Genomic DNA, 72,089 nt, shown 5'->3' with positions numbered 1-72,089 from the left:
TCTGCGTATATGCACAACTTTTTATTGTGCGTTCTGTTACCTTATTTTTCTTTTGCCTTTGTTTTTAAAGCACTTTGGTAAACTCATGTTGTTTTAATGTTTTATAGACATTGATTTGACTTGACTTGACCAACAATAAATGTATTGGCTTTTGCTCTGGCTCTGGCAGTTACAATGTTGCCATGGCTCCAACTCAGCACAGTCAACTCACACCACACTTCTTTTTTAAACATTTTCTTAATGTTTTATTGTCTTATTTAAATGTATTTCTATGTCTCTGTAAAGCACTTTGAATTCCCTTGTGTATGAATTTTGCTAAATAAATAAGCTTACCTTGCCTTGCCTAACTCTCTGCTCTCTCTCCTCTCCTCTGCCCTGTTTACTCAACCCCATGAGCTACCAGCCACCTGGACAGCGCCATCTAGCTGAATACCTGTAAACAGAATTTCAACTTACCATTACTGTAAACACTGACTATTTGTAAACAAGATGACCGAAATTTCATTACAGCATACTAAACTCGCAAACACTGTAAGGAAACAGTTGTTTATCACCGGGATCACTGAATACTACATTACAAAGTAGTGCTTATCAGATTTGTGAACTTTTTTAGCTATTTCAGTGTTTTTCACAAGAAAAAGCAACTCATCACATGTCACAACCTACAGCAACTATCTGGAGTATTAGAAATGTGCTCTCCGTTTGCATTAATCATCTTGCCAGCTTGCCAAATGAACTCCCAGCTGGCAGGTTATTTGGCCCCAGGTGGAGACACAGAGTACTATAAATGACTGTACAATTCAAATCATCTTTTGGACATTTATAGCTCAATTTTATGGTTCAGCTTCGCTGTAAATATGAAAAGTTGTTGCATGGCAGTGAGGATTCAAAATATGACGTCAGGCAGTTAGAGGAGAATTAACCTTAAGGCGTGGGTATGAAATCATGTTGACATTTTTGCAGCCTAATATCACACAGAAAGGGTGGGGGTAGAGCCTGAGTGCATATCCCTGGAGATCTGTGTAGCATGCTGTTTGTCTCCTGAAGGCAGCACCAAAAAGTGTGACAGAAAGGCAGCGTTGTAAATAAATAATTGGCTTGTTCAGATACAGTACAGGCTGTACAGCCGAGTGGAATACAGGGACTATTTGGGAAGCATGCTGGGAGGTCACCCTCTGTGTGCAGCTCTGAGAGGTACTTCAGGTTTGAAGGTTACACAATGTGGGGAATGTGTGGCGATGAAAGATTTATCAGTTGTTTCTTAGTAAACTATAGTGGCTGGAGCCAAACAAACTAGAATGCATGATGGGATCTTTGTGTTCACTATGTCCACTGCTGTTCTGATACACTTTACAAGTAGAAAGATCAAGAAATGTGGGTATTTTTTTAAGTATGACTGGTGTGGTGTGTGTGTGGTTTTCATACTCCCCTCCCACTTGTAGTTTGCATAAAACCACACCTGTCTGTCACCTATCTGTTTTTGTTTTTGTGTCCCTTTCCGTGAGAACGCAGTCACCCCGTGTGTTTGTTAGATTCACTTTGTATCCTCTGGGAACTGATCCAAAATTTCCATCCTTGCTCAGTGTTCTTCTGCAGCGTGCTGCAACATCAGACTTTCTCTACTGCTGATGAATTTGAACAACCAGACAGGGAACAGAAAAGCAGACATAAGGATCAGAAAATTCCCTCATGATTCAACTCCCAAACTGCATATACTGTAAAAAAACATGCCTTATAAAGTTGACGAAATAGAGATAAAAAATGGATGCATGTAGATTATTGATCCTGATGAACATTATGTTCTTTTGAACTTTGTCAATATTTCCTGTGTGAGAGCAGATGACGCTCAGAAAGTATACATCACATAGTTCAGTTGGTAAAGAATCAAGTGCAATAGCCATTCTGTTAATACTACACCAACTACTACATCTATTATTATATTAATATGCTGTACAATTTTCTCTAAAATATTGGGACCCATAATATTAAACAGCTCCCAGTTTAAAAAATATCGGCCAACCTCTTTTTATTCAGATAACCCTAATTTAGTTTAGTTAAGTGCTCTTGATCTGTGTGTCCCTCTGACCAACGGCGAGGCAGGGCTACACACACACACACACACACACACACACACAGAGCAGAGAGTTAACAGTGGACATGATAATGCCTGTCCTTTGGCTGCATTTACACAAACTCTGGAGTTTACTGCTTGTTTTAATCATATTGTGATTTTTCAGGTTCATATTACTTCTCTTATTTGTGTGGCATTGCATTAAGCATAGGATGACTATTTTTTGAAAAATAATTGTTTTCAAAATCGCAATTATTTTTGTTAAGGTGTTCCATTCAGAACTGGGGGAGATATGTAATAAGCCTGTCATGGGAAATCCCACCTTCACAAAGAAATCCACAGTACAGCAGGTCTTTTCCGACATGGGCAGATGACAAAAATGTAATTCACCCAAAACCCATTAAATAGGATTTAACACCTCCATGTTCTTGCTGGACTAGCAGCAGATCTATATTCAGGGTGACTTTAATAACAAACTACAGGTAATGGCTTTAATTTGTACAGTATATTGACACCATATTGATTTCCCTGTCTTGGTCTGCATTTATAGGATATAAACTCACTGAGGTATGAAAGCTTCACTTTACAAATTGGCGCACCAGTCACTGTCGCTCTCCTCTGGGGAGGGACAAGAACAAGATGTTCCAACACTATCTGCTACCACATTGTCACTTCATGTTAAAAAATTTAACATAAGTTAGATGTCTGTTTTCAGCTTTCAAAAACAGGAGTCTGAAAACAGAAGTCTAGCTCTCTAGTTAGTGTCTAGACATCAAAAAGCAGCATAATATTTAAGAAACACGTACTTGAAATGTTGATTTCATACCCAACGCTATCTTTTTTTATATGTGTTGAGAAAACTGATGCAATATAATTGGACAACAGTATTTACACTCATAACTCTGTAGCTTCTATTATCACTATGGAGGAATTCATAGTGTAACAGGCTCTCTACATATGAGCTTGACATAACATTTCCTCAACATGTCTATTCAATGCCCACTTGTTTACATACTGTGATTAAACCTAGCTATAATTGATTAGCTCATTAACATGTTTGGGCTGTCTTATCTCTAATTTTGCAGCAGTCCTCCTGCATCGCCTTGTTTCAAATAGCTCTGTTGCATTTGTATTGTTCCACTGCTGTCTGAACAACATTAGGAGTCTTGGGACGAAGCGCCGATGGACAGCGTGCGATGGTTTCTCTCTGCATGCGGCTTGAATAATTGATGCCTTGATTGCCTGGGTATTCATGGACACAAAAAGGCTTTTCCTATTCTCTGTCTAACACACTGCTCGAATCTTAAATAGTCTCCCCCAGTGGCACAATGGGCAGGGAGGCAAGTTATGTGGCTCACAGACAGTACAGTACAGCCAGTGTCCTTCATCGTCTGATTACCTCAAGCTGCTGTTATTAGAACTAACAATGAGACCGATTTATGTTATTCATTAGGTGCTGCTTCAGACTGTATCGCTTCTCACCACCACTCAAATCACTCAACCTTGACTGAATCATATACAGTATATGTAGGTTTGTGTCTACGGTGTCTGTTTTCCCAGGGTATGATACTCGACACTTATAACTACCTCTTAGGAGGAAATATTTTGCACTACTTGAGATGCATGTCATAAACTGCGCACCTTATCCGTGGTGACCTTGCAAAAATCTCATGCTCCACGGAAGCATTAACCGGCTGTGTTTGGCTCTGCTGCTCTATGGTTATTTATTCATGTTCGCACTCTGCTGGTGTATAAATCCCATAATTAAAGGGGATTTGTGTACAAAGAGCAGCAATGTGCTGGAGGCTCTTAATGGAGAGAATTAGTGGTGAAGTGCGGCATGCTGCATGAGGCCCTTTGCAGCACGCAGAGACAGAGAATGTTTTATGTGACCAACAGCTCCGGCGTGATAACAATCTCCCCACTCATGTCATGGCGTAATAGAGTGAATTGTCCTCTGTGAGATACGAACATGTTCGAGGCCTCATTGACCGGCCATTAAACAATTAAACTGTCAATTCTCTGTCCTTAAAGGCCAATTACCTAGCCTGACATTACATAGTCCATTGACATGTAATGGCTTTCCTTTCAAGCCCCCCCTCCAGGTTTTACACTATAGGCGCCGTTGCTGTTACATCTCTTGCATCACCGACCTATGTTATGTGAATATGTTTAATCATGGCTCTGTCATACGACACATGTATTTCATATGATTTTTGCATCTTAGTGATTCTCCCTGCCAGAGATATTTAAAGTGATTCTTCATTCTTTTTACTCCATTTTTTTTGCTTAAACCTACTCCTACCTCCTGGCAGAAAATGGTGAAAAATAGAAGCAGTGTTCCCCCACTCAAAAAATACTGACAGCTGCCCCCAGATTTGACTGTTTAAATTATAATATTGAACACGAGGCTGCAAGGTTTTCATGTAGAGAAGTGAACCTAGTGTAGAACCCATATTCTCTGCTAAATCTAGCTGTTGTATGTAGACATTAACAATGTAATTATTAATTTGAATTTTATTTAATAAGGCTGATGCAGTTTAACATACTTCCAATAAACAGAATGCCACTGATGTGCTGCACAGAGAGTTTATATCTATTGCTATTTTTCAGCTCTTGTCCCGAGTTGGGCTTTTACATGTACAACATAATTAAAACAAACAGCTTTCAGTGGTCAGTATCATACTACTGCAATACAATAACAGTGCACACACCATAACACACATCCCAATAAGGCAACACACATGTACCCTACATTAGATTACTGTACATTAAGCCAAAAATTGGTACAGCTTTGGTTTGCTTTTAGCAAGCACTTTTAACCTTTGTTGTAAAAGTTTTTAGACCTTGAATTTTAATTTGTTTGCAGTTGGTCTAATGTAATGTTATCTGAAAATAGACCAGCTGGGCTGCGTGTGCATGTCTGTGTCACCGCCAGCCATCTCGTAGAAAGTCAGTTTATATAAATGTGATCTGAATTTATATGACACGTGTTGAGGAAGTGTTGATTTAATGATATATTGATATATGTAGCCTGCAGAACTGTAAAATGCCAATATCTTACACTGACAACTGGGCTGAGTTGAAGTATCTGCTATCGGTAATGCTCATATCATGTTTGGTTTGTTGCAGTGTGGTTTATATGGATAACTGGTCAAATTTAAGAGACATTTTCTGGCTGTAGACTCTCTTGTTAAAAATCTGTCTTTTAAAGTCATGTGGCAATGCAATGCCAAATATGTCATATTTGTATTCCACTATTCCAGACATTTCCAGACATGTATCAAATTAAATCTGTAAGTCTTTACAGAGCCAAGTGTCAAGGAAATCTATTGTCAAAGTAGTCAAAGCTAAGTCAATCAAGTCATGTCTGCGACTTAAATCTGATTTGAGTTCAAGGTCTCAAGTCTGGGCGGAGACACCATGCAGGATCCCATGGGTCTGTTTGACAGCATTCTGGGAAATGCAGAAAATCACTAAGTACTATAGATGAAGTATGCAAAGTGTGCATAACAAGGAGTATAAATTATAATACTTTAACAAAAAACAACCCCTGCTTCTTTTTTTTCCACAGTGCAGGAGCATCTGAGACTTCAAGCATCCTTCAAATGAGAAGGAAATCTCAGGTGTGTCCCCAGGCTCGAGAAAAAATCTGATGAACGTTGTAAAGGTATCTCTGCATGATTTACCTGTAAAAACAATCCTCTGCAGACACACAATCAGCATCTTCAGTGATAGGTAGACATGGATATGACCACACACAGGGAGGTGGTACCCATCTGGGAAGGGAAAGAGGGAGAAAAGTGTGTCTTCGCTCATCAAGCCTTGTTTTGGCCTGGGGGCAACGGTGCCACTGTGACTCTCAAGTCAGCCAGTCAGGGCTAGAAAACCAGGCACACAAACAGATAACTGGTATATATATATAGAGAGAGAGAAGGAAGGAAGGATGGAAAATGGGAGGGATGAGAGAAGAGGCTTCATCCCGGGATGAGTCACGTCTCTTCCTCATATTGCCTGTTGTACGGAGCGAAGGCTGCAGGGAATAGCAGAGCTGGTGAGATGGGAGTTTCCCCGAGCTTTGCTGCATGGCTGAAGGCAGATGTAGAAAAATACACACAAGCAGGCAGGCAGGCAGGCAGGCACACACTCACAAATCCAAGCTAATGACTCCAAATGTGGGCACGTTTTGACACATACACCCACAGATGCTCAGATTTGATCCTCATAGCCGCAAATATGACACCCAAATATCAATTAAGGTGTTGATTTTTGCTTAGATTACACTCAAACCTCCATCTGCAGCCCATGTTGAGAGCAGATTTCTTGAGGCTGAAGAAGGAGTGCGCCAACACACTTTTTCTTTTTGGGTGTCCTTTCCCTTCCTGTGCCCACCAGTCCCCAAGATGAGTCTCATAGCAGAAGGTCTGTCTTGGCTCTCTCAGCTATATTATTTTCAGCATCATGACCAAACCATGCAGCAAATCACTTCCAAACTTTTTCTTTGGCCTCAGCAATTATCTAGTTGATAAAAGAACTTGATAGAACTAAATAACAGTCGGCTGCCCGAATTTGTCCTCTTAAGCTTTCTGGGCGGATTCCAAGGCTCATCGGCTCACACGCACTTTGCTCTTTCCCCGTCCACTTACAGCAAAAGTCTGTGAGTGTGTGTGAAACAAAAAGAAACAGACCGATTCAGGTGTTGAGGCCTTTGCACAGAGATTAGGGCCCAGTACTGCAGATGTTTGACTTGAAGCTGGATAACATTATCTGGAGGCCAGACAGCTGATTGACTCATAAAGGATGCCTCTTCCTTTAAGTTCCACAAACAATAAGACCCTCTAAACCACTAAACTCTTTTTCCACATGCCAGCCAGTGTTTATGGCCCTTTAATGGGCCCAACTGCATGTGCATTAGGTGAGGCCGTCCTGTATTGGACTTTGCTTGAGAGAGCCTTTTTACAGTGGTTCTTATCCGGAAGTCCAAAGTAAAGTTGGGTATGCGGCTACACCTCAGTGGTCTAACATCTATGTTCATATGTTAGTTTAGCTCTCGTCCCCACAGGCACATTTGGAGTGTATTGCACATTTGTGGATTACTCTACATAGCACTATGTGTCTGCAACAGCTTGCTTAAGTGCCTGAGTTTGGAGTGTGTAAATTTGTCGATGTGGGGGCAAAACCAGAAGCATCTGCTGGGAGTTGTGCACCGCAGATAGCTGAGACGCCTGGCTGCATGGGAGAGGGAGCTCTTGTGTGGTTAGACTAATGAGGCTCTGCATACAGGATTGCTGGTGAGTGACACAGATGATTTACGCCAGCAGGAGTGGACAGTCAGCTGGGAGGAAACATTCGTCTTACCGCTGAGCCGCTGTCACAGACACACAGGCGGAGGGCATACAGTACGTGGTGGACACACATGCACGGACCCAGTCGCACAATCAAGAATCCTAAGCTCTCACCAGAATTCATGATCAGAGTCTGGAAGCAAACTAACCACTGTTCAGAGGTTAGTTGAGCATTAAAAAGGGTTTTAGCACATGATGGTCTCTCTTACATTATCGGTTGGTTTTAACCTACTCTAAGTCTTACTGTATAGTTGGCTGCATTTTCTTTAGAGGCTGAGACAGAGACGCCATTCACCCTATTACAAGACACTGTACCATCAAGATGATTTGAAGCTGTTATTTTAAGGTAAAACAGTTTCAGAATGTTGCTTTAAACATTAACATTAGCAGCAGTTACCTATTTATACATCCAGCAGAAACGGTGTTTTGGGTTCATGTTTCTGTTCATCTGACAAATGAAAGTACAATATTTACTCTTCTTTTAGCTCTGGTGTGGTCCTTACAGAATCAGCGAAAATGTCTCACTATGTTAACAATGAGAGTGTTTTGGTGAGAGAGAATCAAAACAGTGAGCTAAAAGATGCTAAAACTTAAGCTGAAACGTATAAAATATAAAATTGATTTTAAAAAATGCCATTATTGCAGATTCAAAAGAACTCTATAGAGAGATTTTGACCACTGGTAGCTTTGTGGAGCAATTATTTTTCCCAGTTTGGAATGTGGAGGAAGAAAATCAGTCAATTAATACGTTTTTAGAAAAAGTACTGATTATAAACAGAACACTCCACATGTACCTTTAAATAAAGCACCTATAATATGGTTTGATTATAGACTCTCTGATTGTCTGACTGCTTGTTTTTTATGCCTCACTGGACTGCACTGAAACAACTTTGCTATGTTTCCCATATCTCAGCTATCATTGTGGTAAGAATAATGTTATCATATATAAACAGGAAGAAAAGATGCCCAAAAGTACAAAAATAACCAGGTTATATAAACCAGAATTTCCCTTTATTGTGTCTTCATCAGCTTGTCCTCCATGTGTCTCTCTCCTTACATTCAAAAATAGAAAGCCTTTATTGTCATGCAGAATACTTTTTCCATCTCTGCCTCTACAGAAGCCCTACAGTATATCTTCCCTCTCTCTCCACTTCATCGCCATATTCTCACTACACTCGCCTCTCTCTTACCACCTTTGTCTGTCTCTCCTTCTCTCCAGGACAGATGAGGTGAATAGGACTACTCTTCTTTCAGCCCTGGACGGCTCCTTATCCGCCAAGGGCATAGTTGTGTGTGAATAATGTCTGAACTGAGGAGTAAATATCTCCCTATGACAAGTTGTTTGGATTGGTGCTCATGTGCAATCTGATTCTTTATGTATCCCGGCCTAGGCTGCCTGCCCGCTAGCCTTGCTGGAGAAGGGTTGCCCTGTCAGTGCCCCTGAAACACTGAGAAGGAAGAGAGGCTTTCAGGGCTGGCCCAGAAATGCAATGCTGCCCAAAATGTCACTTTGACTCTGAGTTGTTCTGATGAACTGCCTCACTGAGGTAATACATCTGATACGCTGCAGATTTTTAAAAATTGTCCATTTAGGCATGTGGATCAATTTTGGGTTTGAATTACTGGGAGATTAAAGGCAGGAGATTGGTATCATGTTAATCCTGCAAGATTACATGCTCCGAGTGAACCGTCTGCTGAGGTCAAACTTTATCCTGAGCCACCTTGAGATTTGCTTCAATTAATGTCACTCGCTGACCTTGCAGGGAACTGCTGCAAAAGTTGTTTGCGAGCTCATCAGGATTATTAAAGCCAGCCTCTTGGTTGGTTATCCGCGTGATTCTCTTCGTCATAATCCGTGCATTGTTTGCCTCGATACGGTGGAGGATCCCTATGTATTTATCATTCCATTCAGAAGTCTCCTATATTTACCTAACACTAAACCAATCACACCGATCAGCAGAGGTAATCAACAGTGAAATCGCATCACTTACCTCACTGGAATATGGATAAGCGTTCATCCATAAAACTATTTGCCAAAGAGGTTTCAGTTAAGGGCATCTGAGAGGGCATGGCGCGACAAGCTCCTCGTATCCTTTCTCAATCTCCCGATGTCATAAACATTCAAACGCGAGGCTCAGTTTATAGGAGTTCTGTTTAATGGGAGTCATCCGCCGTTCCAGCCCGCTGTGCCTTTATAAAACAGCATGCATTTAAGGTGTTAGTGGCAGCCACCAGCCATGGCACTTAATTCCTTCCTCTGGGCGCAGTCTATTGCTGGTTTAACTGCAGTGGGCTGTGCAGGAAAACACCCACATACACAAAAACTTTTTCAAGTGCAAGGACTGATTATCTAACATACATTCGTGGGTCCATATAAAGAGGGATTTCTTACTTGGACCAGGAAAAATGTGATTCCTGCAGAGTTAGTGGGTTGGGGGGTGGGTGTGCAGCGACATCATCCACTCTGCTCACGTGTTTCACAGAGTGAGTCAGTTTCATAACTTAAAGACACAAATGCGAGTATATCTCACCAGGAACAGAACCTTGATACGAAGAATGCACTGTAATTTCCCAAAATAATTCACGAACAGGGTGAATAAATCACAAGATCAAACAACTTCTTCCTCAGTATTTCTTACATCAACTTTTCTCTTTTATGTCAGAATTCAAAGCTTCGCAAGAACTCCCACGTATGTCTGATTCTTAATGTCACCGTCCGCCCTCATGAATAGATGGATCACATCCTGCATCCCCAACAGTAAATCTCACACCTTTAAGCTTTAGAATCTTTAATGTCGTTTCCTATTGATCACTAATCAAACCCTCGTTTAGGGAAACGTTCCACTACTTAGTTTTCCTATCAAGCTGACACCAGACTGGTCGAGCATTTTTAATTATTTAAGAGTGCAATTACTTAAGATTTGTGTGAGATTGGTGTTTACACCGCTATCGCGGGAGCTTTGGACCACAGGGAGGAGGAGGTTTTCAGGCCCAGGGTCAAGATAAACTACCTTATGCAGATTTGGGATCTACAGCACAACAAAGTCAGAAATATGAATAATGAACATATCTAAAACAGAGAAACAACAAAACAACTCCATGGCCTTCTTATCATCTTATCATCTTACCTTCTTACAGAGGATGGAAGCAAAACAGCATCCCGTTAATAGGTTAAAAGACGTGCCAAATGAAAGATACCAAGCAAGAGGCAAGAGTTAATCTCAGACTGGTTTTTAATCAGTTGTGCAAGCTTGATGAAATAAAAAGCTGAACAACAGATACTGAGCCAGATTTTTCACTGTTGCACTAGTTAGCAATATTAGCTGGCTTGCTAAATTGTACGTCTTGTTTTGTTGCTCTTGCTTGATGTTTAGCTGTGATAGAAAAGTTAACAACGTGCTGATTGTTTATCATAATCCAAGTCAGTCCATTTGTGTTATAGCAAGGTATTATTCATTTCTGGTTCAGGTTACGTTAGCTTAATGTGCTGTTACTGCTCTGAGTTTTGTGCAACACGTGTGCAAACTGCCGCATGCCAAATAATGCCTGAGAATGCATGTTCAAGAAATAAGATTTCAAGACATAATTTTTTTTTATGAAGTTTGTTGAGTTTTGCCTGTTGTTGTCAAAATTGTTACAGAAACCTGTGATTTGTACTGATGACAGAGGTGCTGCACTCTGTGGGGGTTCCAAATCGCAACAAAAGACAAAACATTCAACATAATTTTGTTTTGAAATAAGTCAATCTTGAGTTTTAGTTTCACATAGGACAGACAAACGTCTTATTGGTTTAAGTCCTGTGTTTGTGTAACTACTTTTTTATGTGTGGTATTTGGATGCATTTGTTTTACACTGAATGTAATAGTGAGGACAGGCATATCACCTACAAGTATAAATGGACTTTGGCGTATGTACTGCCTGCAATTTTAGAGTCTACAGTTTTGTTATTTGTATGCAGATAGACGCGACTGGGCTGGGCAGTTAAAAATTCAACATATCACATCATATATAAGACTATATGTAAGGCGTAAAGAGGAGGTATAGGCTGTATTTATATCAGGATTTGTTCAAGTATAGGTTGTTGGTTTTTTTTGAACAAGAAGTAATTTATTTTATCCACAAGGAAACCAAGAAAGGTTTTGTTATTTTGCACAAAACAATTTCTCTTCTACTTGAATCTTAATATCTTCAAATGTATTCGTTTCACTTTGATGTGTTACTAATCTCTGAAGATCTTAGGCAGAAAAAAACTGCAATCATATATAAACATTTTTGTGCATCAGTGACATGAAGCAAAATTCAGTGTGCGTTAGTTGCATTCCTTTGAGAACATATCAATAAATAATGTCGTACGCTGTTCAAAGTAATGATTCATATCATATTGACTGCACTACTTGTTAACAAATTCTTACAGGAGGCTACTCCCATCTCTCAGAAACCAAATCACTGAAGTGAAACCTTTTAAAGATTTTTGCTTAGTGATGGACAACAGAGGACTCTTAAAACTCCTGGACCTTCCCATCAGTGTTGTGCCCTGTCAAGAAAAATCATATTTCCATTCAAGGTCCAGTTGAATAGCAGATACGGGTTACAGATGTTAATCACCTTAGTAGTGTAACCTGTCTCCAATCCTCCATCTAGTATGCAATGCTGATGACTGATGATATATTATTGATGCTCCATCCTGGCTGATCCTTAAAAGGCCAGGTTTGACCATAACTATCCATCTCATGGATATTTTAGTACTATTTCTTCCAGAATGTGACCACTGCACTTCCTGAGGTCCCAACCAGGAACAAATACAGAAAGTGCATATGAATGCCTGCATCCAGTTTAGTTCATGGATCTCTAAAATTATAGATTAAGATATTTAGGAAATATTTAACCTCAGTTAGAGCCAGACGAGCTACAGATATTTTACTTACCGTTTACTGAGATTAAAATAGCAACAGAAACATCTTAATGTTGACAATGGAGTAAACACATGCACTCTATAAATACTTTGATTTTGCTTGAACATTTAAGGGCCCTGCTGACTGACTGACTGACAACATTTTCAGTGGACGGTAAAGTAATGCAAGCTTCGCTGAACACAGAGTCATGATATAACCCGCTACCAACAAAAGCTCAATGACCCTGGCACCACTCACTACAATAAATAAATAATGCCTCACCTGGTAAACTGCTTGACAAATAAACATTACACAACATACAACGTGAGTGGTAGCTCAAAAATACGTTGTACACTAATTCAAAAGAAGCAGATGCTCCTTAAAACTGTGACAACTTCATAAGTCATTCACCTGATGTTATAACTCTTCAAAGCATCATTATGGAGAAATTGGCATTTTGTGCTATTTGGCAGCAGATTTCATTTCCTAGCCTGAACCTTTTAGGATTCCAAAGTTGCCAAAAGACTTGGGAAATTTTCCTTTCAGTGCCTGATAAATTCATACAAAAGATATCAGTGTAAGTAGGCACACCAGCTAATCTCTTGCAAAATGCTGCATTCACATGGATTCAGGTTAACGGTAGATGGACATCTTCTGGACGGCACAGGAAAAATAAACAAACAGTCGGATTACAGGCAGCAAAACAGACATGCTGCGATATTGTTGTCTAATTGTTTACAAAGAATGGATTAGAATATATTAAATAACATTATTTTGTACCCATTATTCAGTTTAAGCTTCTAATTGTCCAGACTCATAAAAGCAGAAAACACCGTACATTGTCTGCTTTTATGAGTGAGCTAGGTAACATAGGATTGTAGAGTTCTGTCATGGAGGATGGCAAAAAGTTAAGATACTTAAAATGATATCAAGTGTGCCATTTACTTTCTGCCTGAATCACTTGCCTCTGTTAAGGTTAGGCAACAAGGACCCAGACACAAAGGCAGGTAGGGTTTAAAACATCCAAAGTATGGGACAAACGAGGGGGACAAAAAAAAATACAAAAACTTCGGATAAACTACATATAATAATAATAAGGGAGCACAGGTGGGCAGGAAAAAGGGAAAGGGAAAAAGACAAAGACAGGAAGTGGAATGTAAAACATGACATTACTTATTTACAAAATAAAACAGGAAATTACTAAACCAAAGACACAAACCATGACAGCTTCATTAATCCATTCACACTAACTTTTTAAATCTGAATCTTTTTACATGTCCAGTGAGGCACCAGTTTCAATTCAATTGACGGCTAAACATTTCTACTTGTCTACAACAACAAGTCCAGTTGTCCCACATTCAACTCTACTTGGATTATGACCTGGATGACTGAGAATCTTCAGACATTTAAAAATCAGAAACCAGTTGGGAGAAACTACCCTATGTCCCTAATCTAAATCTGTGTGTCTTCAAAATTGTCCTCAACATGTCTTGTCAATATCGAATGTCAAAAATTGCTTTTGAATTGCAAAGTCCCCGTTTTGCTTCTGGCAAGAGCATTGTGAACATTTGTTTTAACACAGCCTCAACTGTTTGAGAGTGCCACACTAAAATATTTCAATGCTGCAAATCACTTGTAATCCCATTGAAGCACATTACAGTTCTGCTGGATCTGAAATAAATTTCAGACTCTAGACATGCTGCTGGGAATACTCTCACTGTTCCTCTCTGCATATAAATTTTCAACAACGCTGGAGTTTAGAGCATTGAGATCTACCCACCAGATGCAGTGCATTCAAGATAATCAGGTCAGGGTATGCTGATAGGCCCCAATCCTTAAACTTTCATTACACCAACCATTTTATGAGCACCATTCTTCTCTGCGGCTTTGATCTATTTCTTTGTCATCTGGGATGGCTGACTAGCTTTTTGTTTCACCAACGCCAGACTCGTGTCCTTGTGTGCTGTTGATTCATTGCATAGAAAGTAGCTGATTTTACAGCATGTGATGCTGAAAAGAAGTCTGATGTCTGAAGGCTGTATCCAAGTTTGTGTCCGACCCAGACAGAATAAAAAACCTTTGCAACAGCGGCTTCCACGGAAAGGTTTTGGCAAGTCGTCATGGTCGTGCCCTGCTGTCGATGTCAACCAAACCTCTCAGAAAGATGATGGAGGGCAGAAACATAATAACTTTATTTTCAAGTAGCAGCCAGACTGCATTTTCAGCAAATATGAATGTTAACAATACCAGCCCAGTCTGCAAAATAAATGTTAACTTCTTACACAGTGGTGGACAGAAAGTCATGATACATTTATAGTGAACTGGAAGGGCACCCTAGAGGGCGCTTTCTAATTTCTTATCTACCACAGGGCCGTCCCAGATCTGATCCGATCTGATTTGTCATACATATCATATTGACATTTCTACAATAGGTGTCATATTAAATCCACATTATATGTATATGAGCTGACTTTAATATCAGGAGGTGGAGGGGATGATGGTGGCTGAGCAAGACAGCTGCCAGGCCAGAAGTCGCAAGTTGAGACTTGTTTCAACATTCGTAAGTGTGAAATCGCTGGATAATTGTAATAATTTGTGGCAACATAACCAGGTATTTTATTTTCAAAACATGACCATAAGCAAAGTGTCATCACAACATCAAATTAAAAATGTAACCGAAAGAAACTTAAAGTCGCAACATATCCGTGGTTTTCAGAGACATACATTGCCGACATCGCTTCCCAGTGATTGGGTTGACTACAGCGATATAATCCTGTTAGAGGTTACAAGTAAGTCTGAACACTGAATGTAGGACATACAGTGCAGCTCTGTTCAAATTATAGGTTAGGAAAGGCTGTTCGGGAGAAAGATAGTTAATTGTTGAATCTCGTTTCCAGGTCGTCAAGTACCGACATTTAGGGGCCAGTGTTTGGCCTGAAATCCTGACCCAAAACGTTGGTATTTGAGAATCCAGGAATGAGAGTCAGTAATCAACTATATCTCTCCAGAATCGCCTTCCCCACCCTAAAGACTACCATAGGACTGTTCAAAGATAAAAGTATCAGGTATAAAGATGTGGCAATTACACAGGATTAGACTTATTAAAGTAATTGATTGTTGTTGTTTCAGGCAGAAATGACCTGACACAGTGTTTCCTGGAGCTGCACGACTGAATCAGTCTGTAAATGTGCTCATTCTTTTATCCAGGGAAAGATCCTGCAAAGCTGTCTGGAGAACCTGATGAACAAGCCACTATCACCACCACCTCTATCCGCCTCCCTTTGGTATTGTCCTTTGTCTGTCGCATGCATAACCCTCAATCTGTCGTTGAGGTGCAGCCACAGCCGGAACACTGAGCACGTGTACAAGACTCAAGTTTGTTTATGCTCTTTAGGCAAAATCCAATAAAAGGGGATTCAGTCATGTTAGCGAGGGAGTTTATTTCACCCAATTGAGTGCTAAAACGCCTCTTCACTTATGCAATTGAAATTCTTCACTTTCAAGTAAGGGATGCCACCAGGCCTAACTTGTAATGAGTTTTTAGGAAACAGAGGAGGAAATATTTGATTTCCTCCAATTAAACAATGTTTATTGGTAATTTACTACCAATCTTAGACACACGCCACATCCTGTATTCTCACTCTCAAAAGCTTCCGAGACGAACTACCATCCGCATCAGTCTGTCTCCTCCTGCCGATTACCGTCACTGTCTCCATAACATCCTCTTCTTATCAACTTCCTTGTCTGCTCACTGACCCAGTCATTTCCTGTCCTTATCTTTAGCGTGCTAATTGTCCGCCTTATTCATTATACATTATACAGACAAAGTGAAATCCATCAAGTGAGTAGGCCTCCCTACTTTATCAAATCAATCCTCAACGTCACCCCTTAAAGAAGCTGTTTACCTTTTCAGAGTCAAGCATCTATGACAAAGCGTTGTCTGTGGGTAAATGAGTGATTGCACTTGTTTTTTTTCCCATCACTTCCTCTCTTCATCTAGAGCTGATTAAATCTAATTCCACCCCCTGCAGTGATGCATCAAGGCTCAGCTTTTGCGACTGATGTCTGATCTCTGTTTTTTTTTCACCCCAAGATCTAATCATGTAAAAAAATTTCTGCAGCATGGCTTGCTCTGTTTTTTAATGACGGCCCCTACCTGTTTCACCGTGCATAATAGATTTGATAAGGTTCCTAGAGCCACCCCTTTGGCTCAGACCATCGGAGTGCTCATCAGGATAATTTATGTGCGGCGGTGAAAGATTCCTTAAACTGCGGTCGACCTTTGAGGACTACAGATGTGTTCGGGCGCTGCTTCTCGAGTGCAGACACACTCATAAAGCAGTGGCACCACATCTTCGTGTCTGATTAATCTCTGTGTATAAAAGACCTATTATGCCCGTGTCATATCCTGACCTGAGCTCTCCATTGACCTTGTAGTTGATTACGTGTCCCATGCTCCAAAGCCTGCAAAGGATGGGTGAGTAACTGCATAGGGTGAGTGTTATTAATCTCGCATAACATTAGGTCTTTATTTATCAGATATGTACATGCTTTACCCTGAATATAGCCATGTATCCACACTAATTACTGTTAATTGTTGTGTTAAGAACTTATTATCTTGCTTAATGATCACCATTGCTGTCTGGTTTCCCTTTCATGCCAAATCTGTGCTGAGATACACTTGAGCTTCTCTTAATTCCCATCTGAACTAAAGGAATAGTTTGGCATTTTATTTTGAAATTATCTTAGCAAGGTTTTATTGAGAGGATCTGATTTCACTCTCATATACTGTATGTCTGCCAAATATGAAGCTACAGCCAGAAGCTTATTAAAGGTCCAGTGTGCAGGGTTTAGTGGCAGTTAGTGGTGTGGTTGTTAATTAAGATAAGATAAGATAGCTCTTTATTAATCCCAAAGGAAATTGTAGTGCCAGAGATTGCCACAAAAATTTACAATACCTGTCAAATTCAAACAAATAGGGGCAGCATATCACCAGTGTAACCGCTAACTGCAGCTAAATTTAGCCACTGTTAGATTGATAGCTCAGTTAACCATGCAGCTAGCAGTTGTATTAGCTGACTGTGCCTGCACTGGGATTTGGAGCACCAGGGGATTGTTAGTGTTGTTTACTATCGGACTATGACCTCTCGATAATTTGGCTAGGGGCCTGCTAGGTTAGCATGCTAACTTCAATAGATATACACAAAACTGTTATGTCTTCACATTTTGTTGATACTTTGATGTAATTTTTGAATATTTTAAATAGTAAGATTCTTACATATTGCACCTTTAAGTACAAGAAGTAAACTAAAAATGAACTAAAATAGAAAAAAAGTAGTTTTGGTACTGACATTGAAAGTAAAATTGGCAGTGATACTGACGGTGGTAAAAAAAAAAGTAATACCGCACCAGATAATAAACATAATAATACACGTGATAATAAATCTTAATAATAATGAGATCACACAAATATTCTTAGTTTGAGGTGATTATACACTAATGAAAACATGGACCCGAAGTCCCAAAATCCTCCTAAGTCCTAAAATGTGGACCATTAACTTAGCTTAGCTTAGCTTAAAGACAGTAGGCAGATGAAAATAGCCTAGCTCTGTCTAAAGATAACAAAATCCACCTTCCAGCACCTCGGCTGAATATAGCTCGCTAATGAACACATTTTCTTTTTTTGAAAAAAGGACAATTCATTGTTTTAAAGGGGGTTTGTGCCAAACTATTTGCTGTGCACTGTGACTATTAGGAGTCTCATTCAGCTCATAACCCCACATGAAACAGATTGTACAGATTAAAGCTGCTGTAAGTGATGCATTTTTATTAAAACAAGTATTAAATAGCTCTATATTCCAACAGTAAACACTGTTATAGAGTGTATGGTCAGTAACCCTTGTCTCTCCTCCCCCTGCTCATGTAGTAAAAGAGTAAAGAAGTTGTCTGGTATCCCTGCCCATTTTATCCAATCCTGACAGAGAAATCCATAAAGAGGCGATCCTACCTTTAATCTAAGCTAAAATAGCCAGCTGTTGGCTGTAGCTTCATGTATAGCAAACAAATAGAGGAGTGGTATCGACCTTGTCATCAGACTCCTAAGATAATAACCACATTTCCCAAATTGTTGGTAAGGGTGTGGCTCAAACAAAGGATCCACTGGATCTAATCTCACAGCACCACATCATCCTCTTGAGAAAGCAAAGGGTCTCATAAATGATTATAGTCCCCACACAGTCCAGCTGTAATTGCTACTTCAAAAACCTCCATCGGCTGCGGCAGGACAGCCTATATAGACACTGCAGCCCACTTTACTGGGCCCTCGTGACATAAGTCTCAAACTGACAGTGGCTGTTGTTTCAGGGTTCCTGCTTGGAGACGTGGTATTGATTGCCTCTCTGTGCTCCTTCCACAAGTAATATACAGCTTTAATCTAATTGGCGTGCAGGAACTTTGGGGGAGTGATGTCTACTGAGACATGTGTTATGTATTATTGCTATCTTCATGCTCTGATTCCCACTGACCTGGTGTCAGCTGTCTACACTGCTGAGAAAGCACCTTTGATCAAAAGGGAATAATGTCACAGAGAAGCCTTTGTAAAATGGTGAAGGGGGTAAAAAAGTATCATATCTTTCATAAATGTGCACTCGCAGATCTGTTTTGGAAAAGCGTTATAACTTTCCTGTGCAATAGCAGGTATATGGACTGGTGCATTAATGTGGTAAGATATCTGGTTTATTCCAAATGAAACCTCTTCAGTATGATATCATTCATTCCTAGCATTCATGTTGATGCAGTGGAAAACACCCTGTGAAGTTCAACATACCCTGAAGATGGAGCAAGTTCCTGGCCTTTGAAGATAAAAACTCTTCTCCAGCCTGATGTATAAAACCCCTGACAGCAACTTACAGTATTTCATATGGTGGTTCCCGAACCCCAGACTGTACATTAAAAAAAAAAATCCCTTTAAAACTTGTTTCACTTTCGCTAATCCAGTGGTGCTCAAACTGGCGCGTGGGCCCTGGGGGGGCATAGAGCGAATGACCAGAGGAAAAATATAAAATATGGAATGAAAGGAAATTGAATGAATACGATTTATGTCGAAAAATAGAGTGTGCTGATGCTATGGTGCTGAGCTTTATTAAAAAAAAAAAACTTGGATTTTATTAGTTCCTTCCTCATTTTTTGTAGATAATTTATTAAAAAATACGCAGCAGGGGGTATGAACTTTTATCGTCTTCTGAAGGGAGGCATGACAGAAAAAGTTTGAGAATCATTGCACTGCTGTACTTGAGACTCTTTTTCATCCTGAGAAGCTAAATGAAATCCTTCAGTGCGAAGGTACAGTGCTTTCCAGAGAAAACCAACACATACAAAAAGAATAAAAATCTGACACTCTGATGGAGCGCTGACCAAGAAACAGGCCGCCTTTATTGTGTATTCAGCCCTGGGACCAGACAAATTGCATCAAATGCCAGGTTCACCCAGGGGCCACTGTCTGCCAGACAGATATTCTTCATCCAAGGGCAGTGTGACAGCAACTATGTCGGCTTGGCTATTTACATCTTCTTTGCCGTGGGTTTTTGGAAAACTATATAAATGTGGCTCCTTCAAATGGCAGCATAACTTCCTATGGTGAGATGCCAGACAAGTTCAGTGCACATTTCCCCTAAGAATAAAGGCATTTTGATGTGGCCGCCTCCCTGTGGCATTAGTAAAAAGTCAACTTTGATAAAAGGCAAACATCATCCAGATTTATTCGGGGCTTGCCTCCAGACACCTTCGCTTGGTATCCGTACCATTTTCAATCTCACGCTCTCGTACCCCTTGAATCCGGCGTGGAGCTCCTCGATGTGAGTGGGAGACACATCAGGAGATGCCGAGATTTTCATTTTGTGTCGCTTAATGCACTCTACAACGCAGCCAAGCCTGTAATCATCTCCCAGAGAAACAGTGGATTTGCTGTATGGTAACATTTCTTTAAGGGCCCATTGGATCGCTCTTCAATTGCCTGAAGATGTTCGGCTCAATCAGACCATGATCTGCTGCTTTTCCTACCGACGCTGTGAGTCAGCTCCTAACTGTCCACTCAGCCCCTGTGTTGCAGCAGCGGCTTTTCTGTCTGTGAAATGTTATCACTCGGCCCGGGTCTTCATCCAGCTGAATGAGGCCAGGAGGATCAATGCACTTACACTGGATCACTTTACCCTGCCATGTGCATAATGGGCTGATAGGTGGTTTCATGGAGCTCTCAGGCTGTGCGAGCGAGAGTGTTCATGTTTGGGCTTTGCGGGCTCCTGGATGCATGTGAATGCATACATGCACGTGATGAACCATAGCGCCTAAAATCAATACCATAAATACTCAGGGTTAGTGATCTGTTATTCCCATTAGCATCCCGAAATATGGCAAGAGCCTGACTGCATTACAATCCTTATTAAAGTTTGTTTGACCATTTGAATTAAAAGATATTTGCTCCTTGCGTTTTGATCATATCCTAATACTTATTAAGTCATCTAAGCATGGACCTCCTCTGTTCAATTAAAGTGCAGACTAATTCTTTAAACCAACATATAGATTCACATCATGGAACAAACACAGCAAAGGGAATAGGACCCCTCTCAGAGAGGATTGGTATTTTCTGTGGTGCCTGTGCCATATCCCTCTTTAATTAGCCCCAGGAAGCGGTGCGGAGAAGTGGCGGGGGCTCTGGCAGGTAGGTGGGTGTTTTGGGCAGCCAGCCGATCAACACTCCTTTGCACAGGGGTCTGCACGGTAAACAAAAGGACACACCAAGGGTCTTCTGCACAGCTCAGCGAACCCCATCCTTTCTTTAAAACCCAGGCCACCACCCGGCTGGGCAGGGCAGCAGGAGCAGGACCCAGATTCTGGCAGCAGAGTGGCATTGGGCCAGAGTCAGCAGCCGCAGCATTTCTTGTTATTCACCACCCAACATGAGCCAGGAACACGTGAGAGAGAAAACGCTCTGTATTTCTGCGAGGGAGGGAGAAGGGAAACTAGATGGAGAGAGAGATAGGGAGATAAGTGGCGTAGATAGATTAAAAAAAAAAAAGTGTTTGCAAAGGAAAGCTCTTAGAGGAGCGGTGCACCTTTAAGGGGACGTGCAGATGCGTCTTTACAGTGGTGCTTTTCTCCCTATGCAGCACTCTGTAAACTTGACTGGAAATTCAAAGGAATATTAGATCGCCTTCATCCTGCTGTCTGTGCAGAAATACCCAGGATAGGACTCTTTTTTGTACTTGAAAGGTGTCACAAGGGGATGTCCACCACTGCCACTGTTTTCCACCATCTTAACTCCGCTACACCCAGCTTGTTAGTGTGATCACTGTCCCTTTGGCGGCTCTGCACATAATATATCTTCCTGCTGCAATTAACTGCTGCAGGGCCTGCGTAGGAACTTAGAGGGATGTCCCCGCAGCAGAGCCGGTACCCTGGGGAGTTGATGTAGGAGAGAGATGGAAAGGAAATAAGAATGCATGAGGAAAGAGTCAGTAAGTAGATGGAGAGAATGGGGGAGGGAGGGAAGGAGGGAGGGAGGAAGCGAGGAAGGGAGGAGAGAGAGAAAGCGGGAATACAGCTTGCCAAGGCTTCCCACCCACCGCTTGTGTCTGTAATCTCCCGGGGAAGGGCTATATCAGGGAAAGAGTTGTTGTGTTGTGAGAAGTGCTGACAGCTTCGTCTCTTCTGCCCCCTACTGCAGAGGAAGTGTTGATGGAAGAAGATTTCAAAGAGGAGGGAGAAAGAGTGGTGTGGATGTCTAAATTTCTGCTCCATTCCCCCGAGGTAATAACAGTGTCTGTACTTCGCACTTTACAATTGCTATATTATGAGTGTGTATTAATCTGTGCGAGTAAAACGGCAATTTTACCACCCCAGAGCACAAATTGGCAAAAATATATCATCTACAAGGACTCGTTAGGTTGTTGATCAATACCAATGACTTAGTGATTACACTGGCCGGTTTAGACGGTTTTCTTTTTTAGATTTTCAAATGGCCATTGTTGAAGGGAAAGCGTCTCTAAAAAAATGCTTTGCTGCTCACTTTCGTTTGTTCCAAAGGCTGTTGTTAAGCCAGAAAAGTCAATGGCAATCTGCTGTGGTTATTATTATTACTGTTCTTTACTTGGTTTAAAAAGATTTGTGTTGGACCTGTGTTTATTTTGCTCAATGAGTGTATTTGTTGCCTACTCTCTGCATTGCAAAGCACTGTGGATCAACTGTGTTGTCTTTTTAATCAGCTTCACAAAGAACAGGGTCTTACAAAAGCACACTATTTTCTGCCAAACATAATCTTGATGACATTTGGTGGGTTGTTGTTTGTTTCTATGTGATCAAACCACACCCACACGGTCCTGCCAAGACTATAAATTAAGTTTTTTTTAATGTTCTAAAGAAATACACAAAGGAATCCGCCAGCAGGGATGCTTCAATGATTAACTGTTTTTACTACTAAAATCACTACATCCTATACAACAGCTTGTAATACATTTTTTTTTTTTTTGTAATCCAAGCCTGTATAACCCCACTGACTACATTAAGGGTTATTTTCTCAGACTTTACAGAGCTGCTTCAAAGCTATATAACCTTGTCCAACTCAAGGATTCAACTACTTGTATTGAGTAGAACTGTGTAATAAACAAGGCTCAATTTTCTATTTCTCTCTTGTCACAACATCGGGCTTGATTAGGGTTAGACAAACATGATTTGGCTTAAAATACCTGTTTTGGTCACCACAGAATCGGATGGACATGTCCCCAGGAGGTGTCTTATGCAGTGGGGTGACTCGAATTGTGCTCAGTCATTTGCCAGATTTGTTGACTTGTGAGAACGCCACCACCACCACCAGCATCCACTCCACCTCCTGAGGTGTAAGGTGGCTCCTAAGCACATAATATGAACATATTTGTGGTTTGCAGAAATGTTAGCTGCTGAGATTATATCCTGGCAACTGGGCTGATTTCGAGGCCTCAGGTTTGCATTAAGGCCGTCGCCATCTTGGTTTTTTGGTAGCAGAAGGAACCATATTTGGACAAGGTGACGAAGCTCTGGAGGATATCCCCATTGGATATGAGTGAAAACCCAGGGACACCTTGGTGGGGGCCTGTCAGTGGCTTTACCCACGCCCTAAAGCATACCCTGTTTTTTTCATCTATTTTATTTATACTGAATTGCAGATGCCTTGAAACTAGCGAATGAGACCTTAAACTTAATAGGAAACTGTTCACTGAGGTAATAAATCAGGTGAAAGTAGGTACATTTTCTCATAAGCTCACATACAACCGGATTACTAATGAAACCAGTGGAGTCAGCCCTTGTTGGCCATTCGAAAGGATGCAGGTTTAAGGCATTTGTGTATTTGCACTAATAACTAATATTTCAGACATGGAAGATCTGTCCACTTTTTATATAACCAATAGTAGTAGAACAATTTTGGTTTTGAAAAATGGTTGGAGTTCCCCTTTAAAGTGCCATAAAGCTGGGTTGAGTTACTTACAGTCTACAGTACGCTAACTAACTCTAGTCTGGGTCGCAGATATTTGTTTATGCATAAAAATTGAATTTCTATTTATAAAGGAAGTAAAATATGTAATGCCCTTTTGCCATTTTAGTAAATATTACTGTGTTGAATTTTAAGAAAATTCCCCTTATACATGATGTATTTGGGAGACTCTGAATACAAAGCAGCTAAAATAAATAATTGATCTCTGCTAGGTTTCACTGTGCTGGTGTTTATGGGCTTGTACTCGGTGTGTTTCAACAAACCAATAACACACATTGTGAGCTTTACTTCTCGAGTTAATATACCAGTTAATACATTCAAATAAACCCATTGTAGAGAAGGAGTTACTTTCCATTCAGCACTTGTGCTAAAAGAATCCGACTTTTCGCAGATGAGAGAAAACTAATAAAGGTAAATAAGATCAGGAGTGTTTGCTAACAAAGCGCTGATGTGTTCCAACAGGGGCGGGTTTGATTAGGGGATTAACCAGTGTGCTGACAATACTAAGAACTTAATATACATTCTGTCCTCAAACTCACACCTCAAAAGGTACTCTGTTCTGACATATGCTTCTCACCAGCTGTTGTCTCAAATCTCATGGGCCGCATGTTCCGAAAATCAAACTCCCTGTCCTCTTCTAATTGCTGCAACAAAATCATTTAATATCTTCATTTACACTCCCTATCCCTTTGTGCTGTATATCCTGTATGAGCTATACAGTCACGCATAATGTATGCAGAGCCATCCGTTACAGGAAGTCACTGCGGAATATATGTTTGCAAATTAGAACAATAGAGCAGCACTGTGCTAATCCACATGGGGTGATTTAACAATAATTCAGCTCGACTTTGTGAAGGTTAAAATACAAACCGCTCTCGCTCCCTCCCATGCTTCGGCAGTCAATGGTGAACATCCACGGAGGGAGGGGGGCACCAATCCCGCCTTGCAGTCCTGCAGAATATTGGCTGTCAAGAAACAGACATGCAATCAATCATGAGCAAAGTCACAGTCGATGTGAAGGATACCAGTCCTCCTTAGGCCTCGTGGTTGTGACAGGGCGGCGGTTGCATAAGGTTTGCCATCGCAGTGCTGTAGGTTGAGATTAATGGACGCCGAGTATATGTACTTTAAAGGGCATCAGATAAAAAGTGTCTCACCTCCTGAGGGGGAAAACAGATTTCTGTTCGTATGTGTGTGGATAAAAAGGGGCCTTGGTCACTCGTACCTCTGCGGGGAAGATTAACAGTGGTGATACTGTAACACAAAATCAAGTGCTGAGGCAGCACAGTTGCTGAGTTCTGCTAAACGGGCTCCGCCTCTTGGCGTGTTTTCAGGATCACACTTTGCATTTCATCCCTCCTTCTCTGTTCCCTCTTGAGAATTTGGCACTGTCCAAAGTATCACATGAAAAGCAGCATCTGCTGCTGGTGGATTCCTTTGTGTATGTTTATGTTTTGCGCCGGACTCCACATACAAAGTCTTATATGGATTCCTTTGGAGTCTTTTACTTTCGCTGCTAACTCTGACAAACCAATTCTCTTATTTGAAATTCTCTCAAAGTCAGAGAAAAGGATCTGAAGGCCTTGATGTTTAAGTCTTTGCAGCAACTCTCAGTTCTACGGCTGAGGCGCTCACTTGATGCTGTTTTTGCTTTGGGACATTTCAGCTATGAAATAATGGCTCCGACACAGTAGTTCAGGAACTCACTGTTGCAAGACATACCCAACTGTGTCACCATCTCAAAACTCAACCATTTGTGTCAGTAAGCCTGCCATTTAATCTCCCACTCATGTCCATTCAAATGTCCAGCCAAAAGGCATTTAAAATGCATCACTCCCCCCCTTTTTTTTTAAATCCAATCCAGAGCATGTGTGGTGTGTGAGTTTCCTCATGCTTTCTGCTGTTTTAAGGGGTTCCAGGATGCCCACGTTTTCCGCTTTGATCCTTGCTGGGACTAGCAATAGATTGCTCTGGATTTAGATGTGATCGGATACTTATAGGATTTATCAAGCTTTCGCAAGCTGCTCTCTACAAACACAGCCATGGTTCAAATCATTGCTCTGTGTATGCAGCCCTGACAAAGAACATCATGTAATGCACATCTTTGCCAAATCCATGGACATTGTCAGTTGGCACATCTTGTGCACTGAACTGTAATCCCCGCCAAAAGCCAGTCTGTATTTTGAGAGGAAACACAGGAAAGTTGTTTCCCTAAAACATCCTGATTACAGTTTAAGACTGAAGAGAGCAAAAGGCTCAGAGAGGCTAAAAAATGATGGCTCAGTATATTATGAGCAAATGGACTTGGGATTGCTTTAAAATAACTACATGTGCTATTTATATCTATTTTTGTTTGTGAATTGCATTTTTCTTTCTTAATCTTTCCGGTCTTTATCTTGACCACAAAAATAACTTTCATTTTAACAACTGCAAAATACATATTATCATTGTCAATGCCTCCAAAAATTACCTATGATTCATACAAGTTTTGTTTCCGCTGTTGCGTTGATCTGGTTATGTTCAACAACCGGAACTCCTCGGAAAAGTAGACCTGTCACAATAATACGTTATTGACCCTTCACTAATATCTTATTGACTAATCAATTTATGTGCATGACCTCAATCGTTTCTTCTGGCCCTGTTATTGCCTGTCATGTTAACACGCATGTTCTGTTATCAGAGCGATAGCAATCATATTGTTTATCTGAATTAGTTCCTCGACAATATATTGTAAAACACATGCTGTTATTGTGACAGGCCTACAAATTGCATTCATGGCTAAAAGACATTAACGTCAACTGTTGGAAGAAGATGGGACACTATTCGCAATCTCAGGTGTCAAAGTTATGTTTTATTGGTCCAAATATCCACCATAAGTCCCCCCTAGACGATAAGAATGTCACACTACTTTGGCCTTTGCTTTTGAGACAGGAAAGTCATTATTTGCACAGCCGACATGGCCCTTCAAGACCCCCCATATTTCCACTATTCACTGCTCTTAATTCAAACACCGCACAAGAACAGCAGGGCAGAATCGGTGGCATTCCTCTGCCACTGTTAATTAACAGCTCAAACGTGTAGCTAATAAACAGAGCTCCCCCTAATTGAACTGCCAGATGTATTGTTCCTGGTTGTTTGTAGGGAATGGATGCCATGTTGGCGCTCCGCAGTGTAATTACTAGTGTCTGCCCCACTGGGAGTAGGGATCAATCTTGGGTGACACCAGTGGTGGATACCTCCTCTTGTATCCTTGGGTAGTGGTTCTCCGTGGCAGGAAAAGTTATCATCATGGATAGAGAGGCTCCTCAATGACTACAGGCCGTACTCTGGCTAGCCTTGTCCATTTGTAACACAACAACAGCTTCTAAGATCATGGTCATTACTTCTGCCACTCAGATTGCAAAGAAAAGAGTGAATTCCAAATTTATGAACACTGCCCTCCAAACACTATGTCATTTGATGGACTCCTAAACGGTTGAAGGAATTCAATTAGGGAAAGGAATAGAGTTTTGAAAATGTGGCACTGCGCCTGCCAGTTACTCAAGGGATGTGATTGATGTCTGTGAGTGGCATTTAGCACAGCTGACCCTCATTCAGATTACCATCTCATTAGCATCAATAGTCTGAGGCACACAAAAGAGTGCAGCGCCGTCGCCTGAAAGCTATTGCGAGGGACCAGCCTAAGGGAATTTCTTGCTACAAAATACTTTAATTCCATAGTTTTAGTGTGAGATTAGGGGAGTCGGAGTGCAGCTGCATACAAATCAAATACAAAAGCCCCTGCAATGTTAAGAGTTACACCCTGAGCCATAGATTTCCAAGCTCATTTGAAATATGTTTTAGATAGTGGGTTTGCCCTGACCGTATGTGATGTAATTATGACAGTGAGTCTTCAAGTGGGAGGTGGGGGTTGTCTTTGTGCAAAATAAAGCCTTTAAATATATTATATGTAGGAATTCTGCATTAAAATGTCAAAAAACAGCACCTTTGTTGTCTGGTTTGTTGAGTTGTGTTCCTGCATTATCCCAAATATTTCCAGCAATGTTCAAACACAGAGAAATCCACAAGTGTATCAGAGACGATGGGTTTCATCAGGTCAACGCCACTCCTTTTGGGTTCGCGAAGCTGCCGAACAAGATTAAACTTCATCTGTGAACATTTGTGCCTGAGTCACATCAGATAGATTTTTCAAAAGCAGTGGTGGTTGTTTAATGGTTCATGCATGTTCAGTGAAGTGAGTTTGACGGCAGGAACATTTGTGTTTATTTGCATTACTCATGCAGTGTTTATTTTCCCTGAGCATGCCAGTTTACTTCACTGTACACAAGCTGAAATGTTAGCGAGCACGTGTGTGTCTGTGTGGTTAATTCAGGACAGCTCTTGGTGAATTCAGTAGGCTACTCACCAGAGACTCTGATACTCCCCTCTCCTCTCTGTAACGTTACGTTCATGAAGTAAAGTACATGTCTCCTCTAGCTCCAGTCGGCAGTCGGCATTACAGCACATAAGCAGGAGGTCAGACACACATATCGCTGCTGCAGTCAGGTTGTTAAACAGGAGTGAAGATACATCTACTTTTTTAATCCCAAAAGTTTCAAAGTAATCTCTGAGCTCTCCTCCTGTCGGTAAACGGTTCCGGATCAGAGCAGAAACAGAAGTGACTCCAGGTGTTTATTCTCCAGACGGTCTGGCTATAATCCGGACTCGCTAGCCGGCTCTAAGCAGCTGAGTAGCTGCTCCGCCAGCCCTCCACACAACACTGGACGAACATCTTTTGTGTGTTTTGGTAGTTAAAGTTACATATTGTACATTTAAATGAAAGTATGAATCTATAAAATGTATGAAAGCAAGTTATTTGTGCATCTATAATTGCGTAATGTGCGTTTATCTATTCCCCCAAATGCATGACAGTGACTAATACACACCAGACTGCAACCTGTCAGAACAATGTGTCAGCTCTTTGAGATGCCTGGAGAGGGAACTTCTTGCAATTGGTAGAACAGCAGCAGAGACAGTAGATCTCATTTAATCAATATCACCCTGTGTTTGTTAAAACAAACACATTTTGAGATTTTGAGGCGATTCACGACTGAGCAGGCAAAGATAAGAGGGCCCAGCCTATGTTTTTTCTTACAACATTGATGTGTTTTTGTCGAGACAGCGTCTCGTATAAAAACAGGGTATCTTTCTTGTTTCATTTGAGAGGCTGCTGCTGCAGGCCCATATATGGCCTACTTTTACCTTTTCCTCTTCCCCCTGGTGGCGCAGATGTTATAAGACGGAGGTTTAAATATAGTCTGTACAGATGTTTGTGTGCGATGGTGCGCAACGTAGGTGTGGATTTTGAATCATCTGTGATTCAATCAAGGTGGTAAAATAAATATGGGGAGTGAAACTTGGAAGACAAAAAAGAGATGAGTGTGCAGGAGAGAGAAGATGAAGAGAGGAGAGGAGACAGATGGAGAGAGGCGCGGAGCGAGAGAGGCATTAAAGAGAATAAGAGACAAATGGAAAGTGTGTGTATGTGTGTGCATGTGAGTTTTACAGAGAAATGTGTGTAAAAGAGAAAATTAGTAAAGAGTAAAGACATGGAATAGAAGAAGAAAACTAGCAGAGAGTGGGTGGTATATAAAGAAGAAGGGAAACAATGAGCACAGGGTCTGTCTTCATTGTATTCAGCACCGTCTCCTGTCTGTCTCTGATCAATAGCTGCTGTCGCTCAGTGCTGGCTCGAACCCCTCCCGCTCACAACCACAAATGTAACCCCAGCCAGCCTTGCCAGGAGGTTTATTATTCATGTGGACCAAATACAAGACCAGAAAACGGGATGAGCACACTGCAAGCTGGACTGGCTGTCATGCCTGCCCTCACTGTGCAAGCCACAGGAAACCACTGCTGGGACAAATACCCTACAGTGTCTGCATTGTCAAAAAACCACTGTTCCCTGTGTCAAAGTGCTATGGCAGGATAGACAATGAGTTGTATTTTAAGGCTGCAAAAACAATGGTAATTTTGAGCCCTTCTGGCGTAATGTGGCAGAGTTCTTTGCACCATCACAACCGGCTAAATCTTCCAAATCCAGTCTCTGTTGAATAATGCACACAAAACACACTTGAACTAGTATTCAGAGAAGGTGCAGATCTGTACAGCCAGGTGCATTTTCATGAGCCTAACCAGAACAAACAAAAGTAGAAGCAGTGAGTTGACTGAAAGATGTAGAGTCTACCTATAGTGTCATTTTTTCCATTTTACCGGCCCGGTGTTTTTGGGTGTGTTTCTTTGCCTGAAGTTGTAAGAAAGTGTTAACATGAAAGTGCCCCCAACTATTTCTGTTTAGTTTTCCCCCCAGGACAGCCCCTGGACTATTGCAAGCGCTCCTGGTTTGGATTGCCAGTCTGCTCTGTTGGTCAGACACAGGTCTAAACACAGCTGGGCATAAAGCATAAAGAAAATGATGACGTACATTTTAATAATGTTGGACCAATCAATACAGCGGAAATAGAACACCAATTACATGTTTCAAGTTGCAGTTTACATTCATGTCTGTCCAGACTCATATATGTAGTGAATTTGTAGTGAAGGAATTTAATGAAAGGAATTAAATTAACTATAACAACTATATTGCCAGCTATGATTCCAGTGAGGAACACGCCGTCTTCATTTCGAGACTATTTTGAGTACAAAGCACAAAGGACTGACAGATAGCTTCGTCATGTCCACCGAAGCTCAATATCAGCAAAACCAAAGAGCTCGTGGCAGGCTACAAAACGAGATTTGTGAGGTCACAGTGACCTTTACCTTTGAAATACGACCAACAAATTGTAATTAGTTCGTCCATGTGGACATTTGTGCCAAATTTCAAGAACTTCCCTGAAGGTGTTCATAAAATATGGTGCTCACAAGTGCGGTGCAGACAGCTATCTCCAGCGTGGAGGCATACATAAAAGACAACGTTGACAAGAGGAAAATTCATCTCATTATATATTATGACTTTTATTGCAGAGCAGGAAACAAATGCAATAGTTCTCCTCCATCTTTATCAAATGAGAAACACTTCACACGGATAAATGTTTGATTTTCCCCAAACGCTTGAGCACTTTTGTGCTAAATACTGATTACTGTTCATCAGTTTGATGTGTGACACTGCAAGACAATTAAATGAGGGGACAAAGTTGTTTGCAAAAATGAATATTAAGTCAAATCAGTGTACTGTCTGAGTAAGTGAGTTTGCTGTGCATCCGTTTGTTCCTGTTTTGTTCTTAAAAGGTAAAGGTTGCCCAGTGAACCATGCACTGCAGCGATATAGCTTCTCTCTCGTCTTGTGTCCTGCTAATGCACTTTAAACCTCCTCCAATCTTTGCTGAAAAAGGAGTTCATCTGCGGGCAGTTCATGGGAGGTGATGTGTGCATCGCTGCTACTGTAGTGTGGCAGGCAGGCACATCTTGGCATACTTCTTTTTCCTTTTGGCTACTTGTGTAATTGCCCTCCTGCATGCACTTCCTATTAAACATGTGAACAGTGCATTGCTCACCAAAAGCCACGGGGCAACTTGTGCATGTACCATTAAATTAGTGTCATGGCTTGTTGTTTGTTGGCCGAGATAGTCCTGTCACTGGTCTCACGTTTATCTTCTTTTTCGGCTGCCTGCTTGGAAATGTGAAAGTGTTTCTTTTATTGCTCCGCCATGCTGCCAAAAGTAACTGAACAGGCAATTTACAAACTGTCAGTCTCATCTCAAACTGCCAAATCAAAGTGATTTTGAATAGTCATGTGTATCCTCAAGAGGTTAGAATCCACGTCTAAGAGCTCAGATTTTTTAGCAGAGGGCTTCTCCGAGGATTGACTCACCCTGTTCTCAAGAGAAAACGGTAAATCATGAAAGGGCATGGCAGTCAGGAGGAGACAGGAAGAAAACAGCCGTCCAGGGACCCCATCTGCGATTCAGAGGTGGTATAATAAAATAATTTCTCCCTGTTGTCATTTGCTGTAAGTGTGATGAAACCCAGCCCAAACGAAGAGGCTGGCTCCAGTGCAATAGTAATGAAGACATATTTTTCCCTCATCAGTAGAGAAAGGCTGGGTCCTTGATTAAATATTGACTCACGATTGTCTGTGTTCTTGTCACAGTCTAATCAATAATTCATACAAGGTAAAAGAGATTGTTGGAATCATCTCTGATGCTATATATTTCGCCTATCTCGCCATCTGCTTTGTTTGTTTTCATGCACAAAATTGAACAGAGCAGCAGCCCCGCTGCAAATGATCCCTCCTTGGTAGGTTAGCAGCAATGGCACTCCATCAACAGAAGAAACAGTTTTTTTTACCAGCTTTAGGTAAATTTGTTTAGTATTCAGCGAGCAGAACCTCTCACAGAATTGGCTACTAATATTTCCTTTAGCTCGGCGTCAGCACCTCAATTATACACCATTTGAAGTCTGTCATATTATCATTGAATTAACATGACAATGTAATATTCTCAACCTGCAGTCATTTCCCATTAAATTCAAAGCCAATAGTAAATCAATGCTGACTGCAATAATTGGTAAATCAATATCAGGCCAATTTATGAGAACAATATGCGGGTATGACGCTTCAGATTATTGAGGGGAATTCTTTAAAACAAACATGAATGAATGCTTGTTATGGATAACTGCGGAGAATGAATTGACTGTCATCGACTCATTTGTAGAGTTATATAAATGCGCAAGGTTTTCTGCATCCTACTTGATTATTTATTACCACAGTATTTGTATTATTCAGGCCACCGCTTGCCTCTCAGTGGTAGCTCACCTGCAGCTCTCGCTCCTGTTGCGTTGCCACAGCAAAACAGGGAGTGTCATGAATCTTTTATAGGAGTGTGAAAAGGTTGATGATGAGTACAGTCCCTGAAGCCTGTTTCATAATGCGGTCTCTATAGATTGGGAATAACATCTACAGCACGCCAGTGTGCGCCGCCTCCCCAAACAGCAAAAAGCCATTGTCAGTGATCACTCATGGGAGAAGGGGGTGTTGTACGGTGGACCATCATGTCCTCACTCGCATATTGAGAAGATAGAAAAACACATGCAGTATCCATGAAAACAAATGTGTTTGACAGAGATTTAATGGTAGGTGGGGAAAGGACAAATGGGGCTATTTTAGCTTCTGGACCTCCCACAACAGTAATCATGCAGCAGGATACAGTATTTATATACTGTCAGATGCATATCCCTGCAGAGCATCCAGGTGGCTTCTGCACAACACACCGACTGACTATCCTTAACAGAGATACTGACAGCTTGGCTTATTCTACACTTTCCCTTGATGTCAGGACCTATTTCTTGCCGGCTTCTGACACACACATATTGGATTTTACAACCATGAAAGATGCCTTTTATTGACCCATGGGGATTTTGTGGCCAAGTTACACCCTGACCTATAAGGTTGAAGTGAAAAGGACGAATTTAGGTCCTTTTATTATAAGAGGAAGCCCATCAGATAGGGGTAGCAACAGCGTCATATAAATATGTACGGTGTTTCAGTCCAAAATATAATAAAATGATATATAATGGTCAGATATCATAGAGTGGGCAGACTACAGAGATTAATGGGTGCATGAGCAGGAGAGTTACTGTGAATGAGTGGCCTATTGTGCTCTCTTACTTTTAATTATAATTATTTTTGAGTCTGTAATTTTACTAATGTTTTCACTCAATCATTGTACATCACAATATTTTAATAGAATCCATTAGTCTGAATTTGTAAATTGGTTTTGAAATAACATCTGCATTACATGTTGCATTAAATGAGGTTATCTGAGTCAGTTTCTATGCCACACATATTGGTTAATTAAATAAATGTCTTATTTAGTATTAGAACTTGATCCTGTGTTTTGAAGGACTTCTTTAGATAAAAAAAAAATCAGTTTCACAATCCCACTGAAGCTTGATATGTAAAAATAGTCATGAATAAAAAGAGAACATAAGTGAGCACATGATAAGTTGTCATCAAAAGGTACTACATGACTCAACAGTCTACAGTCTGGATAGTAGAGATCATACCTGTTCCAAATGTGAACAATTCCACACTTACATTGTGCCTACAGCAACCCTTTTGGGCTGATTCAGTGAAAGACTGAGTGGGATGCTGCGAGAGGGAGAATTAATGGGTTTGTAGAGGAGGGATCTAAGGGAAAGAGGGAGCTGGTGAGTGAGCGAAATGACGAATTGGTTCGAGAAGGTCAGTGAATGTCATCAGATCTACCCAGTCCCTCTGTTGTCTTTCCCATTTAGATTAGTAAATCTAAAATCATTGAACGTGGCGGAACAGAAAAGAGGAATGGACTGTGCAGAAACAGCCAATAACACATCATTAGTGTCGGGGCTAATTCATGATTGTTTGTATACTTTTTAAAGTAGAATAGCTTATTTTGGACTCTCTGCTCTTCATGGTTCTTGAAATACATAGAAAAGGTAGCAACATTGTCTTTTGCATTTCTGCCTCTTAAACTCTGCTGGACAGAGCCATCAGTTGGCTTGTAGAAACTCGTTTTGTGGGTCCAAGGTTTGTAAAGGCCCACATAACTTGACTTTCTAAGTGAGGGTTTTGATTTTCTGAATTCTAAATGAGTGCACAAAGATTGAAACGTGTTGGAAATGATGCTCATTCGTATTAATAATACAGCCCAGTCGCCAAAGTGAAATGTTGGCACTGTACATTTCTGCAAACCACAGATACATTAACTTTGGACACTTTATACATGGTATATATATATTTACACAATAGGTGTCATAACATGTTCAAATTACATGTATATGAACTGACTTTCATGTCAGGGGGAGGAGGGGATGGCGATGTTGGGACAGGTAGGCGAGACGAACCAAGGGAGAGACCACCACAGATGTTGAGATTTAATGAGCCATGTAAGGCCAGGTAAGCCAAAACATAATCTTTGCCCACCCCTGAAGCAACATTATGTAGAAATGGGCATTTTGTGTGATCTGGTGCCCCCCACAGTCTGTGAGTGCAACAACATCGTCGTAAATACAAATCCCAGGTCTGCAACAAACAAACTCATGTATGTAACGCTGTGATCCTACCCTCTCTCTGAAGTTAGATGGTTTGAGTGGCTGAGACAGAGACACCATTCACCCTATTACAAGACACTGTGCCATCAAAATGATAATGAGGCTGTATTTTCGGGTAAAAAAATAGCATAATGGTGCTTTAATTTTTTAATTATAGCTTTGTTGCCAGTAGCTTACTATTACTTGAGTATTTTTTTTCAAAGCAGCAGCACCTCTACTTTTTTTTTCCAACCTTGAAATGAGCCTTTTATGTTGATGATGCTTTGCTTTCCTTCAAAGACACAGCTGATTGAATTGTCTTGTGAACACAGGAGGATAATGGAAGCTGTGTAGATAGGGGGCTTGGGTTTTGCTTTGACAAAGTCAAACAACAGCTCTCACTTATCACACCGAGCAAGATGTCCTCAGTGCCTGAAAAATCATTAAGCCCCACCATTCATGCTTGAAGTTAATTCTCTCCCTATTTTGCTAAATTTGCCAAGCTACGGGGATTTACTACTCTTTTCAAAAGGCTACCCCTGGGACCCCCATCTGATCCATCATCGTCACAGCTTCACGCTCATGCCACTGTGATCTAACTTTGTGTTTGCCTCGAAATGAATGGCAACTATAGGAGAATTTAAAACTTTAACAGCCCCATGAACGCATGTTTGTAAGAATGAGATATTTTGCAAAAGTAGGCTAATCATATTATTCTGACTTCTCTAGAAACAGCTTCAGAGGAAGCTGGTCATCCATAACACTGCAGTCCGCCCTAATGGTCTCTCAGTGATAGTCGGCAGGAGAGAACCAGGAAATGGATGTCTGGTTTCCCAGGAGCATCACAGCTGTGCACTAATTAGGGAGCGTGGCTCAGGATGGTATAAACTGGCCTGGCACTGTTACCTGCTGTGCCCCAGCTTTCCCTGCTGATCTCCTCTGAGAAGAATATAACCTTCACCTGGAGGAGACAGAGTGCTTACAGGCTGCAGTCTGAGCGGCAAACATCCAACAAACTGTCGCTCTCATTTAGCAAGTTTGACAAATCATAATAACGTCTACTGAGGAGTTAGAAGTTGACTGCAGAGTCTAATAAAGCATCAGTGGTTTGATGACATTGTTTGTAGTGCTTTTGAATGAATGTGAAACCAAATTGAACAATAAAAGAGGTCACGCAGAGCAAGTGGTATTTATTTATAAGCAGTTGTCAGTCTGCCTGATCAAAAATGGAAGACTACTCAGCAACAATTTTCCATTAATCTGCCTCCAGAAAGCTGTTTCGGGTCGTACAAACAATTGATTTCCCAATATATAATACCGCACACTGAGTAGGCAATAATGTGCAAATGCAAAACACTGCTGACTGGGTTCACTTATCTATACGATCTAATACACTTGGCTTGCTCTGGCATTCACAGCAACTGGCCGGTGTGCGAGTCCATTCACCGGAAATGTCAGGGCACACAAAACATTTCACAAAGACTTCGGCACTGCTCTCTGGTCTCATCTTGTTTTCATTCAAGGCACCAGAGCTGTAAGTGAATGAAGGTCTTTTTCCTCTGAAATGGGAGAAATGACATTTCCAGATGAATAATTGCGTCTTCTATAATGCGGAGCAACAAGATCACGGGTAGTCATCCCACCCAGAAATGACAGAGAAGTTAAAAGCATTGTCCAATGCAATCGGAATAGACAAAGTGATACTCCACCAAAACTCTATCTTTTGAGTATCACACACTCAACTCCTCTTGACTTTAAAGGTGGCTGTAAAAAGTTTGTAGTTTTGTCTCTCGTGAAGTACAGCAGCTTTTTTCAGTTTTCGGCTTTCTTTCCGGTTACAATAATTTACGAAAGGGACCAATTTCCGTGATCAAAAAGGTTTGAAAAACTTCCATTGAAACTTCTGAAATCACTCTTGGCACATAATTAACCTCTCTAGTATCATCTGTATGCCAGTGATGTTATGGACACTTATCATTTGACTAAAATATGGGTTATTTCCCTGCCTCTTGACCTCCACTGATACAGATTTTACCAAAACATGACAAGAAGTTCTCCACAGTGAATTCTACCTACTTTCAGGCCTAGCGTGGATAAGTGACACTTCATAAAATTTAGGGTGAGGTATCACTTCACGCACCACGAGGGGTCACAAGAAAAATCAATGATAAACAATGTTTCTGTCACACAAAAGTATAAACATTTTGTCAAATCCTTGCTTTTTGTCAGAAACTGTTGCATTTTATCTCAGCTCTCTATAAATTATTTAATGAGAATCTGAGCAAGGAGCATCAATCGTTGGTTGGACGACTCACAGCTCCCATGCAACCATGAGGGGTCAGGAGTCACAAAAGTTGCAAGCCAAGAACAACTGAGTAACTTTACATGCACACTTGTATCCTGGTTATGATCAGGTTATGTGCTGGGCAACACCAAATCCCAGTTTCAGAGACAGGATGAGCTCTGATCCTGGTTTGGGATAACATAAATATGCAAGCTGGAGTGCTCGGATAGACACCAGGATACTTTATGTAAAAACCTTATCCAGGTTTCTAATTATTCTCTGCCACACTCACAGGTGCATCATTAGCTCAAGTAGTTGGTAAGTACAACAAAAAACATGATGGTAAATGATGTAACGATGAGCAACACGCAGAATTAATGAAAGGTCTGACTGGTAATGCAATTTATAAAACATATTGTTGCACCTTTTTTCTATCACTAGTGATGAGATCATTCAATCAGAAGAGTTCAGACAGTCAGTTAACATGTGATAATCACGTCTGAAACACATGTCAGTATTATTTGTTTTGTATTTTTACCTGTATTGAATTTGTAATTGTACTGTATTTGTAACTTTTATTTGTCCTTTTCCTTTTTTTCTCTCTTTTCTTTCTTTCTAGCTGTAACTTGTAAAAAGCCTCCTGTGAACAGGGGTTGTAAATTAGCATCTTGCTATAAACACTGAGTGCAGTGCATCTGGGCCTCGTACATGGTCACACGTTACGGCACCAATGTTACTGTCATGTCCATGTCAAATAAATAAACTGAACTAAAATGAACTTACTCATTTCTGCTCTAAAACTGCAAAGTGCATTGAGCTATGGCACAGAAATGAGTGTATGAGATTTTGAGGAATCACATAAACCTAGAGACTGTTATTGTAATTCTCTTGTTTCTCATTGTACATGTAAACCACATATTCTGAATGTAAACAAAACCAGGAGTGTGCATGTGAATGTACTGACAGATTCAAACTATTACCCCATGCTGAAACGAGCAGGTTTAATTTTCCCGTTTTTCACTGTTCTCCAGTCATTTTGCCTGTGTGCCACAAGAGAGCTTTACATAATGTGTCAAAATAATAAGCATAATGTTGTATGAACTAAACATATTGTGCAACGCAATATTGGAGGAAACTTAATCACCAGCTTGACTCCATTGAAATCATAACAACAGACCCACTGCACAAACTCCATATGACTCCTGAACTTAATCTAAAAACAAATCAGGGAGTATGTGATTATGCTGGAGGTCTGGCTTTGCATTTCAATTACAGGAACGCGGGTGATGGGCTGCTCTGAAGTACAGAAGTGAAGCTTGTTGCCAAAAGCAGACTTGTGAAGTGGGGATATGGATGTGGACAAGCAACAGTGTACACACGGAAATTTACGTGAATATTATCTGCTCCTTTGAGCAAACTACTGTAGCATTTCATCAGATTCATTTGGAATTCCAGTTAACAGGGACACTTGAGCTGTGTGTAAATGGGTCAACTGGTGCCACAGATTCATCAAAGTGTTACAGTATGAGCATCAACATGTTTTCACATTTTTTTCTGTTTTCATGATCACTTACTACCAGTGTTAAAAAAGATAACAAACTAAAAATACAAGAAAGTGAACAACAGGGGTTCTTGACACTGAAATAGATGAAATCAGGCAAAAAAAGAAAACCAAATACTTCTACAAGACAAACGGCTCGTGGGCAACAATGCAGAAAACACACTGTATATGCATTCTGTCAGAGTGAGAGTTTTCAATATTTTTAATTAAGTTTTGTTTTCTGCAGTGTACGCTTTCTGCTCACAGACGTTGACAACCAGAACCTCGAAGTGAAGTAGATTACATTTAACTGGGAGTGTCTAACGATCTCCTTTGAAGCACCTACAACCATCTGTACGCATCCTGCATGTAGTTTACATGATCTCTGGGTATCGACCTGAAAAATTCTCAATTAATTACTTCTTATCTTCTCCCACAAAGCTGTCATAGTGTGAAATTACATCCTGTAGCCTAAAATTCCTTCACAAGATCAAACGTTGAATGTGAAATTACGCTAATTGTTTAGGCAGACGTCTGCGCAGGAGGCCTCAGGGCCCTGCAGTCTACGTGACCCATATTGCATCAGAACATGTGGATCATGATGCATCCATGAAGCATTCATGTTTCTGCTTTGAGACTTTGTCTTTGACGTTGACAAAGAGTTAAAATGGTTGCTTTTAAAAAGGTTTAACTAACCATGGTTAGTGACTGGACAACTGACAACAGAAACCTAGAATGGCACTCAGTTTTTTGTTTGTATTTTCATATCAAAATCAATCATGTCTCCTTCCTGTGAAACAAAGACTTCACATGTGCTTATATCAGCTTCAACCAATAATATCATGCCATCCTCCCATCGATCTTCACTTCGTTGGCACAGATGTGGGAGTTGTGCCTCATTGATTACATATATATTATATTGATATAATCATTATTCACTGATTTGAGTGAAACTTTATAATTTTATGGAGACATTGCTTTCTGGTTTTCCCTCTGATGTCCTCTAGCTGCTCTGCTGGAACCCTTGGTGATTTGTGGAGCTAACACTACAAATGGACAGATGGCTTTACTTGTTACTAAAGTACAAAGGTGCTAACTGTTCAAGTGCACAGGGCTAGTGTTGGCTGCTAATGTTAGCAGTCCTATTAGCTGGTTAGAAAAATCACCATCATACTGTTTTCTCTGTCATTAAATTGGCAGCTGTCCGTCTTGGATGGTGATAAGGTCCAGCTCGGGCCATGTTTTCTGAGCTCTCTTATCACTTAATTGGCTGTAGGAATCCAGTGGGAGCTCACAGTTGGACAGTCGGCTACACTGACAATTAGCTGTATGGCCGGGGGCATAATTCATAGTCTGTGCTAACCGTATTCGCTACCATAAACTCAAAATCCAAATCTTCAAGAGGTCCCTCCCTACCTCACCTTTTTTACAGAAAACATGAATATGTGTAAGCAAATAGCACTCCTACCTTCTGTTTCATGGAGACTTTAAATGAATAAAGTGAGAAAAGATTTCTGGATCCGTCCCTCTATCTGGATCTGCACCAGAAGTTAATGGGGTCTATTCTGGGTCGAGACCCATCCTCCATCCAAGTTTCATGGAAATCCATTCAGTAGTCTTTGTGAAATCCTGCTGACAAACCAACCAACCAACCAACAGACACTGGTGTGAGCATAAAGTAATCTTAAGAAATTGTAGTATCGCACATCCTAACCAGAAAAACAGCCATATAGGTCATCTGTGCAAGCAGCTTATTACGTCACCTTTTTTTGTTCCTTGTTAGGCGGCGACCTCTGGTGGCTGTCCTAATTATGACAGGAGCAAAGGAGTAAGTCAGGTGAAATAGTCAAGCATATAGGTTATGGTAAATGGAAGGTTCAAACACAATGATTTTCACCCAGGAGACTGCTGTTTGTCGCTTGTATGTAACCAAAGGTCAACACTGACTTATTTTAAAGGGGACATATTATGCAAAACTGACTTTTTCCTTGCTTTAGTATGTATAGTTGCGTATCCGGAGTGCCTCCCCACCCCCTAAGCATGAGTTTTGACAACTAAGTCAATATTTTGTACCTGGCAGAGTCAGGAATCGAGTCTCTAAATGAGCCGTTTGGATTTCGACCGGATTGTGACGTCACAATCCGGTCTTTTGCATACTCTTTGCGTATCTCCTCCCACATTACGCCAGCTACCTGAACGAGGATCCGCCATTTTTTTCCCCTGCTAACTTGTACGCGACAGCCTGACCGCTACCATGTACGACCCGAAAGCCGAGCACTGCTGCTGTGTCGTCGGATGCACGGATCCTCCTGTTTCGCTACATCGCCTCCCTCCCAAAGTGGATATCAGAGCGAAGAGGCTACTTTTTATTTATCAGGGTCCCAGCTTCAGTGAGCAGAAGCGTTATGGTCTGTGCCAGTCACTTCACCCCGGACTGTTTCAGCAGCCAGGGTCAGTACAACGCTGGACTGGCAACGAGATTGTCCCTTAAAAGATGGATCCATACCCGCTGTCAATGATGGAGCTGTAAGTATTTAAAAAACAGTGTAGTTTGTGTTACTTTGGCCGTTTAGCACATGAGCTAATGCTAACCGTGGATGTAAATATGAGGCTGAACCAACATTACATGTGACGTTATCAACGTTGGGCTTACTGACCGTAGGATTCACGATAATGTTAATGATACGAAGCGTTAATGTGTCATATCAGCACTCTTTTAAAACATGAAGGTGAATTGAGAAAATGAATTAGGATATTGAGATTTTATCGCTTCTAACCGGCCGGTGAACCACTGCTCGGCCGTGAACATGGGGAGGAGACGGGGTGAAATGTCTCAGTTGTTCGCGGACAGTGAGCTGCTGCTCGGCGGTGAACAAACAGAGGAGACGGGGTGAAATGTCTCAGTTGTGTGTGTCAGTTGTTCGCGGATGTTTCGCTGCTGTTCCGCGGTGAACACGCAGAGGAAACGGTATGAACTGGTCTCTGTTATTCTCGGCCAGTGAGCTACGTTCATTCATTAGCATGTTGTGCTAAAGGACAGTGTGTAAGCAAACTTCTAGAAGCGTGTCTTGTCTGAATGCACTGCTGACTGTGCGACAGCCCGAGGAGCTGCTGTAGTTTGACAGATGTCATGGCTCTGGGAGACTGTCCTCTGACCGTTTTTCTGTGTGTTGGTATACATGTAATACGTGTGTAGCGTTAGCCGTAGCGTTAGCTGTAGGCTACAGCTATCAGAGCGACGAGCTGTAGGCTACAGCTAACGGTACAGCTAATGCTACAGCCTGTAGCGTTAGCTGCTGGCATGAGAGACCAGACCTGAGAGTATCAAAACGTTATCTGCAGTAAGGCAATCACTACTTTGTTTTGGAGCCGGAGACAGGGGCTACCTGCTACATGTCTGCTGTGCTACTATCAGTTATATGCAGGCACGGACACTGAAAAGCTGCGTCGCGCTGTGTGTTGCTCCTTGTTTTTTTTTTTGTTTGTTTTTTTTCCCTCAACTTTATTGAAAGTTGCTGTGTAGCGCTTGTTGCCATGGTCCCGCGATGCCTTCCTCACGTCTTCCGGTCGGCAGGAAGAAGTGGGCGGCGCACGCAGTAGCTCATTAACATAATGAAAAAAAGTCACTGAATCCTGCGCTGAGAGCAGGGCTGTGAAACTGGTGTGTAAACAACCCTGCTGTGCTCAATCCTTTGGTTTTTTCGACCAAAGCATGTTACTGTCATTCCATTTAGACATCAAGGACCCATGTCAACAAGCAGAAATGAGCATAATATGTCCCCTTTAACTTATGTAACATAATTAGATATACTTACCAAACTTATTTAAACCCAAACCTTGAGCTTTTCTGAAACCTAACCAGTTGGTTTTGTTGCTGAAACCATGAAGATGTCAATCATGTGACAACAAAGGTCTGGTATAATGGTGGTCTGGTATGTCTATCGCAGACACACTACATTGATTGTATCTGGTGTCTTTTATGTTGTTTTGGGAGACATTCACAATCAATGTATTCAGTTGTTAAGGTATGACAATGTGTTAGGTAACCGTTATAGCAATGACATGCTTTAGAAAATGGCAAACAACCTATTTAACATCATCCATTTTCTGGACAGCCATGTGTGCTTGTTCCTACATAAAATGTCAATGAAAGCATTTAAATATTTACCAATGGATGGTCTTAGATTGACTCTCTCAGGCAAGTTATGAATGTAGTAAAGTTCGTTTTCAAACAAAATGTGAACTGAAAGTAAGACGTGTTCACCAGTCTAAAGGTTACAGTCTTTGAATGGCCAGTAATGATGGAAGGTAAATGGATAAAAACAGTACTATCCTCCTTCAACTCCAAAAGTTTTAAAACAAACATGGCCCTGTGTATATGCAAATTCAATCAGACACTTAACACTCAGAAATCTTTGGTACACCAGCCATTTCTTTAAAAAAGTGCATTAATGTGAAGAAGACACACTGTCGTTACACCATCTTTGCATTAGTAAGTGTATGGATTAATCTTGTAAATTCCACCCACGGCACTAAGCTGTCAAAGCTGCATTGTCAAGACCAAGGCTGTAGAAGTAATAGAGGCTCTTTGCTAAGAGATGGAAATTTGAATTTCAATGCTATCAAATATATTTTTCTCCCCACACAGCAGCATAATTTCTGATAGTATAAGTATAAACTTGCAATGAACCAAAAAATAAAAAAATAAAAAATCCAGAAGACATACAGCAAACACGCCTTGTATAATGGTTCTCTGATGCATTGCAACAAGCATACAGTAATAATATCAGTTACACTAAGCCCTGTGCCTTATACAAACACACACGCACAGCCAATAGGCTGCCATAAAATCCCTTCTACATGAAAAGATGATGCTGATGACTTGTGGGACCTGGCCACTGGCTTCTTAATGGCTCCAAAGAGCAGCCATGTCGTGAGCCTGGTATCTTTGACATAAATCATACAAACTTCTTATCAGCTTAAATCAGCTTGTATGGATTTTTTTTACTGCATATTACTCAATACCTCTGAGGATGTTATGCAAGAAATATCATAATCTACAGTAATACCGAGGATCAGTCAGATCAAGATTCATGCAAGGGTTTTTCCAGGGCCTCAGCTCCAGTTTGCTCTGCCATCATTCTATGTCCCCGGCTGACCGAGCCAACACTGGGACTTTCCTGTTGAATATGACCAGCCTGTAAAGTAATGCATCCATCTCTCTGTGGGAATCCAACTGAGAACTGTCACCCAAGAATGCATTATGAATCGGGATTCATAAATAATTGGTGAGAAAAGACTGCGAGGCAATCCGCAGGAGGATTGCGAAGGAAGGCACTGGAAAACCAACGCCGAAAAATCTCACCCTGAGTCTAAACACCGCAAAACCTTTTCAAGAATGAAACTTATTCAGAACATACCCAGAAACTTTCTTCAGCAAGCCAATACCAGCCAGTCGACTCTCATCCTGAGTAATTGTTTGTTGATGACAGCAGATTCTTACACGTGAAACTGCAAAATGCTGCACATAAATTAACAGCTAATCCTGGCAGATTCCAGATTGCAAATGTATCCTGCAGTTTAACACCACCGGCGTCACCCAGCAACCTCCTCGTAAACAAGGCCATGATGCATACCCGTGCCATATGCTGGCAGAGCTGATGGCTGAACCAGTGAGGGGGGTGTATTGGATGTGTCAGACAGAGGTGGAGTAGAGATTCAGGTCAGGGTGTCTGTGTAGAGGCACATCAGGTCCGGCCCCTCGCAGCATCTCTCCTCACAGAATATATTAGCTTAATGAAATAGCAAGGCATACTCTGGCACTGGCTGTAAATTTGGCAGCAGTGCCCATGCGTGCTGCACGGTGATAAAGTGGCGTCTCGCCAGCTATACGAGGGTCACATAAAAGGGTCTCAGTTTGTGTAATCGACATCATATATCCAATCTCACACTTCTAGGACACAGGCATTAAATTACTCAGAGAAGCCTCTACTTTTTTCCTTTTTCTTCCTGCTCCCACAAAAGATAATCATGGCGGGGTAAAGCACTTATCCACCACAGTTGATTCCGTTATTCTGAGGCATTTTGTGCTAATGGTGGGACATGCTGAAAGGCCCTTGGGTAAATGGTTATAAAATGTTTAGTAAGTGGTTTAAACTGTCTGCAATTTGCCTTTGCAAGGAATCCAGAGGAAAGAAGGCCGTTACACTTTCCTTGAACTCTTTATCTCTGACTCCTCTTATATCAGATGCATGCCAAAATAGGCAGCTATAGGCTCAGATTTTTACTACCTCGATATAATGTACATAAAGAGTAATGAAAGTTTGACAATGCCATATAAAAGAAGCAGTATTTGGGTCGTGTTACACAATACACCTTTAATAGAGTCTATTTTTTTAGTGTCCAGAGAAACGATTAAGTGTCATTGGTGTCTGAAAACATCCATTTCCTGCACAGTAATCCTTTCAGAGAAAAGTGTGTGACATTTATATATTTCGAACTCGCAGCTTTGAGGGAAGGCGACAGTATAATGCATTGCTTGGCCAACACAGCTTGACATTGCAATCCCCTTGCTGTTGAGTCCTAAATTCACCCAGCAAAGTTTTCCCAAACCAAAAAGTGGAGCATTTTTGTGTTAGACAGCACGTCTGCACTTTGATCCTCAAAACTTACAGGGTTCAAAAGCTGCATAAAAGCGGGTTTTATTCCTTTTGAAGTGGCATCTATTTTTAGGTAACATCTGACATCTCAAGTGTGAAAAGCATGTCTACTGTCCAGTTTCAGCAGTAAAGTCATTTTGTTTGGGGGAATTTTTGATGATTAGGTTTTGCAGAGCATGTTTAAAGAGCATGGCTCATGTGGTTTGCATATTTGAGCAGTGGCGGACTCAGGATGTTTGAGGGGCAGGGGCCAAGAAAATATAAAGGGCGCCACATGCACTGCCGCTGAGTCTACCAGTGTATTCAAGAGCACAACACAAATATCATGGAGAGATAGAGATTTTAATTTAAGGTGTCAGAAAAATCAGCTTTTGATGCTGCTGCACACGCTTGCACTTGTAAATGAATGCTCTCTGTCCATGCGGCTAAGCTTTACAGAACATATCAAATAAATCTAATCTCTTACCCAACAGAGGAAGCTGGGCAACTTCTGTCATAAACCCCTGAGTGCTCCAAGTAAGTGTGTTTAATATCCTTGCTGACATTGCAATTGAATACTGCAATGTTTGCCACAAAGACGAGAGGGCTGGGATCAATAGCCCTGCAGCATCATGCAACTTATCGAATGCTCGCCTTGGCGCCAGTTAAATTTCTTAATGAGCATCAGGATTAGTCATTCTGATGCTCATTAAGAAGAGCATCCTCACAATTAACCCTTAAATCCCACAGGGATCCTTGAGAGAAACATTAAATCGTCTGCTTATTGTGACTGTGTTTGTTAAGTAGACAAACTGGGTTTGTTTGATAAGAATTAAAGGCCTTTGTCACTCTACTCAAACGCCCTATAAATCACTTTAGGATGGAGGGGGAGGCTAAGATCTGTTTAGAGCTTTCGACTAATGTACAGTATGCCTTTGCAAAGAGCCTCATAAAACAACCAAACTGCAAACAAATGCAAATAAAAATCATAACTGTACTATACTGCAGATCTGAAGGGCTATTATGTACAAAGGGAATGCTAGGGGGAACAAAACTAGGACGTTTAAGGCAGCTGTCAGCCCGACAACATATTGCTGCTGTCACATGAAGACCTTTCAAAATGATGGATGAACCCAAACAGAAAAGTCAGATGGTCAAGATACTGTAAGAACACAGCTACTTCCCCAGATCCTGATAAATTGGCAGTGGAGATGCAGGGTTTTCACAGAACAGCCAGTCATTATCAGTTTAAGATTCGTCTGAAGCAGATAATTGTCACTCTTGTTCACCTGAGACCGTCATGACAAATTAAGACGGCTGCCATGATTGGTGGCGAGACAGCTGTTCTTATGTCGAGCTGATGTTATTCCTTTGGTTATCCCCTCGGTTTGAACAGGGATTTCTCTTATTCAGCAGGGAGCGTGTCCTTCACCAAGCAGCAAGTCTCTAATGATCTCTCAGTGGAGCCCGCAGTCACACTTCTCATTATGAAATAGCAGCGCCTACTCACTAGCACTTCACTTCCACACTTTAAAGACGTATAGTGAACAGTTTTCTTGAAATTTTTATCGCCGATGCCCACAGGAAGAGAGTAAACACAGTCCTGAAGGTTGTGTTCTGAGGGACATCATGTTGGAATTACAGCTACAATGCATCGTGTCTTTATTCTCTGCTGTATTTCCAAAAGTATATAATAGAAAAGTTATGCATATCAAGGGCTGTATTGAGGTGCTGATCATGGGAAGTAGACTTGAAAGAATGGAAAAAGTGTCTCACACTGGTTCCATATGCATTGCTCTATACTTAGGAGAGAGGCTTCTAATAAAAGAGAAATGCATTTGGAGCCGAGTGTGCAACACCATTTTGCTGCTTCTTTTACCAGTAACATCAAAACAGTCATTATGTTGATAATTTTAGTGAATATTTTAATGTTTTAAACTAAAATTATCACATATTGCACCTTTATATATTATTATTTATTACCTAGAAACACATCAGAGTACTTATTGTTTAATAATCAAGGATACTGCATGTTGCTAGCCAGCATGATATCGCTCTTTAGTCCACATGTTCTGTGGCTGCATTGCATTCTGCTGCATTGCATTCTGGTTAGCTTACAACACTGTAAAGTGTAAATGGAGACGTGCATGTCAACATCTGAGTTTCTCATGTGGCGTTATATAAGGATATACAGTGTTTGGAATGGTAATGATTTATTCCACGTATATTTTTGTTAATGTCAATGTATTCAAATATATTTCCTGGGTATTACCACTGGATCAGCATCCAAAACCATGATTCGACCACTCACCTTACACCAGGCCTGCCTTATTCCACATATTTTTTTAAGAACACATCTCGGTAAACAAAACCAGGAAGTTAACACAGTTAGCTACGGGCACAGTGGCTACGCAAAGGCCAGAGAGCAACGATCCAAACAGTGCTACAGCACGTTTTTTAATTCCAAACTCTATTTATGATGGAATACTGTTGTGTGCCTCTCCACTTTTCACTGTATTCAGTGAGGCCAGCTAGCCTTGACATGCATTTGAAACACTAGGAGAGAGTGGAGCTCCAGGTTCGGTGTGGACACAGCATCCCTGAGCAAAACAACTTAACGGTCTATTCACAAGCTGATGCGTGACCTTGTCTTCTATGTCCTCAGAAGTTCCAAAATACAGCTGGAAGCACCCCTAAAAGCCAAAGGGATTGCTTTTCCATTAACAGCAGAGTGACACTGGTTTTCTGTTTTTTTCTCGCGCCTTTGTTACAACCCCTGCAAGGGCACAGTGTATTTCCAGAGTTGTACATGAATGTTACAAGTGGATTTAAAAAAATCTTTTTCTAAGCGCTTCCCACATACAGTATCTTTATGAGTCACTATGTTTTCCACACTGGAACTGGTTTATCATTTCAGTCCTGCAACATGGGTTGATTCATGGATCAGTTTTAGACAACCTCCCCGGCTCCTCTTTTCGATTTGATTCGTGATGTACGTTTCTGCTGTCGTGACATTTTGTGATCCTGCTGTGCTCTCACATCTCCCTGTAGACTCTGCATATTGATTGTAATATCTACAACATTTTATTTGCTATTTTTTATCTCTCATGTTTGCTGAAGCAATAGGTGTGTCATGTAATTTCTGCCCACACACTAATCCTAACGTTGCCTGTAGCATTAATGTGGGACGATAGAAAAAGAAAAAGGTGCCATGCCAGGCCCGCCTTCCTTTATCTACTGCCTTACTAATTGTGTGACTGTCCCTATCCATCTACACATCCACACGCACACACACTAGCTCTCTGTTTTATGTCTTCTCGTGCAAGTATTTGCTGCAGTAATATGCCTGCGTGCAGAAAAGCCAGGGCTCATTATAGTGTGTGAAAATATCTGGGGAAAGAGATGCAGATGTTCTATAAGGAGCAGCAGGGGCAGGTAAGGGGCTGGTACAGTATCTGATGTGTTGTTCAAAGGTGCAGAAATAAATAAATAAACAGAGTGTGGGGGAAACAAGTCTGTGTGTGATGTGAAATGGATGAAGTGATATAGAAACACTGTAACTTCTGAAGAAATCTGGACATTGGAACTTGTGTTTTCCCAGAACACTGACTGGATTTGAGGAAAAAGCTGTGAGATTCAGCAGGGTCACACTTCATCAATCTCTGTTGTGCAGTGTATTTCAGGAGATATATTGTGATTTAGTGTTGTAATTTACTTCCTGCTGCACTCACTTTATGCTTTGTCTACTTTCTCAACGCCGTGTTCCTCATTTCCTAGAATTCCCACAGTGACTTTTGACAACCTCCAGGAAGCAGATTCGAACTTGTTGCATTAAGCTGTGAGTTGTACAAATACTATGAGGAGAACATGATGAAAGAGAGAAATTCTGTAATTTCCCAGTCCTCCTTAACACAACATGCTCCATGGCTGCATTGCGTTCTGGTCTGCTGGTGTCTCTGTGCGGAGAGAAATTAGTATCTGAGTCTTAGGATTTCTCCTGACTGTCGAACTTGGTCCTCGGTGAGTTAGGAAAATAAAATATGCCTTTTGAAACGGTTTCTGCTATCAAACTGCATTATAGCTTCTCCACAGCTACACCAGCATGACATAACCTAATGCCATTTAAATTTGGCCAGTGATCTGCAATGCACCACAGAACAACAAAGTAGGCCTAAAAGTGTAAGGTGTAAGGCCAACACACTGTTTATCTTAGAGGAAATAAAGTGTTTAAACCAAGGCCTCACTAAACAAACAAAAAAAAATTGAGATTGAGGTGAGTGAAATAAAATAAAGTCATAGCACTTTATAAATATAGTGACAGTTACAAGGGATGCACAAAAGCAGTAATTTACATCTTAGTTTGGTCATTTCTAGAAGCAGATACACATATATTCACGTATCATTTTGCATCTTATGCAGAGAAGTCTCTCCTGTAGCAAAATGATCATGTTATCACGTCTCTTCTTGTGATGACTCAATGGCAGATGCAGACATACAATGCTTTTCAAAATGTACACGTTCACTGGGCAAAGGAAGACACTACTTAGTCAATGGTTCAAGTCACATGCATATAATTAAAGCTTAGTCTTTTTGACCGATCTACAGAAGAGTTAATTTCGAGCCAATGCCAATATTTCATTTTAAAGCCTCTACATGTCGACACTGATGAAGTGCTGATATTACCGTGCATCCTTCTTTCATGTGTTAGATGTGCATATATGAAAAATATATTTCCGTTGCATAAGGTATAAATCCCTATCTATAGCTCCTGCTACAAACTTGTATTCAGACTACCAGGACAGATCTCATATAAACATTTTATCACAACTAACATTGGTTTCACGCCCACAGCCCACTGTCAAATTCTTGTTCTATTACACACCTGATCCAAATCAATCAGCATTTAGTCCTGAACTGCATCAGGTGTGAAAGAGTAAAACTGGAATGCGAAGCTGAAGGTCTGGACATTTGGGAAACCTTACGATACAAAGAGCAGCAGTTGTGCTAAATGTCAACAAAATTTGATTTGGCCTCTTTCTTCTGAAGGTTATGTCAAGACTGAACTTCAAATGCACACAATGTTAAATAAATGAATCTCTTTGTGTGAGAATGACTGAATGTTACTGTAGATCAGTGTGTGTCATTTTAATGTGTAAAGAGACAGGAGCAGGTAAAATAGGATGTCAGAGAAAGAAGGCAATGGGGGTTATTTTGTCAGGGACCTAATTGTAGTAGATAATGAAAGGTAAAAAGTCACTGAAGGAGGAGCAGCTGGGTTTCTAATACCATGTTAACCATTGCTATCTGAGAAAATTGTTTAAATTACCCACTTAACTTTAAGTGTGAACCCAGTCAGGAGGGAACACACCCCTACCATTAGCCACCATTTAACAAATTACAGCTTTGGCTCTTTGCACCAATATATTAATTTGAGTCTCAGTGCCGAGGCAGGGATTTGTTTGAAATGCAAGTGTTTGTGAAAAGGCAGTACCACAAGACATACGCAACAAAACTGCAGTCATTAATAATACAGAATATCTGTCAGACTGAGGTGGACTGAAAAGCTCCAGAACTGCTCACTAGCTGTTGCATTTCAGATCCCCTTTTGCCACCTCACAGCAAGATTTTGCCGCCACATTCAATTCTACCTCCAAGTGCAATAAACCAATTAAGTCGGTCCAATTAAAACCCAATTCCAGCTGAGACCAGCATGCCTTGTGCCTAATGGTTATGTTGTAATTAGCTCCAGAGAGATAGGCCTCGGGGATGCACTTCTCTGGATTGTTACACACACATACACACATATATTCTATCATTTATTCAGGGCAATATGCTATTACACCTCGAAGGGTATTGATCTGGATAAAAAGTTTTGAGCAAACAGTGGCTTTCTTGCAATGTCATGGTGGAAAAGCTGTCATATTGTCAGAGCTGTTACACTGTAATTGGATCTCTCATATACACCCACATCCTTTTAAGACATGAGAATATCTGTATACATTGCACACACACGCACACACAGACACACAAAAGCGCCTTCACTCACTTTTCTCCTGGAGAAAGGAGGCAGAGATTAAAAGAAGCAAACCAAGCTTCATATTTATACCTTTCTCAAAGGGCCGTGACTCTTTATGAGGATGGATGACTTTAATGGTGGCACTATATGTGTTCTGGCCACAATCAAGGCTGTTAGTCTGCAGCAGCCAAATGGAGGCTAACATTACATTTTCACCTTTCACATATGTGTTCCACTAAATGATGAGTATTGATTTGACGGTTTATGTAGCGCTGCCTGCGCCGTGTCCATGATAATAAATTCCCCCGGGGCCATCAACATAATATTACTCTCACATTCGCCCGTGACCTCGTGTAGGGGTCAGGTTTGAATGAGCAGAGGTAATAATTGAGATAATTACAGCCAAATGCAGGGGGAAAACACACAACGCATGCATTATGCTGCCTAGGTGTGGAGTTATTGTGAGAATTTATTGTGTGCACCACATGATCAGCTATGATTTATTGATTGTCCTCCTTGTAATGCGTAATGCAATTGCTTTTTATTGCTTTACATAGACCGGGGCTAATAAAACATCCTGACAGTCAGCACGATGTGACACGTGAAAGTGCTGTGAGATAAACTGAGAATGAGTTTCTGAGAGTGCAGAAAGATTGATGATGATATTGATGACTGAAGTTCACATTGAATTCTCATTCTGGTTCTTATACACAAAATGTGAGTAGTTTCAAAGAGACAATTGAGTAATGAATCAGGAACAACTTAATAATCAATGAATACTAAATAACTGTGATTCAAGGATAATAGAAGATAATGATGGGTTACTAGAGAATAGACTGGGACCAATACTCAGTATTATATATCACGTTTGAGGGGGGTACATAAAGAATAACCAGAGATTCAGTAATTAATACTTAAAAAATCTACTTGGTAACCACTCAGTATTATGTTTCACTTCACTTGAAGTGCGCAGAAACAGTAACTAATGATTAAGTAATTACTATTTAGTGAATCTACTTGGTAACTACTCCGTATTGTTTCATTTTACTTAAAGGTGAACAAAAAGAGTAACGAATGATTAAGTAATTAGTATTTAATGAGACTATTCAGTTACTACTCAGTATTATGTTTCACTTCACTTGAGGGTGCACAAGGGGAGTAACTAAAGATGAAGTAATTAGTAATTAATGAGTTGTTAGTAGTTTGTGACACTCAGCAGCTGGTTCATAGTTAATCAGGAACAACTCATGAAGAAAGTGGTCAGTCTGTTGATTCTCAGATATTTATGGACTAATCATTACCTAATGATTCATTAATATAGCATCTCCCAGTCTCTTCTCTAGTAACTCATCATTACCCACTATAGTTTCCTTGAATCACAGCTATCAGGAAATTACTCATAAACGATTAATTAATTATCAAGTGGTTTCTGATTCATTCATCACTTGTTCCTCAGTAACTACTTAGTAACTAGCTTCCCTTATATTTGAATATTATGTACAGTTACATGATTTGAGTGGGTTAGATTAAAACACCTTGATTTTTACTGAGTGGCATTTTTAAAATTCATTCAGGTTAAGTAGCTGATAGAATAATCTCTGCTTGTTCAAGTTGAATGTAGTAAGTACATCAGTGCATTCTTCACATGCTTTATCATGTCATACTGACTTCCTATTCTAGATTGGATGTAATTGTTACACATTTATTACATTTCATTCTTGTCTTTGTTGAAGCACTGGCACACATTCGTGTGCTAGCTCCCTTCCAGCCAATTGTGTTCGCACAGGCATGTTGCCCTCAAGTCTTCCAAATTAAGTGACAAAATAAGTTGTTTGTTCACACCTTCTAGGGTGGCATTTCTATCTGACACTTCTATTGACTGGATGACATCATTTGTTTGTCTTCCAAAACTGTTACATATCACTGTTCAAAAATAAATCTGTTTCATGATGTGACAATGTTATGTGTAAGGTTTAATCAATGTGCAGCATACATAAGCATGTTTCTTTTACAAGTTGGTTGTTCCAGATTTGGAACATTTTAATTCAAACCAAAAACAAACTCTCAGCTCAGTATATTACATCCATACTGGATTATTTCCCCGCCACGATTTACATCCAGTGCCAATGATCAGTGCCAGTGCAGGAAGTCTTGTCGCTACAGTATGTAGAGAGGTGGAAGGTAAGGATGTGGAGGTTTGCATGGTGGATAGTCGTATATGTGGCGAGATTCAAGTTTGCGTTCCATCACAGATCCATCATTTTTGCATGCGTCTTAACCCAACCGTGACCATCCGGTAGCTGCCATGTATAGCTGTAAAGAAAGCAAGAATCTTAAAAAGTCTTTCAATCCAGGGTTTTACAGAGTCGTCCAATATTGACATTTTTGTCTGAAAATGCGTAGAATCCAAACTTCTCTTTCTTTAGTGTTTCTGAGAGTTTCAAAGTACAAAAAGACAAAGCAATATTGATTTCATAGCCACAGATCTCTTTACTTTGTATTCAAACAATAGCTAAAAGTTCACTTTGTTTATATTTGTGGATAAGGCTTTGGCAAGTTGTCATTACGCAAACTTGGTCATGGCGCAAACTATTTTAATTCCAGCTATATCATGATCAACTTTTATGTTTCTGCGTACAACAAATCTAGATTTCACATCATCTTGACTCAAAGCAGTTCACTTTGAACAGAAAGTAGCTGTCATTAAACCATTGTTTAATGGCATTGTTCCATGAATTGGTTCTTCTGCTGGACTTCAGTCATTAAAGCATTCCTGTCCGATACCTGCCAGTTTGTATGGTGTCACTGTGGTTCCTTTATGCACACCCAGGTTGAAACAAACTTTATTTTCCGATGCTCAAAGGACTAGAACTAACCAGCCGTAAGTTTGAGTAAACTTCGGCAAACATGATTGAACACAGTATGGGAGATTCTACAGAGAGAATAAAAGGAGAGGTTTGTTGGTTTTGGCTGGCTGATAGTCCCTCTGCTCCCCCTCTTTATTTCTTCAAAAATGCTAATGTATCCGTGTCTGTCTGTATGGAAGATCAAGAGGAGGATGAGGAGGAAGAGGCGAATGAGGAGCAGGGGAGCGAGGAATTCGTCTGTACAGGCTCCTTTCATTTCTCATGGAGACGACGCAGGAGACACACAGCCGTCAGGCTTGGGAAGTTGAGCCTGGGAAAGGCTTGACAGCAGAGCCCTGGGCAATCGCGAGGAGTGTATCCTCTGCCACTGCGCCATGAGAGAAACAGAAGAGTGTGAGTACAGATAGAGGAGTGAGGAGAGATGAGAAAGGGAGATGGAGAAGTGTTGGTTGGGGGCTTAAAAGAACGGTAGTTTGAGTCGAGGAGAGAAGGGAGAGTGAGGGGACTGTGTTCTGCAGCCATCTGGCCCGTTCACTGATCCAGAACGTTGACACTGGCAGCTGAAGAACAGGAGAGGAAGGGGAGCAGGGGAGTCCTCAGTTCAGTGTCTGAAGAGAGAAGTCTGTTTGTATTACTTTAATCTTATTCACAGTGCCACTCTCACACACACACATACACACTCACACACACAAAGACATGTATAGTGCACTGTAATAATATCAGTTGGGTTTTTTTTAATCTCATTCAAAGCCGTACAAGTACATCCAGGAACAGACTTCGCCAGACAGACAGACACCTCCCTCACGATAATGACAACAAGCCGATCTGCTCTCTTAGCTCACAGGAACCAACCACACAGGTAAAGATAACACCTCGGGCGGAAGTATAAACTCATCTTTTGTGTGAGTTTGAATTAATTCAAAGAATGCGCAGGGGTGTGGTGACGCTGAATTGCAAAGATATCTTCACCAGACTCAATAAAAACTTGCAGAGCGCATGTATATCAAACAGCACAGCAGGTACATTTTCTGTTGAAAAGGAGCCGCAGTAGCATATTAAGAGAGCCTTTGTGAGTGAGAAAAAGCCAGAAAAACATCCTTTCACTCCATATTTTGGACAATCGGAGCAACAACAGGAGTTATGGTTATTTGTTTTTGCCGGGTGACAGGTTGAATATTCATGATTCACCATTTATAAATCCATAATGGTAAATTTGGATTTATCCTCTGCTTGACTTTTTGCAATGGGATAAGAGCGGTAATTAGGATTTTGTTTGGTAAGATAGCCCCATTCGTCCACATCGCTCAGCGCTTAGGCGAGGTTGGATTCAGCGTTGAGGGCTGTTCGCACACAGGATCGGTAAAAGGTGGCATATCTAGCCCAAACAGATGGCTTGTGTGCGCCTGCATGAATGAACACACATACACAATCACAGTCAGCTCCACACACACACACACACACACACACACACACACACTCATGCACACACAAAAGTAGAGACAGTGCAAGAAGATAAACATCCAAAACCAACTGAAGACTATACACAGCCAAATGTGAACAGGAAGAAGGAAAGAAAAACAAAAATCACGTGGAATAAATGTAATCTCCTACAATGTTTACATGGGAATTTGCATAGAAATTAACTGAATGAACCAAACAGGATGTCACAAGACTTATTATTGTATGTAAGTGCTATTACACTGAGCTTGATAAATACAATATAACCAGTGGAAAAATAATGACAGTCATAAAGAGGGAGCTCAGCAGTGAGCAAAATCTTCACTACAGTCGACCTCTAATTAGAAATCCTGGCAGGGCTAATTGTTGAATTATTTCCTGAAAGAGAACGATGAGCGGATATGTGGATGGTTGCTAATCTGATCGCACCTGTTTTTGATGTGATTTTACGGCTGAGTTCAAATGCAAAACATGCCCCCTCGCTCTCCTCCTTCTACCTGGACTGTATCCAGTATGACCGGGGAGCTGAATCCGGTTCCGTCTAGGTCACAGTGGTGATTTAAAAATTTGAATAATGTCTTCAAAAATGTCACGGGAGCAATTAACAGCTGTGAGAAATGCATTTTATTGGTGACCTAAGCTCAAAGAAAACTCTAATAAAATTAATGGGCGGTTTCAAAAGCTTTTAATGCAAATTGAGCTGAAGGTCTCTTCGGGGTTTATAAAGTTAAAAAATGTGAAGAGTTGCAAAACATTTAATTGACTATTTTCATTCATTAATTAGCTGCAGTGTCCTTCAACTTCCCTAAAAAATGCATGACTAAAATTCTCATAACCTTCTGCTTACAAGTTAACAGCTCCTGTTCTCTGAGTCGCACTTGAGGCAGCTTATGAGCTCTCCGCATCAAACAATCACACTTAATGTCTAAGCGAAAACAGCCAGTGTGTTGCGGTGATTGTCTGTACTCTCATTAACAGCCTGTGGCAAAGCAACAACTCATGGGACCCCGAGGAAAAACGTCTTTTTTTTTTTCTCTGGAAAAAACTCTCGGGGCTCAGCCAAAAGAGAATCAAAAATCTAAAATGTTGGGAGAATGACTAATAAGCCTGAATTTTACGTCAAAGCAGCAGCTCTGATTGAGCACAGGGATGAAACTTTTGGAAATCTTCAAAGTGTACAGTCTTTTATATGGATGAGATGCGTGGAGTCAACACTAATTAAGCTTTCACAGTCAGTTTAGCGGTGATTAAACTTCAAATAACTACAAAAACGATGTATTTGTGTCAGCTTTTGATGCAGTTAGCCGAGAAAAGAAAAACTGCATTCAGCCGTTACAGTTCTTTAGAAAGTGTCCTATTTTGAAGCCACATCTGCTGCGACAACACAACTAGACCTACACTGCTCACATGACCTTTCAGTTCTGACATGGCGCTGTACTACACTGTCACTATCACTGCTCTGCTTTTCCTCTCATTTTTGTCTCTTCTGCTCATGTGGGATCAGTCTGTCTTTGTGTATGCAGGCTGGCAGCTCTCAGCCATGTTCACCACCCCTGAAGGAGAAGCGAGCCTGTCCCAAAGTCGCTGAGGCGGATTAGTCCGTCCTCTCTCTCTCTGTGTGTGTCTCTCTCTCTGTGTCTCTCTCCCTCCTCTCTCCCTGTTTAAACATTTTGGATGGGCCAGGGCTGTGGAACAACAACAGGCTTAAGAGGTTGCCAAAAGTTTATGCATTTGTTGAGGTGACTCTGTGTCTTTCATAACAGATGAGGAATTTGAACTATTTGTATGGGTCAGGATTCTTGCTACTTTCTAGTTGTGTACTTAAAAGACACGGCTGTTAGTGTATCTGAATGAAGCACTAATTGGATGTGATTACTGGCATGACAATATCGTTTCAGTCAATAAACGGCAAGAGCTTCCAAACATTGCCCTAATAACATAACCCTAACCCTCATGCAAGATGCATTGAGATTGCGGCTGACTCCCTTTAAGAGCTTTACTCTCTGTACACCTAACACATCCATTCCTCAGCACCTATGTGATGTGAAAGGGCCCCCTCTGTTTCTATAGAACCATGGTTACAATATGTGAGGCGCCATCCTTTCAGCCATTGGTCAACAACACCCCACTCATGATTGATACCATCACTGTCCGAGCTGACATGCAGGAGGGGGTGTTGAACAGACAACTTACACAAGGTTGGCCTCGGTGCATCACATTGTAACATATGTCAAAACAGTGGGAAACACATGTGGTTCTTATTCACCCACAGCTGCTACACAGTATTAATTGTGGACCTGGTGAATGACCTGAACACATGACTGTAATGCACCGTGGCAGACTATGACTCTCAAGGGCTTGTGATCTGTCAGGTAGTATCTTCAACACCCCTCTTAAAGCAGGTGAGCAATTATACCCTTTCACACCCACTGACACTTGGCATTTGTTTTTTAAGTTTCAGTTTGTAAGATACAGTAGTTACAAATTGGACCTTTTGGATCTTTCCAATTTGGATTGTTGAGTCTCATTCCCAACTCGTCAAACGCTTTGTGTTTCCGAACTTGTCAAAAAACTGACACTTCGGGTTGGTGGCCGACCCAACCTACCCAACCAGAAGTGCCATTATTTGATGAGTTGGAAAAGAAATTCACCAATCCACTGTCTTACAAATTCAAACCCTTGATGGGAAAAAACAGCAATCACATTCATTCCCATATCAAATGACTCTGCAGTAGTAATGGGTTTCACTGGTGAGATGCTATGATACGCACTGAAGTTAGGGACAGCAGCATACATACGTTTTCGTGACACCAAACATGACGCACCAGAAAAAGGAAAACAGAAAGGGAAGATTTGGTGTAAAAATGGTGCAAAGGGCTGAACGATTCAGACAGGATTTATATGAGTTTCTTTCCTGGATCTGCCTACAAGTAAGGAAGGAAAGTCACCAAGAGTGGCCAACCGTAACCTACTGATCTGGCTTAGACTGAAAGGAGGAGGACCTAGAGAAACCTGCCTCTCCTGCACCATCATCGTGGGAGCCAATGTTGGACGGCAAGCAGAGCAGAAACCATGCTCAAGAATATAATTCTTTTTGAGGCAGCCATCGCCATGGAAGACACAGTCAGGGGGCAGGAAGACAGCGATTTTGCTGTATTAGATAGAACTTCTGCTCTTTTGTGACAGGCTGCCATAGTCATTCCATTGTCCCAGAGGACAAGGACAGAGGACTGGCCTTTGGAGGGAACTTTGCTCTTTAGTCCCAGAGAAGCAAGGCAACCATCGCTTCCCTGCTGTCTCAGGAGAAACAGGCAGACAGCCAGCAATAGACCTAACACTCTTTGCTACCTCGAAGTCATGACTCACTGACAAGTAGGGTGGGACTGAGGAAGCTGAATAGATGACAAAGCTTACTAATCAACACCAAGTGACAAGTTTACCATGTAATCATCCTTACAGTATGAAGGTTGAGCAGGTGTCAATGCCACTGGCAGGGGCCATCAAGGTTGGTGGATGAAGACTGTCTTCATCAAAAAAAAAAAAAATGGATGAGGAGATTTGATATATTGGTGAAGCATGTACACTGTACATAATGAAGGGGTGAACCAATTGAAGGTAATGATCACGCCTAAACAAAGTCTGAATGAAATTAAACAGAGTAAACAAAAAAAAACCACCAACACTAATTAATTTTCTTTGCCGGAAAATTTATATTCTCAGTGTCAATTCTGGGAACTAATTAGAAAACAACTTCTGCTCTTCCCTAAATGCTTCAATACAGTTACGGTCAAACTAATTACACTTTCTCTAGTAACTGGCACAGCGAGACGGAGCCAGGCTGTGACTCATCATCCATTTTGTATTTTAGATCACAAATACCACTCACCTCAACTGTGCCTTAGTCAAAACGGATTTATCAACATTCAACATCTAAATTGTTAAAGATTAATTTTGAATGTCAATTTCTATCACGTCTGTTGACTTATATTTAGTGCTTGGTTTACTTCAGCTTTTTTACATGTACAATATGTAACTTCTGCAGCTATGAGTTGCTCTCCATTAAAACAAAACAAAAGATGTTTGCAGAGTGTTCAATGGAGGCCCGAGTTGAGGGGGGCAAGAGCCGCTATTAAGCTGCTTAAAGATGGCTGGAGAGTCTGGATTAGAGTCAGACCCTCTGGAGATTAAACACCTGGAGTCACATCGGATCCTGCTCTGATCCTGAACAATTTAAGGATAGGAGGGAAGCTCAGAGATTACTTTTAAACATTTTTGGATTAAATGTGGATTTATCTTCACTCCTGTTTATCAACCTGACTGCAGCAGTGATCGGCGAAGCTTACCTGCGTTGTCAGGTGTTTATATGCTGACTGCCGACTGGAGCTGGAGGGGAATATACTTGACCTCATGAACAACATTACAGAGAGGACAGGGGAAATAATTTGAACACACAGTCAAACTCACTTCACTATTGATGTATACAGCCTTAAACAACCACCACTGCTGATGAAAATCCATTTAATTTGACTCAGGCACAAATATTCACGGATGAGGTGATGTTTAAATTTGTATTTGTGTTGTGTTTTGTATCATTCGCCAATCCCACAAGTAGCAATGGTGACCTAATGGAACCTAATGTTACTATAAGTACACATGTGGATTTCTCTGTGTTTGGACATTGCTGGGAACATTTTTGATGATGTAAGTGCACAACTCAACAAAATACATTACACGGGTCTAGTGGTTTTTAGAAAATTGAATGCAGAATTCCTACATACTTAATCTTTAAGTGTCAAATAAAGCAAAAGCAGGTGTCATCTCAGACAGAATACTTTTTTAGACTTTTAATACAAGGGCAAAAAAAAGAACATGGTGGATTTCAAAAGTTTTCAGGTTGCATACAGTATCTAGAAGTCTGCCTCAGCTGAGAGCTCTGAAATTGCTGGAAGGTCGGGTTGAATTGTGAATGCCTCCTTTCATATATTTGTCTGGCAGGATAAGATTGCTTTTCGGTCACAGATTCTGCATTTTGATTTTAAGTCAACTGTAATTAAAAGCAACTAAAAGATAAAAGTAAAAAACATGCAGTATGTTGTTACAAATGCTAATCCTTGCACAAACAGAGACATATAACCCTAACACACACACACACACTAGTTGCTGGATAAATATTACACTGCTCTATACATCTATTTGTCTACCCTTATGCCTGTGAGCTTGGCCTCGAGTTAGTGACCAGAATACAAATGTGAGCAGGTAGAGCTTGATATTTTGGCCTCGGTTGTCATTATCTCAGCTCTGGTCAGCCGGACATGGTGTGGCATCACCAGCAAGTGTATCCATAATTAATGACAGGGTCACTATGCAAGAGCACACAGCTCCAATCAGTGGTGTTTTTCAGACAGCCCACCTAATGAAGATACTAAGTCGAGTTGTCTGTGTACATGGCCTCCCAAAGTGGTAGTCCGTTATTCCTATGCATGTCCTCAATTTGATTTAATTCCCAAGTCTCGTTTGAAGAGATGAGTGGTGCCCCGAAACCCATCTCTCCTCTAACACATCATTTGGCTCTCCACCAATCACATAAATTGGTCAGCAAAAAGTTTCATTTTGTCCTTGTGAAGTTAATCAACTCATTGGAGCACCCACAACCCGGGCAGCAGCCCATTCATTGTCTCCAAAAGGGATATTTTTCTTTCCCCAGCCTCCATGGCAAATAGGCGGAATCGCACATTAGTTTTCTCCCTGGGTGGACTGGCCGTTTTGTTGTGGGCTGGAGCCTGGAGTGATTGAATAGCTCCCCGAGGAAGAGGCAATTTCACAATGTGAGTATCTCACCACCAACAAGAAAACCACAGTGCCAGGAAGGTTTGGAGCCGAAGTTTCAGTGTCGGGGTGACGTGTGCTGTGTGATCGTGTGTGTTTAGTTATTGTGTTGCCGCTGTCCAACTGGTAAAGTCTCAGCGCCTGACTTGAGATTCTGACAAAGGGGAAAAGTGGAAACACCTCAGGTAAGCATGACATGTTGTGTGTTGTTTGTTTGTGTCAGTTTGGTGATGGCACTATACCCAGTTGAAACCTTTCTTTCAGCCTTTGCTTAACAGGTTGAAACAGGCTTGGCTTCATTTCTGTCTGCCTTAAATGCCCTGACAACTTATTTTCTCAATCAGATTTTCACTATAACCCCCATGAAGACACTTTCAGTTTTTTCAAGAGACGCTCTTGTGCTTTGCTTTTGTCTTTGCTTTTCTCACTGGTTAGAAGCTGGAATGGCTCAGTTGGACAAAGTCGATGTCATGTATTCCCATGCACCAATCAGAGTTTAGCATCACTTGAATCAAAACATGATAATTACATGACATACTAACCCGACACAATACATAGACGTCCTTGATATAATTTCATAACTCTTTCCTCAAATTCTTTTGATAATATGAGTTACATAGTGCACCTTTACATTTTTAACAACAACTAAGAATGTTGTTTCTGAACATTTTGAGTCATGAATCATGAGTATTGTAGGTATTTTCAGGAGCTTTAACTAATAAGTTTAGGCAGAAAGATGATGAACTGAGTGTGCAGAGGAGCAAACTAGAAGTCTGGAAGTTTAGAATGAAAGGATTGTCGGGGCCATCCTCTACGTTTAGCAACTAGACAGGACAACGCCCTGAATGACCAGCAGTCAGATGATGCTAAGGTGGACAAGTGGACACTGGATGTCTACACCAGCAGCAGCATTGCTGATAGAGCTTTGGCACAAGTGTGTCAGATTTTGGATGGGTGAAAGCACACATACTCAGTTTGGGCAAGAATGCTTTCTATTAACAAGTGCCTGTGTTCTTTCGAGGATCCTGCACACTTACACAGGAGTTTTCAATTACCTTGCCTGATTAGACCTCTTGTCAAGTGGAAGTTGGGGCTGAGCTGGGAATATCACAATGCCACCAAACTCAATAGACCCCTTTCACAGCAGACATTTTAACTTGTCAAAGCACAGGTGTGACCAGTAATGTGAACAAGGACTCCATTCTGTGTCCCATGTTGCAACAACTGACAATTTCCCTGTCAGACATTTTGACTTGTCAAAGCAGAAAAACCTAATGTGGTATTCATAAAATTATTGACAGCTGCATTCCATTTAGATGAGCCAGTTCCTGGGCTCTGGTATTGTGCATGCACACTGTCTGACATGGCTTTCTGGGACACTTAATAGAATGAAGCCGTTTTTAATGCTATTGATCACACCTGTGCTTGTCCTGCTTTGACAAGTTAAAATGTCTGCTGTGAAAGAGGTCTGTTCACTAATGATGAATAATAAAGGTCATCAGGTACCCCACCTTAACAGGGTCAACAAAAACAGCAAAAGCACAAGGAAATGTCAATGACGTCTTTGTTCCTCCAATGCTTGTATGTAAGTCTGACAGAATGGGTTTGCAGGGGCTTTAAATGATATTTTAGCGTACGTGTTGAATGCTTCCCGATACAAAGTGCTTATCCTTCATCCCAAGTTTAAACGAGGCTGTTGATAAATTTCACACTGCCTATGATGTTTGCTGTGGTGTTAACCCCCGTTTTAGGGTTATCGCCGGTGCATTCCTGCATAAAAGCGAAAATTGAAAGAACATTTTTTTCTCCATGCTGACCCCAAATAAAAACTCCAATGCCTCGAGACTTCAGAGTGTTGGGCCTTTTATATGAAATATAACATTTTATTTTGAAAAGAATGAATGGTGAGAGATGCAGGCAATATCACCTCCGGCCCCTTTTGAGAGGAATGGAAACATGGTGCACTGTGGTTGTCTCCTTTGCCTCAAACACCTGTTTCCTTATATAGATCAACATGTGAAATTTTACCAAGTACACAAAATGAAGAGTTCTTTTAAATATTAAAAAGCTCTCACAATAATTATTACAGCTCAGAGGGTGTATGAGACAAATGTCTATTTGATCAAGTCAGACAACAAAGCACACAATGAAACCGCTGTGTGTGCAGAGCTGTTGCTCACCTCTGCAAGATCTGAAGATCTTGGTACTGCAAGGGCTTTCTACCCAGTGATATGACAGATCTTTAATTCAGTCTAAGCAAACTCCTCAGGGCACGTAACGCCAGCGTGTTCTGCCTCTATCCTGAAACAAACTCATTCTGACCTTTTTGTTTGCTAACCTCCGACTTTTGTTCTCAGTCCCACCCCACCCCGTGGCTCACTGACAATTGTGCAGATATGGGTAGACAGCTCTTTTTGCATTGCGTTTTTTACTCCCCAGAGGAGCAGAAGAAAACACAGCTCCCAACAACACTCATGAGTAAGAATCGGTGGCCTTTTAAATGGCCTCAGTGACACAGTAAAGTACTCTGTGCAGAGGAAGTCACATTGCTTAATGGGAAATATTTAGGCTGTGGGACTGCACTGGATCCACTGGGCTTTAAACTGAAATAGCTTTGAAGCATAAAAAACTAAATACATTTCCGGACACTTTTACCACTGTCAGGATTTTTAGTGGTGATCTAAAGGGGCATTATGTAATTTATTACCTTAATGGGGCTCTGCTGGTGACTCACAACAGCTCTGACAGAACTGATCACCTCCTGAGTTAGAGTTTTCCATAATGACACAAACATTAAAGTCACATTTCCTCAACAGCTATGACTAAGCAACTGAGACAAATAAGCCGGCTAATTAGAGTGGAAACCTAACAAAAATGCCTAATCAAGGGATAGTAGAGCTTATCTCGAAAATAGTCCACACGAACAAAAATGCTTTGCTCTTAGCTGTTTCAGCTTTAAATGTGTTATGACAAACGATTCTTGGAATTGGCTGCTGTGTGGGAGGGCTTGGGGTTACTGAAAATATTCAAGAAAGGAAGTGAGTTTGAGTTTTTGAACCAAAAATGTCAGCAAAGTAAACATTAACTCATGGTCAATGATCAGCAAGCCCCTGCAGATATAATGCTATCATTTTGTGGTCTGGCACAGTAAAAATGACCAAAAAACCTGTTTTTGGATGACAAACAGGGCTTTACAATGCATCATGGTCATGGAGAGATAAGCATGGGTCAACGCAGGACACTTTATTGGCCTGTGTGTACCTCAATGGCGTGCAAATATCATCCTCCATGCTTGGGGGATTGTTTACGAAGCTCATAGTTCAAATGTGAAACTGAAAGCTTTTACTGTTCCCCTCACCTCTTTTTACCTCTGTTCCCCTGCCGAGAGAAGCAGCAGTTTCAGAAAACGGTTCAATGACAAGTAAAAGCTCACAACTTCATGGCGCCGCTGTGCTTTAACACTAACTCAGCCTCTGTGGAATCTGAAAGGCTTAGACAGAGAATACAGAGCTGCACCTGAGCTGCTCTGACAACAGACAATGATGCAATTGATCTGAACTTTTTTCAGATCGGTGCAGAGATTTGCATCGGAATAACACTGAACCAGGGAAGTATAAATTGCGGGGGTGAATATTTATCAAGTACACACAATGTCTGTTTGCGTTCCTGACAAAGAATATGAGATAGATGAAGACAAAAGAAATGTTTGAACACAGCAATGACAAAGGACGAGGATACGTGTGTAATCCGAAATTGAATTTTCCTCCGAGCAGGGGAAGAAGATATTTGCAGAAGGATTTATTTTTAATTTTGCCTTATGAAAGTACAAACTAGCATTTCCTAGACCAGACTCTCTTGCAGTTTTAAAGGGAAAGTCTGGAAAGTCTCTTTGATGTCACTGACAATTTAGGAGTAATGAGGAGATTGCTTTTCTCAGTGAAGCATGGCAAATCAAGTGATCAGGGGTCAGTTTCTATCCTCAATCAGCAGTCACTTCTCTGAGTGCCTGAAATGGACAGCCGCTGCCACCATCTGAATTCAAATGATTTGCAAGCCAATTAATCATTCTTCAAGAGGATAATGAAAAGCCAAACAAAAGATCACAACCCTCAACAGCGAGTACTTAGCTCTGCGGTACGTTTCTCATGCATGACAGGGAAAGAAACAACAGGGGTTTTTTTTTTAAAAAAGACTTGAACTGATTTTTGACTTATTTCAATACATTTATTTAAGGAAACTGCAACCACATGAATGCAATATGAAAGTTAAAGCAGCTAGAAGAAACTTTCATTTTTTTGTTCATTCTAGCGGCCCCTGTGGACATGAGTGGTATGAAGACCGCTGGTATCCTGTCATACAGATCTTGATCTTGATCTGGCTTGCTGGTGCATTCATTTTGAAAGCAAGGTCTTTTTAATAGATATTATTATGTATGGCCATGAGGTATTAAATCTAGCGGCTATGTAAGATTAATAACTGTAATGTGACGATGGTGAAACACCAGCCCAGTCACCAAGATATTATGTTAGCACTCTGCAAACCACAGAAACGTCCAAAGTTGACATGTGTACCAAACGTGGTATATCAGGCTCACATTATAGGTTTATTAACCACCTGTCGCAGCGGGACATGGAGGGGAAGTAGGTTGTATTACAAGCCAACAAGGCTGCCAAACAGGTGACTGAAGTTTAAGTCACACCACTGATTTTCACGGGAAGTCAGACCATCTCCATCTGTCAGCATGGCAACCAAAACAGATATTTTACGAAAAAACATGATGCTCTCCTAACCCTAACCAAGTCCTTTTTGCACCTAAACCTAAGCACAGCATTGTGACAAAAGAGAAAGGGGAGAAAATGAAACCTAAACAAGTGGAAAGTTGCAACATGAAGAAAAGTCCAGTTTCAACTTATCTGCAGTTTTGTAGAAACCTTCTTAGCTCACATTTATTCTGGTGATTGAGTTGGAAAACCACCAAACTACAGAGCAGCTTCTTTACTCTGACTGCGAGACCCATCAATTCATCCTCATGCAGCACTGTGCTATAAAAAATAGCTTTAATTTTAATACTAATCCAGCCCTGATAAACTGGAATCCAACCCATTGACAGGCATTAAAAAGAACCATTTAGAACTTTTTAGAAATAGCCAATCTTCACTAATGGTGTTGTTTGCTTATGTAGGTCATGTAGAGACATTACTCCTAAATTGACTGTTTTTAAATATTTCATGTATTACGTTTAAAGCCACGATAATTGGGCCACATGAGGGAAAGGAACATTTACACCTTACATCACCTCATAAAGATGTGAGAGGCAAAGATATTAGCAAACTCTATCTGTCTGCCATTCTCTACCGGCAAGGATGTGCACAGTGGGTTTAACCAAGCTTTCTGCTTAAAACAACCGCCTGCTGCAGCTGGAAACGAGGCTGTTGGAAATTTTAAAGCTCTTAATTTTGAGTCTGGACCATAAAAAAATCCACACAAAAGACTCGTGTAGAGCTAAGTGGAACTGCAGAGTCAGGTGATAATTCTCTGTGGGTTTGTCACTATGGGTGACCCCTTTCCACAATACACACACTGTACTCATTTGAGCCATTGTTAGTATGAGAATTAATGAGTGTCGCTTTAAGAAACTTTGGATGTATTAAACTCTTTTGTGAAACTTCACAACTCTGACAAAGCATCATTTGAGCAAATTAAACTCTTGACTATAATTTAGCATCCCATTGGATCTAATACTTATCCCATATATTTTTAAAGCAAATGAGACTCCATAAAAACTACTCACTGAGTTCCACATCCTAAATGGTTGACCAAATGGGACTTTAAAATACTTCTAAATGCCAATCAGCAAGACCATTTGTCAGTGAAAATTGCAAATTTCGGTAAATTACCCTTTAGATCAAGGGGGATATGATGACAGCCGCTTCTAAGCGCCTCCAGCTTGGCACATGGCATGCATTTTTTACAGATGTATAATAGCGGATTATTCTCAGCGAGAGAGTACAGCAGAAGAGGGCACAAGAGAATGCTTGCCATTTACTTGAGGTTAGCTAACAGAACAACATTCTGGTTAGTCAACAGACCAGAAAGACCCAAGCACCCCTCGTACAGCCTGGCTTCTTTATCACAAGCCCCCAGCAGCCGGTGGAAGAAACTTAGCACAGCATTAGCACACAGCAGAGCATGAGTCGAAACAAAGTATGAACAATAAGAGAGTGGAGTTACTAGGCTGAGAAACCAGTCATTTACATTCTGACATGCAGAAAACAATCATACTGTGTAATGCGCTTTTTCTGTTATTGCTGTATTAGTTCAACTATAATACTTCCATAAAGCCAATAAGCTTTGACTGTTTTCCTGCCAAGTCCCTTTTTTACTAATAATGTAAAAGTTGATAATAATGAGGTCATTATTAACTGCATTACATTACCCTCTGACTTTGTGCCTTTCAATTTATGCTCCTGTGCTACAGTGCGGTAAAACACAAATGTCATTCAGTCACACATTGATTCATAGCTTCAATTAGCTGCTGCTCCTATGCTTTCCAAGATCATGTTACTCTGTTGCCTTTGTAAACACCAGCACAGTCTTTTCAAAAATGTTTTAAAAAGGCTTGTGATAGCAGGTCATTTACATTTAAATTGAAACAACAGTGCCAGCAGGGCGTGCATTAAATTCTGGGAATTTCACAAAGTACAAAACAAAGTGCCGACCATGGCAAAATTCTGTCAACGTGTCAAATAAATACACAGATTTTTGAGTTTGAAGTGAAGAAAAAGTTTAAGTTGAAAACCCCTCAGTAAAGCACATACCTGCACCAAGGCCTAACAATCCCCTTTAATTCGCTGAAGCCTAATCCAATATCAAACTTGTTAGCCCTGTATCACTTTAAATCTTAAACCACCCAGAACCACATCAAATTGTGCTCGCTCATAGAAACCAGCCACCAAAATGTGCCTGATTTTTTTCATCAATATCCATGCATATTCCCTTTAATGCCCCATTATTATCAACGGAAATGTCCTATTTCACAATGTCAAAGAAAGTGAAAAAAAATTCCTGGATCCGCTCTCTTTATATAGATTGCAGCAAAAGTTAATCAGGTCTATTCTGGGTCGAGACCCATCCATCATCCAAATTTTGTGGAGATCCATTCAGTAGTTTTTGTGTAATCCTGCTCACAAACCAACCAACCAACAAATGGATACGGGTGAAAACATAAACCCCTTGGTGGAGGCGATTATCACCTCACAGAAGTGCTCACAGAACTTACAATACTTTCACTCAATTGTTTTGGTTTTACTTTACTAATTGGTTCATTTTCACCTCTGTCACCTCATTATGCTCTCCAAAAAACGTCTGATGAATCCATTGTACACTTCCTGCCCAGCACCAGATGGCAGACAGACACAGTGGGTGACTAGCTGGTGAACATAGAGGAACATTTAGCAGTTAATAGCCCAGATATTTCCCCCCTGAGTAGGTGAAGACGAAAACAGACTGATAAGCACAGTGAATATTGGACTACTATTCTTCAGGTGGCCAGACACACGATTCCAAACAAATGATAATAATGGTCTATATTTGCTGGATATACAGTATACATGAGCCACTAGATAATATGTCAGTGTTGTATTTACACCTTATTTATGCTGCCCATGAGGCCCAAAAATGAGAAATGCTGGTTTAATTACAATAAAAAAACAAAGATTTGATACGTCACCATCAGCTGTTATTACCTCACCCTCTGCAGGAAGTCACAGTAAAGTGCATTAGATTGTATACGCTTCTGGTCCTGAACTTCCTGCTGTGAAATCGTAAGCTGCGGAATATTTTATGAATAAATCCTGGTGTCCCGGTGCCAGCATGTATTTTTGTACATCTGTGAGTTGGTGTTATGTCTTGCCTGAGAGTCACTGAAAGAAACCCCTTCACATTCATCGCACTCGGTGAATTATTTGGCTCTGATTCAGAATTCTAAGCAGTTTGAATTTGGGTCAAGCTGTAATGATACCTTTTCTCACATTATTTCCTGTGCCTCCCACTTCTTTCTAAATGGGCTTAACTGACCTGTCAGGAATCAGTTCATCAGTCAGTTCTTGCGCACGATACGCATTTGTTAATAATGTCAAGAACTCAATTCCTTCTTTCTCTAGGCGCTAAATACTGCACGAACTCCAAGAGGAAATCAATGCTTTGTTGTTTGATAACTCACACAGAGGGAGCACTTCAAAAGAGCAAAATCTCAGTGCCCCAATCTCTTCTATACGTTAAACGCGTGAAATGCTTGTAAGCCAGTTAATAAATTAGACGGTTCAATGTTCATGTCGACAAACACATCCAGACTATATTTAGTGGGTTCAGTGATCAAATCTCAGCCTTGGTTTTACTTACAGCTTGGCCTCCTTAATAAGAAGAACAGAATGCAATATGTGCGTGTAAAAACATATTTTTAGCTAAATGATTTTTTAATATTTAATACATCTAATATTTCAGTCTGTTCCTTAGAATACCAACAAATCTGAATGAGAAATGCTATAAAATCAGCAATTTATGAATGGCAGTAAGGCGGTATGAGTTGTTAATACAGCCCAGGCTAATTGTTGCCAGAGGTGATATTGGCAACTATTTTTATACATTTATTCATGTTTGAAGCGTAGACCGACTTCATCAGTGTTGCCACGACTGCACTGCAAATATCCCACATGCCCAAATAGGCCTGTTAAGGGTATGATCCCTCCCTAGTATTAACATTTTAGAAACCATGGACAGAGCAATAAACTCACTCTAGAGAAACAAATGAGTGGTTAAAGGCAACGCACAGTCTGCAAGGGAGGTGCGTCACAACACCGGCACAAATTGTTTTCTATGTTAGACCACACACTGGAGGCCTTTTAGTGCACATGAACTCTTCAGAAAAGCAGCAATTATATATGTGCTTCCCGGACCAGCACATCCCAGCTGTTTTACCTTCACCACTGCTCTCTGAACAGTGCAGCTGTGGTGTGCAGTAAGAGTGTCTGTTTACATGCTTCAGATAACACTGAAGGTGTACTACTGCAGATGTGAAAAAAGTAGTATAAAGCCTTTTGTGGCTCCAGAGGAAGCTGCATGTAATCTGATAAATTACCTCCAGTGGTGTCACTCAGTGTCTAAGTTGCATTGTAGGTAATGTAGGCACCAGGTTCTTAAAGAAGTAAAAAGAATGTGTGGACTGAAAAGGCAATATCTCTGGTTCTGCTCTATCGATTTCCATAATGAGTCTAATGGTGTTAGGAGTGCAGTGCTAGACTAGTGGGCTTCAAAACCTGGTGCTTACATTACCCACAATGCACCTTAGCCAGTGAGTGACATCACATATGCAGTAGTACTCTCAGAAGACCTTTAATGTGTGGCTTCAGACAATTAGCTATGCTTGATCAATGGTTACACATAACTCTATCAACTCTATCTTAGACATTAATCATGTGGCTTTGATTCAGCTGTTACAGCTTTTCACAAACTTTTAATTGACAGGCTGTTGACAAACTGTCTTTACCAGAGACACTGGCCATTTGTTCAAACCCTTGAAATAACATGTTTTGACATTTCCTTGACAGGCGACTGTCAATATTTTTACAGATTTTTCCCTCTTTAGCAAAGACATAAATTGCATGTTGTTGTTATGGTTCTGCAGAAAGTCTTACAGAGGTGGTTGGTGTTGATGGTGGGTCTCATTTAGACACTAGAGAATGGTGTTCCTGTCCTGTCTACCACCAGCAGCCTGCGTTAGAAACTTTAAACTCTGAATGTGACCCTCCCTTTAACCTCTATCAAGTAGTATTAATTACCTAAACTTAAACATATCGGCAGTCAATCAGAAAACAAAGGCACTGACAAATTAATTATTTTGTCCAATTGGTGTGAGGACTTACTGACTGCTGCTCAAAGTGATCTAGACAGAACTTGTTATGCTATGTTTAGACTAACCAAATCTTTTTTAGCATATCCAGATTGTATCCAGTTTGATTTTAGGAAACTTGGACAAGCATAAAACCACATGAAATGCAAGATTTTGCCTACAGGATCCAAACTACATTTGGAGGTGGTTTGAAATGTGATTCGAATCAGACTAATAAAGATGCGTCTCAGTCACTCATATTGGATTTTAAATTGCTTTTGTGTCACTGACAACGTGACCACACAACGGTGACGTCAAATCCAGAGAGACGAAGTGCATCAGAGCAGCTCAGCAGAATCCATGCTGCTACTAGCAGAGCGGTATGAAAGACAACACAGAGAAAACAGTCTACAGTGTCACGCTAAAAATTAAGATTTGCCTGCTGTCAGAAAATAGGCTTAAATTGATGATGCATCTTGGTGCTGGTGATCGCATACGCTTGTGTGTATTAAGTAACTTTCAAGAGAACGACTTTAAGTGGATCTTACTTGGTTTCAGTTTGCCATAATTTCCCCCATGTTCCAAGCTCAGTGATCTGTAAATGGTAGCTGAAAGTGACTCCCTTCAGCTTGTGGCAGCTCAGTTGCCATCTCTTCTGGAGTTTTGCGACAACTTCTCATAATGGAGAAGAGTGGTTTG

This window comes from Pagrus pagrus (genome assembly GCF_965226575.1).
Source record: "Pagrus pagrus genome assembly, chromosome: 8".
Classification (NCBI taxonomy): Eukaryota; Metazoa; Chordata; class Actinopteri; order Spariformes; family Sparidae; genus Pagrus; species Pagrus pagrus.
This window is presented reverse-complemented; position numbering follows the sequence as displayed.